This window comes from Lagopus leucura, unplaced genomic scaffold, assembly GCF_019238085.1.
Source record: "Lagopus leucura isolate 7727_CA_CO unplaced genomic scaffold, USGS_WTPT01 Super-Scaffold_100014, whole genome shotgun sequence".
Classification (NCBI taxonomy): domain Eukaryota; kingdom Metazoa; phylum Chordata; class Aves; order Galliformes; family Phasianidae; genus Lagopus; species Lagopus leucura.
The window spans coordinates 9,896,376-9,968,464 of record NW_024962268.1 but is presented as its reverse complement, the minus strand read 5'-3'; the positions used below and the strand labels follow the sequence as shown (position 1 = coordinate 9,968,464).

The following is a 72,089-nucleotide window of genomic DNA, read 5'->3' as shown; positions in this document are numbered from 1 at the left end:
GCTGAGGAGCGCTGTTATGAAATGAGTAAAGACAAGATTTTTAAGAGCATATTATCTTACTGGAGCTATGCTGTGTGAGCAGTAGGTGCTTTGTTTTTAGTTGAGTTAAATATTTGACACTGAAGTAGCTTGCTGTTAAGGGGGCTGGCTGATAATAGTTGTACTTCATTATTACCATGTAAGGTCAAGAAAAAGAAAAACTGCCCCTATATTTTCTGTGGCCCATTTTCAAGTTTTATCTAGGTGACATTATTTTAATGAATGTTCTCAACAGCCAAATTACTACATTTTAGAAGCAAGACTGACCTCCCAGTTGTATTTTATTTTTTTAGATATTATTTTTTTATTCAACTAATTCACCCAGATCATATATGATATCAGTTCTGAATACACTGAAATCAGTGTAGTTAAGAAATCCTTCACAAGGGTTTCTGACTCTTTTAAATCTGTGGTAAGAGAGGCAATATGTTAGCTGTATAGATAGACAACTGTTTTGCAGGCATGCAGCATAAGCTCAAGCATAGAACAAAGTCCAAGGAGGGACCCCGGGAATAGATCATGGTTCTGGCTTGCAACACAGGCTGAAGCTGTGTAGGACTGTGTGCTGCTGTGTTTCAGCCTTGAGAAAAGGAGACTGAGAGGGGACCTGATCCAGGTCTATAAATACCTAAGGTGTGGGGGGCAGAATGGCGAGGCCGGACTCTTTTCAGTGGTGAGTGGAGACAGGACAAGGGGAAACGGCTGGAAACTGCAGCATAGGAAGTTCCGCACAAATGTGCGCAAGAACTTCTTTCCAGTGAGGTGACGGAGCACTGGAACAGGCTGCACAGGGAGTGGTGGGGTCTCCTTCTCTGGAGATGTTCAAGACCTGCCTGGATGCCTACCTGTGCGACCTGCTGTAGGGAACCTGCTTTGGCAGGGGGGTTGGATTTGATGATCTCTGGAGGTCCCTTCCAACCCCTACAATTCTGTGATTCTGTGATTCTGTGATTCTGGAGGAGTGGGTGTGGAAGGTTGTGCAGTCCTCAGGGAGCTCATGATTTGGCAGGTGAATTCTCCCTTTACAGACATGCTCATAGCCTGTAGCTCCTGGCGTCTTGCCTGTTTTACTGGTTTGAAAACGGAGGGATGAATTTTTGTATATGAAAGTACCTCTGTCTAAGTTCACCTCAAATAGTTACTAAGCAGCTGCCACACTTTTTAGCTGGTCGCAAGCCTCAAACCATGTGACAGACAACCCCTTTAAAAACGAAAACAAAAACAAACAAAAAACAAAGAATAGCGCACCCTATATATGCTTTTGTTTTTGTTTTTAAAATATTTAATACAAACACTTGCACTACATAGGAGATATTGTTCAGATACAAGTTAGAGTTTCCTAAAGAGGAGGAGAAATATTTGGTGAAAACATTATTTGCCTTTCTCTTTTCATTTTCTGCATAAATCTTTCTAAGCTTATTCATGCTGATTATTGCATTTCCACTTTTTGTAATGCTTTCATCTAATACACATATGTGAACCTTGCTGCAAATGTATCTCTCATGTAAAAGTAAGGAGTTTCTTCTTCAGTCTCTGATAGCTGCGGAAAAACAGTACTCTTCAAAAGAAGAATAAAAAGAAGAGGAAAGAAAAAAAGGTTATGACCTGACCATATATTAATAAAGAATCACAGACTAGCTGCACCAATACAAAAAACTCCAGTGGTTACTACATATCCACCTCCTTGGGTACTCATACCTTCATCCTTCAATTCAGTTCCTGCAAGCGTTTCAGGTCAGCTGCTATATAGAGATAAATGGGCAGAGAAACCTCTTTCTTTGCACTATTACATCTAGTCATTAGAAGAGCAAAGTTCCTTAGGTCTGCATAAAGCTGAAAAGACTGCAGGCATCATCTCCTAAATGCCTCAAAGCATCTGAACATTTGCTTAAAGCTTGATGTAAAATATTTAATCAATCATTTGGACACATTAAATAGTTACTAGCTAAATCACAAGCTATAAAAGTTGCAACTTAAATGAGCAGTACTATAAATGAATTCTGAATACTGAAAATAAGTGATGCAACTTCAAGGGAACTAACGATGAAACTGTTGATTAAAATTTTGTCTCATCTTCCTAATATCATAGACAAATAGATTTCTTAGACCTGTAGAGATTAGAGTTAAATCCAAGGTCTGATTGACTTAATGTCATCTGGAAATAAACTGAAAAGCGTATAATTATTGTTAGGACAGTTCTATTTGAAAAAATAAAAGGTCACAGATGATATGTAGATGTATTTCAGACTCTTCTTGTGCCACTGGAAAGCCTATTGGACTCAGTTGGAATCACAGAAACCCCAACTGAAGAAGAATAGAAGGATCCTTATGATTATTACAGCGTAACCCAAAGATGTGATAATGAGATCTCTTCTATGAAGAACTGACTCTGATTTGTTTTGCACTGTCTCTGCAATAAACATATCTCCTACAGAAAAACAAAATCAAATCTATATCTTTTTACCTTAGGAGGACAGGAAATGTTTTAAAAGGTGTTTTAGAATTCTAAAGTTCTAAGGTAAATATTTAGAAAAATGCTTCAGACGTTTTATAATACTAAAAAAAAATAATAAAAAAAAAATTATGTTAAATGTATCTGGAGGCTGTTGTGACATTAAAAAGATAGGTTCTGAAAAGCTTGCTCCCTAATTGGTGGTATGGTTTTCTGTCAAAACACAGCATCCCAGGAGCTCTACAAATGCTCTTTCATAATTGACTGGAACTTCTGAAAGTCAGCTCCGATTGGCCCAGTGTGCCCCTGCAATGATTTCACAGTTCCCCTGTGCAAGAATTCAAACAACTGTAGTTTTCAATTGGCCTTACTTTGTCTGCGGTACACCAAATGCAGTCTTTTGTTTTAGTGATTATGTTTAAACACGTGGCTTCTAGAAAGAGTGATGGGAATTATGCAAGGGGTCAGAAATCTGCAGCAGGATTAAAGAGCGCTCTGTTAAAAAATCCCTTGAAAGACTGAGCGTGTAACTATTGCAAGAAGGTGGCTAGATAGAAGCTGTGTTGTATGAGGAAAGTTACTGGTTTCTTAGTTTATGTACACTGCTGACATATTTGGAGGAACATGGGCTGTAACCAGTAATGTAAAAATAGCTAATACTTAGGGAAAGCCTAAGGAATTATGCTTATATGATGGTTATATTTTATCCACTGCTAAAATGTAGCCCCATTTACAGTGACTGCTAAAAGGGGCTGATTGGCATTACAAGAATTATATGGATCTGTGTTAATAGAGACTTCACGCATAGTACTTCATTTGGAAATACGTGCAATGTATGCAAAATACTGATAAATTCCTACATTCAGAATAAAATGAGAATAAAAATCAAGTAGAAAGGGCTTCAGTCTTATTTGGAAGACCTTGTTAAATTGCAAAGATGATACAAAGGGTTTCAGTCTACATAAGAAGTAAAAGAGAGTGTTACAACTAGAGGTAAAAGAAAGAGAATGCAGATCTTTCGTTTGAATGGTTTCATCACAGTATCATTTAAAGCACCAATGATTTCATTTCTGAATGTTGTCTCTGAGATATCACAAAAGAAAATGCAGTCAGAATAAAGTTAATGATCTTTGTTATTTCTATACCATAGTTGTATGGAGAAATGAGTAATTTTTATAACATGCCATAAACAAATGTTCTTTCTAATTCATGGATACCAGAAATAGGTGGCTTGGCCTTCTTTCCTCTTTCTCCAGAGTAAGACAGTGCATACTGGACTGTCAGCCCAAAATTTCATATTTTTCTTTTATAGCTATGGAGCTGAAACGAGGAGGTAAAAGAGAAAAACATTTTCCACTAGTCTGTAATCTACATTTTCTCATGAGCCATTTTGATTACCATAGTGACCAAAAATAGGGGATGTTGGCAAGAAATAACACAATTTTCAATTACAAATTGCAAGTAGGCATTATATTTTAAGTTTCAGAAAGATTCTAACAAAATGCATGGCTAAGTCAAGAAACCAAACCAGATATCTTTGCTGTATGATTTTAACTAAATTGTTTCATTTCAATGTTACATTTTTTATTCTGTGTGTAATTTGCTTATTTCAATTCTAAATTTGGAGTTTGCAGGATCTATTTCTTCTAATGTATTATCACTGCAGCAAGCATGAGATTTAAATCTTCATTGCAATTCCAGGTGCTACTTTGGTATAAGTAAATTAATTACATACAACTTAATAAGTAGTCACATCTCACATATAACAGATGGGCTTTAGTTCAATTAGAGTCTAATGGAACATGAATGAATAGCAAAAGATTTGCCTGCAGCATGGGAGAGGATGGTTGCAGTCTGATGCAACTGACTTCTGCCACAAGCTGTATTTCCAGTTTTGCTGATGGCAAAGTGAAAGAATGTTTTGCATAATGGAATTCAGTCTTGTTTTGTTTTGTTTTGCTGTTTAAGCTATAGCACGACCCTACAGAGTTTCTTTTTTTTCGCAAATCCCAACAGAAGTTAGTGTCATATGCCCTGCTGCTCTGTGACATTCCACTCTCTCAGAAACTTATTTTAGGCAGTTGTCTTAAAATCTTACTATTAAGACTATTAAGATCTTAATTTAAATTGGATAAGTATTGCCAGAAAAAGTCAAAACTATCAACACAGTCTGTCACTATATGACACAGCTGTATGAGTCTTAACTGTTCACAAATATACAGACCACATTCCTGAGGTAGTAACTCAGCCAGCTTTGCTGCGCTGGCCAGTATGAACAGTTGTAAGTAGGGACTTTAAATTTCATTTGTAGAAAATACAGAAGTAAGAGAGATCTTTATGGAGGAAAGAGCTGAAACAAAGGAGAACATATCTCAGAATGCTTAACCACAAGCACTGATCAGTAAGGCTGAGTTTCCCTACAGAGTTACTAAAAATAAGAGCAAGGAAACCTGAAGAATTGGTGATGTGAAGAAAGTGGCCTGAAATCCACAAGAAAATGAAGACTCACTGTAATCGTGACTCTAGTAAAGAGAAATAATAAAATTATCTGGCTCTGCCTGGAATGCAGGTTCCCCTCAACATTTTTGAATGTTGAAGCTGTAATGTTACGTTGGCTGTTTCTTTGCATGCAGAAGCACAAGCTTGTATATATTCTTGGAAAAAAATTAGATAAAGTTAGAGACCATGCTATATACTCACTTCTAGTGAATATAATATTTTTATTTATTCGCTAGTTTCAATGACAATAGTTACTTACACAACTACTGTGAAGATCTCCTTGAATCTCTTGGTGTAGCTGAAAAACACACAGCCTCACCTTGGAAATATACTACCTTGCAGTTGTTCCCTAGTTTCTCTGTTCCTTTCCACAATGCTGCTGTCTCTCCACATGGGTACTCAGAGCTCAACACATCATCATCTTTGTTTCCATTTTGTTGCTATGCTGTTCTGTTGTGCTGAACTAGGCACCACTAATTCCATTTTGAATTTTGAAAAGGGTGGGAGTGGTAAGTGTAAGCCTCAGGAAGCAAATTCTAAAAGATGAGTTTAAAAAGCATTTATATTACAATGCACTGAAAAATTTATTGGAGTAAGTGTAATCAAAATGCTGTCTTCATAGAGAAAACAACATTTTCAGAGTACAAAACAGGCCTGAACTGGTACATTCTTTATCACCAGTCTTGGTCAACTGGAGAGGTCCCAGAAAGCTAGAGGCTTGCCAATGTACGCCTTCAACGGGAAGGGTCAGAAAGAGAATCCAAAGAACTACAGGTTGGTCAGCCTGACCTCAGTTTCAGGGAAGGTTGTGGAGCAGATCATCTTGAGTGTGATCACACAGCATATGCAGGACAACCAGGAGATCAGGCCTAGCAATCATAGGTTCATGAAAGGCAGGTCCTGCTAGACCAATAATCTATGGGCAGGTGACCCGCCTGGTGGATGAGGAAAAGGCTATATATGTAATCTGCTCAGGCTTCAGCAAAGCCTTTGACGCCGTCTCCAACAATATTCTCCTTGGGAAGCTGGCAGTCTTGGCTTGGATAGGTACACTCTTTGCTGGATAAAAAACTGCCCGGACTGCCAGATCCAGAGTGGTGGTGAATAGAGTTAAATCAAGCTGGTCACTGGTCACGTGTGGTGTTCTCCAGGGGTCAGTAATGGGACCTGTCCTATTTAATATCTTCGATGATCTGAATGAGGGAGTTGAGTCCACCCTCAGTAAGTTTGCAGATGATATCAAGCTGGGACTTGGTCTGCCTCAGAGGGATCTGAGGATTTACTGGGCAGAGACCAAATGTAGGTCCTTCACTTCTGTCATAACAACCCCATGCATCACTGCCTGGGGAAGACAGCATGAAAAGCTGCACAGAGGAAATGGATCTGGGGGGTGTTGGTCAACAGCTGTCTGAACATGAGCCAGCAGTTTACTCAGGTGGTCAAGAAGGCCAATGGCATTCTGACTTGTATCCTTACTCCAGAAATAGTGTAGCCAGTAGAACCAGCTAAACGATTGCCTGCAATCAGCATTGATAAGGATGCACCTCAAGTACTGCGTTCAATTCTGGGCTCCTCATTACAAAAAAAACATAGAGACCCTGGAGCATGTCCTGAGAAGGGCAACAAAGCTGGTAGAGGGACTGGAACAATAAGGAGTATCTGAGGGAACGGGGATTGTTTAGTCTGGAGATGAGAAGGCTCAGGGAAGAGGTTATTACTCTCTACGACTACCTGAAAAGGGATTGTAGCAAGGTGGAGGTTGGCCTTTTCTTCCAGGTGACAGTGATATGACAAGAGATAATGGCCTTGAAGTTGAGCCAGGGCAGGTTCATGTTGGATATTAGGAAAAACGTCTTCTCAGAAAAAGTTGTGTGGTACTGGGAGATGCTGGAGTAATTGTCCCTGGAGATGTCCAAGAAATGTGTAGATGTGCCTCTGAGAGACAGAATTTAGTGGGCATGGTGGTGATAGATTAATGGTTGGACAGGATGATTTTAGAGTTCTTTTTCAACCTTACTGATTCTATTATTCCATGACCTGAAGTAGCTGGTTTTGTTTTAGAATTTTAACACACAGCTCACACTTCTTTACCAGAAACCACCCCAAACCAAACCAACCAACTGAAAACTAACAGAAAAACATCAACGCAACCAAAAAAATACTGAACCCAACTAATAAACCAGCAAAAAAATCAAACAACAACAATCAAAACATCAAGTATTCTTATTCACTGTTTTCTTACTCACTATACAGACAAAACTACGCAATCTAGAGGACTTTCCCAGTGTGATTGGGTAATCAGTTTTAAAATGAGTGACTGATTGTTTTAAAAACAATGTCTGGACATATTTATGCCATTACTTTGAGATGGTACCCCATACCAGGATGTACTGGAAATAATTACAGCCAATTGATGTTATGACATTTGATCTTGTTTTGAGAGTCCATAAAGTATAATTATGAAGGGTTATTAAGCCTCTCGTTATTTTGTGTTGATGGCATTTAAGAGTTAATACTGATCATCTGACCACGTGTATAACATTTGAACAGCTGGAGGATCAGTGCTGACTACTGTCAAGGACTTCCCATAAACATAACCAAAAAAAAAGGAGTTATCTTGAGAAGTCAGGCTCTTGAAGAAGTCCAGACGACTGCCAAATCAAAAAGGTCACTGGGGTGCTTTCCTCTCTGAAAAGTCTTTCTGAGCTGAGCTATCATTTCTGTTATGAAAATGTATTTAAAAATAGCTTCAGAGTTGGTTTCTCAGACTAACTGTTGGGTAGAGATTGTTGGTAGATTTCTTGAAAGGAAGTAGTTCACACCTGTGGCAGCATTTATTTGAAGACCCTAAATAAGGAGAACATTTTGACACAGATTTCTGACACATCTCAGCTGCAGGCAGCTGATGGATTTTTTTTTCCTTGAAGAATATTTGAAGTGGAAAAGTCTACTTGATTGTCTTACATAATACACTTGTTTAGGCATAGCAACCAACAGAAACAACATTCTCTTGTATGGAATGCAAAATCTGTTATGCTTCCTCAGACTGTGAACTTGGAGAAAACACATGAATGTGAAAATTCACTTGTTGATCTTGCAATGTTGGGATCAAAATATAAGTAGAGCTTGTACACATTTAATAGCATATTCAAAGGAGACCATAAATAAGTGAAGACTGGTGCGGAGAGGAAGGTCTACAGGATTTACTCACATTTTAAATTAGTATAAGTTAAGTAATCATTTGAAACAATTCATGCTTGTTAATTTTAACTAGCCTAATTTTGGAACATAACCCAACGTCTGGGTTACTAAATTAGGATTATGGGTTTTAGAAATATTAAACAAGGTAGTTATGGCAATGTGGATTTTATTTCCATAGTAGCATGTTTCTGTGTGGCACAGTAATACACACTGATTTTCAATACTGACTGCTGGCTGAAAGAATGCTTGTAAGAACACCCTCAATACCATCAACACACAGTTGTTTGAGTTGATGAGTTTTGTTCAGGCTCACAGAAGAGAGTTTTAAGCCTTACTAAATAAGCTTTTTAATTTTTAAAGACAAGTCAAATAAGACAGCAAAGAAACTTGTTATTTAGATTTTACTGCAGAAATTTTCCAGTCGTTACAACAGGAGAACATGACTACACCCTCCTCCTCAGCACTTTCCTATGGTTAAGCTGTAAATACAGATTTGCATTACTGAGTGCTGGTCATGCACCATTGTGTCTGGGTGAAAATGATGTGCCGAGGTACTTACCAAGTGATGATGCCCAGAAAAGGTTTTGCTGACTTTGTGTGCCATATTTGGTGTCTCTCCATGGGTAATATCAGAGGGCAGTAGCACTTAGATTTGGATCAGCTAAAGAGTGTGAAACAAAACACACTCTGTGAGAACCATTGCAGTGTTAATACTTATTATTGCAGAAAAGTTGTGTGTATTAGGTGGTGAGTTCAGGCAGAGTTCACAAAACCTGTCGGGAGAGCAGCTGAAAGAAGCTTGGTAGATATTAACTTGTTTAATCTCTTTTCTATTGTTTGGGATAGCAGAGTGAAAGTGTGACTCCAAAATCTCTGTGCTATTTCATCCTCCAAGGAGATCAAGGATAGAAAAGCTGATCTTGGCTAGCAGCTAATTTATCCAGAGCAGCTATAGGCCTATCCTAGTCCAGACAGTTATCACAAAAAGTAACTGCTGTGAAGAAGATTATCATCTAATTTTCCTGAAAATTAAGGCTCTTTCTCAATCCTGTAGTACTGTTCTGGGGCTGTGGTTTCTGGCTAGGATCCCCAGCCCTGCACGAACAGTCCATAGCCATGAGTAATGCTGCTTTTCAAACTGTCAGTGACAGCATTGTGACTACTACACGTCCCTCAGCAGGAGCTTTGCAGCTGAGCCGCCTTGGCTGACTAGTCAGGGTGGCTTTTGGCCAAGTACAAGCATAGGCCAGTGGCCAGGATCTAGTTTCAGACTCAGATTCTCTGCACTGTGTACTAAGAGGAGCCATGTGTATTGTGTAATTTCCTCATATGTAACATTAGGATGTTGTTATTTACTGGCTTAGTGGGAAAATTGCAGTGATGGAGTGGCTACTTACTGCCAAATGCTAAATTTCACTAGACCATATAACAAGCCCTCCAGCTTGCTACAAGATCTCTGTGAATTCTGGAAAACAGGTACTATCCTCATATAAAAACTAAGAGGAGAATAAAGCCTCCATGAGAGCAGACTGTCTTTGTATTCATCACCTTACCAGTGAGCACCAGAAGAATGCAAAGCTGACGGGCGCTTGCTTTTTCCATTTAGATAAAGAACTTACACCTGTTTCTGCAGCAACTTTAGAGTCTGTTCTTGATGCTTGTCAGACATGTGCTGATCTGACATTTTAAAAAGTAATGTTGAAAACTGATGGCAATAGATCTGACAGTATCAGTGAATAAAATTTTCATATGAAAAAAATTTAGGAAGTATTTCTTGCGGTTGTAAACCAAGAGACCGAGGACCTCACAGTCACCCAGTTAAGAACTTGCTATCTGAATTCTTAAGGACTGCTCTGAGGAAAGTAGTAATGTAGCTTAAGTTCTGACACACTGATTTTTTTTATAATTTCTGAAACTAAATATTTTGAACTTTGCATCAGGAACAGTAGAGAAGAGGCTTCACCTGCACTTTTACAAAGCTCATAACTGCAGCATTTGGCAGAGTGTACAGTAGGCATGTATGTAACAGTAAAAACAATAAAACCTAATGTAAATTCATTGGGCATTAAAAAAAAAGAAAATCCCACCAACTTGTATAGAAGGAAGTAGATAAACATAAGGACCCCACTGCTCCTTACAGCCTATGCTGCTGACAGTTCTCTACATTTCTGAGTGGAAATTTTCACGCATACTAATTATCTTGAATTCATGAATGTGTGTCTCCTGAAGAAACCTAAGCAATGGCAAATCAGAAGCTTTCATAAGATATGCCTTGGAACCCACAGTGCAAATAAGATTTCAATGTTATTTACAGAGAAATCAATCTTTTAGAAATGTTTAGCAGAGATAAAAAGACTGCAGGGACAATGACAAACTTCAAGTGGCTTTAGTCTGTAGTTTCGAAGATGTTATGAAAAGACACCCATATCAACAGTGGAAAGGTAATCCTTGTGAGTGAGATTGTAACCTAGTGAACTGTGGAAAAAACAGACACTTTAACAGGAAAGGCCAAGCACAAAAATATTTTTAAAGTTTCAAGTACTAAATTCTCAAGATCATCCAAGGCTTTTCTGATAAATATCCTACACAGGATGTCTTGGATACATAGCAGGAGGGTGAATGAACATTTAAGAAGCTCCAGATTCCCAGACCAGAACAAAGTACAGCTATCCGGTGTTAGGAGTGGGACAGAATGGGAAACAGAATCTCCTTATGGATTAATTAATCATTTTAAGAATTTAGTGTAGTTGTTCTCAGTCACAAATCTCTGCCTTGTTTCCCAGAGCCTACTATGAATAGTCACAGAAATAGAACATGACTGGCAAATTTTAGAAATAGAAAATGTTATCCATACTACTCTATACTTAGTATACGTAGGTTTAGCATTTCTTATTAGACTCAGTAGCAGTAGCTTCAGAAGACAGACCTTGACAGCATTGGCTAGAAAGAAGGGAACGCTTTCTGGATGGACTTAGACTTTACTTCTTGGCTAATGGCTGCTGCTTCACATCAAGTAGTTCCCAGTGCTTTTGGTTAGAATTGGCTTTGATGTTGAATACCTTACAATTTTAACTGCTTTGCTGGTAATCTTGAGCTTTTCCACCAACAGAGATAACACAAGAAAATCTCTATTTACTCTGAAACCTAAACCAAGGAACATAGGAAAATCTTATGAATGTTATGAGAGAAAAAAAACCTTCCAAAATACAAGTCACAATAACATGCTATTGCAATATTTCTGACTTCTTCAAAATTGTTACTATAGAGCAGATGTAGTGTAAGAGGTTTAATGAGAGAGTATGATCAAATTATGGAGAAGATTATTATAGTTATCAAAAAACATTTGAAAGACTGCACAGTCACTTGTCACAGCCAACACAGGTTCACAAGGGAGAAGTCGTTAAATTCAGTTTCCTTTTATGACAGGGCTAATCATCTAGTTGACCAAGACAAGTTAGTTGACGTAATGTTTTCAGATTTCAGGAAAGCTTTTGATACTGTTCCTCACAGCATCCTTCTGGACAAAATGTTCAGCATACAGCTAGACAAATACAAAATGGGATGGGTGAGCAATTGGCTGATGAGGTTACATCAGCCTGGCAGTCAGTCATTAGTGGGGTTCTGTATTTCAGGGCCAGTTCTCTTTAACATTCTCATAACTGACTTAGGCTATTATATTAGACTAGAAAGTACAGTAAATAAATTTTAACATGATGCTAAATTGGGATGAGCTGTTGATTCCCTCAAAGGGCAGAGAGGCCTTGCAGAGGTCTTGAATAATTAGAGGGCTAGGAAATAATCAACCCCATGAGTTTCAACAAAAGCAAGTGTCAGATTCTGCACCTGGGGCAGGACAATCTGGATGTATATACAGACTGGAGAATAAGAGGCTGGAGAGCAGCCTGATAGAAATGGATCTGCAGGCACTGGTTGATGGCAAATTGAACATGAGGCAGCAGTGTGCCCTGGCAGCCCAAAGGGCCAACCGTACCCTGGGGTGCCCCAGGCCCAGCACTGCCAGCGGGTGAGGGGAGCGGCTGTCCCCTCTGCTCTGTACTGTGTGGCTTCTCCTACAGCACTGGGTGTGGTTCGGGTGCCACAATATAAGGAGTACCTAAAGCAATGATAGAGTATCCAAAGGAGAGCTACAAAGCTGGTGAAGGATCTAGAGGACAAGGCGTGTGAGGAGTGGCTGAGTCTCCTGGGTTTGTTCAGCCCAGAGCAGAGGAGCTGCGAGGCCTGATGACAGCTGCAGCTCCTGAGAGGGAGTGGAGGGCAGCGCTGAGCTCTGCTGTGTGTGACAGCGACAGGGCCCAGGGCACGGCATGGAGCTGTGCCAGGGGAGGGCAGCTGGGGGGTGGGGACAGGGTCTGCACCAGAGGGTGGTCGGACCCTGGAACAGGCTGCGCAGGGCAGTGGTCACAGCCCCGAGCTGCCGGCGTCCAAGGAGCGTTTGGACTGCGCTCTCAGAGGTGGGGTTTGGATTTTGGGTGGAGCTGTGTGGAGCCTGCAATTGGGCTCAGGGGTACCTGTGGGTCCCTTCCAACTGGGGATATGCTGTGATTCTATAATTCCATGATTAGATGAGCTCTACAGCCTTTTTTAGAATTGTCTGAAAAGTGGCTGTTCTTTTTTGCTTGAAAGTGGTAATTATGCTTTTGATGCTTTGCAGTAAAAGTATATAGATTGTGTAGATTTTCCTTTGGTGATAAATGAGTACAGATCTCCAGTTGTGGGAGGAGCAGAGGTTTTTAAAATACTTACTAGAACGGAGTTTTAGATGAAATAGCTTACACCTTAGGTTACTTATACTGAAAGATTGGCCTTTTCATCACATACCCTGTTCATTGGCAGAATAGATTTGAAAGATCCCCATAATATTGTACATTTTTTTGTTTTACCTTTATTTTGAAATAATGAAACAGTGTAAACCTCCTTCACAATTTTCTGGAAGGGTGCAACACTGCATTCAGTATTAATCTATATGTAAATTATCCACTGGGATAATGTCAGTGCTGTTTTCAAAATCATTTTCCAATTTTACTCATATTAACGATATGTGGTAGGTGCAACATGTTCCAGTAAGGAAGTGTATTATGTTTTGGTCAGAAAATGTATGCTGTATATGTATATTTATGATATATACGTATATGTAAGATGTATATTTATTTTCATAACTCTGTGCCAAGCCAAACTCCCCAGACGACTGAGTACTGCAACACTATGAATTAACATTCAACTAGTGCTACAAGAGAGTGTGTTAGAGATGCTTAATCTCTTGGGAAAACATCTCTGCTATTACCTACTGACCAGACATTTCTTGGTAATTGCTAATCAGCTTTGTTTTCTTTTTATCTACCCTGCAATTATTGTTCAGGAAAATAGCCAAGAGGTCAATATGGCTTAAGTAGGTATTGGCTCATTTGTTATCTTTTGTGCAGTGTACTGCAGTGAACACATTCCTCTGGAGGTGAAAGACTTAACACTGTTTGACGAATTTATTTACCATGGAACTTGGAACTTGGTTACCCAAGCACAAAGACAAACACAGCTGATGGTGGGAACATTTTGGAGAATAACTTTCAGTGCTTTCTTAAAGCATTATTTTTTGAAAGGATCTATATTTGGTAAACTGTGAACCACCATTTTACTAATGCTTTAGAGAAGAAATGCTTTAGAAAAGTGACCTGGATCTTGGTTCAAATTACTACATATTTAAGATTGTTCAGGGAAATACAGCAGTCTACAGGCAATTAGTTTTTCATTCCTTTCCTGAAAAAAAAAATTATTTTGTGTGTTAATGACCCAGGGGAAAACATTACTTCTTCCCAGAAAAGAAGTGGGATATGATAGAAAAAAAAAACAAACAGCTAGCAGGTATCTCTTACTATCTGTTCACGCAAGTTGATTGTATAGATAGGAGGCAGTGCTACTGTATTTCTTGATTCAAGTGATTGCATCTGAGGTTCTCATTTTTTAAGGAATTTCTTTTGAAAGATAGCATTAACCTTGATCAAAAATAGTTCCTTATTCACGTTTGTCCACACACGTTGCATTAACAATAATGTGTGTATTGCCTACAGTGACATTTAGGATTAATACAGAGGTTACTTGCTGTCATTCAGTGCTGAATGAACAATCTTTTCCTTCTTATCATTTCAGTCTTCACCAAAACCATCTTCTCTGTGCCACTGGTTTTTCAGCTTTGACAGTGCCCTAAGAGTTGCACTGAAATTTGAGCATTCTACAATGTTTTAGTGTGACTTATGGACCACTTGCCTCTCATGTGACGTGCCAGAGGGATGTATAAAGGGGTTGGAGCCAGAATGGAGAATTTGGGGGAAGCAGCCGATGGGCTTCCCAGGCAGAGAAATTTAGGGGCACTGGAGAGGAGTGCAGCTCAGGTAGAGGCCCTGTGGAAAGGGCACCAGTCTGCACGAGCAGCTCTGGATTTTCCAGTGAAGTTGGACTGAGGCTGGTCATGTGAAAACACGCCAGATTTTTCCTTTGACAGGGCATGCTTTTGCCATGCAGTATTTTTTCCATCTAGCCTCGGGTACTGGGTTGCCTGTCAGGCACAAACACACAAGCTTTTTACTCCTATGGATTTCAGCAAGAAGCTAGATGCATACGTCACTTTGCTACTTTAATTTGATGTTTAGAAATAAATAAAACACCACATTATTTTTAAGTAAAAGTTCTCTTTTCTCTTTTTGTTGCTTCATAACAGCTGTTATGCTTTTTGCTTTCTGGCCCACGATAACCACCAGCCATTCTGCTTACACTCATTACCTGAAGGCATTTGAAAACTGTAGCTAGAGAGACATGATTATCTCCTCGTTCATGCTAGGCTTGTCTTTTACAGTGACACAGCAAAAGAAACATTTGCACAGATAATAAAATGTTTATCTAGAGACAGACAGAAACACCACATTCTGGTTGGAGCTCTTGATACAGGACAGATTTACTAGCAACACTGATACAGAACAGGTGATAAAAGGGAACTGCCCTCCCCCTTGTGCAGCCCACACTATTCTTTCCCCAGTGGTATTTGGTTGGTCCTAACAACCTCCTTCGTAATCAGAAGTGGAGAAGCCTCCTGGGTAATAGCAGCAATATTTAGATAAGAATTCTGAGGCAAGAGAAGGCGGGTGTCTTTGCTGGCCTTTAGGACAAGACAAGCTTGTGAAATGTTTAATCAAAGACTCTTGCCATAGCTCTTGAACTAAACAGCTGCCTATTTAGATTTCCTTCAGTTTGGGGGATCAAAGCACTAAAGGGATGCCTAATAACGCAGTACCATATAATCTTTGTTTCAAGAAAACAACAGTGAGCAACTGCATTTTTGTAACCGAGGAACATTAAATATTAAAAGAAAGATGTGTCAATCTGTCAGTGCAAAGTACAGTTTTGAATAGAATGTGCTTTAGCCCTGTCTATCCCACTAGGATTTGTGTTTCATTGTACTTCTCTGGCTTGAAGAAGTCACAAACTTGAAATGTAGAAGAATGTGAATATAGAATAGTAGAATGTGAGAAATAAAGACTCAAAGTTTGTTAAAACTTCCTTTTATTTTGAGATTACTGTTTTAATCTTAAAATGCTAATTTTGATAGCACACAGCTTTGGAATCAGCATCTTTACAAAATGTAGAGAATCCCCATCAATTTGTGTTTCTTTAATTCTGAAATGTAAATCACACAGAAAATCTTATTCTTTCTTCCATTTTTCAATGGAGGGTTTAACAGTGAAGTGCTGCAACAAGATTGCATGTTATAAGGATTCCATTCACAAAATAGATTTATGGCACATTAAATACTTAGTATTCCCATAGAAATGAAAAGTATAATGAGAATGCCTATATAAATACACTGTGCAGCATTTATTATGTGCAAAGAAACGTCTTTGCCATTGTTCATTTATACGCCAGCTTACAAGAGCATCATTAGCACAAATTAATGAGTTTTTACTATATACTTATCTTGTAACAAGCTGAGATATATTTCAGCTGATGTGTTTGAGGCCAATGCAATGAGTTAACTTTCAGCGTCTGGGTTGGTGAGGAATTTTTCAAGCTGTTCTGCAGGGTTGGATCTCTTCTGGCTTGGGATTGCAGGTAGGACAAGGCTTGGTTTCAGAGGCTCTCCTGATAGATTAGGCAAGAAAGAATATAGCAAATGATTGTGAGAATGTCCCCTTTTCTGAGATCTGGAGGGTGGCACTGGTGGGAGAACAACTGCTCCAGTCCTTAGGGAATTTAAAGGCAGGGATATAAACTTCTTAGCACCCTGAGGTGGTAGATGAGCTATAGAAAAGAAAAGAAAAAAAAAAAAAAAAAAAGAAAAAAAAGAAAAAGAAAAGAAAAAAAGAGAACGAGAGCAGAGAAAGTGAGAAGTGGGACATTTTTACAAATAGTAGGTTTGCTTTTTCTTGTGTATATACTTAGACCTGCTTGTCTTGTGTATACTTAGACCCTGCTTTTGAAAGAAGTGATAAAAATGGATTAAAAATGCCTACGGCATTTCAGGTCTAATCGTCAGCTGTAAAAAAGAATTCTAATATCAGGAGATTTACTTATAAATAAGACCAAAAAAGTTCTACTGTTTACTTTTGATTAACATGGAATTCACTGTTTGAAGGATATTTGTTGTGTTCAGAGAGATGAGATATCTTTTCTTCAGAAAACAGGCTGCATGAAACAGAACTCTTTTATGGTAATATATTAGTTTTAACGAAGCTTTTGTGGGAGAATGCTTTATTTTTTTCAAGAGAAATTGCAGAAAAAAATTGTAGGGGGATGAAATGGACACTTGGGACGCTGTGTGGGTTTCTTAGGTACAGTCAGCCATGAATGTAGGACCAAATAAATATATGCTCTGCATGTCACAGGCCACAAAAGCAGCTAGTATCCTCAGCACACTTAAGACTCATACTGAAACATGAGAGCCACAGCTATTGTGTGTTTTGTGTATTACAGGAGTCATGGAAGAAGATGTGGATAAAGCATGTGTAACTTTCAACTTGCAATCAGCACTCTAACAGTGCTGTGCTTTGAACTTAACACAGTTTTATGCCTTCCCTAAATTCATGTCCTCAAGCTGCTTCATTCAGGCAACTTCTTATTTCACAAGTTCTTAAAAGGAGAATTCAAGACCTTAATAACAGACCTATTTTTCTCTACATTTGACTTTATTTTATTCTCAAGCATTTAATTTAAACATTCATTGCACCTTTGTTTTTCATTCTGACCATGTAATGAGTTTCCAACAGGAGTTAATACCATCCCTATTTTGGCTACAGTTTCTTCCTTGCTATTCTTCACATTAATATTTTCCTGATCACTGTCTCAATCCATCAGCATTTTCCTTCCATCTTCATCTGTCATACAGAGGTTATTAATGTTTGCATCTGAGATGTTCTATTTTTTGTTTCATCCTAATAGTCATAGCAGCTTCCAGGAAGTTACGGTGTTTATCTTTTTTGGTGACTTCATCCTTTGAAATAAGCCACAAATGTTTCCTAGCAGTCAGGTACTCACAGCCATTCTGTGATTGGTATCCACTTGTGTCCTGATTCTTAACATGCAGAAAGAATTTCATTATTAAGCAAAAAATGACTTTTTCAGCCTTCTTCAAAAAGATAATTTTCCTGGTGCAAGTAGAAGGAGATTCTACAGAAGTTTCGTAATAATCTTGTGTAATTCCAGAGAAACTTCTGAAGTTAATAGTGATTTAAAATGTTTTAAAAGAGGTTTAAATGAACAAATTTTTATTAGAAATTACAGTCCACATCATCAATTGGTGTGAAATGGGTAACTACTGCAGTCAGTGCACCTATGGTAAGATGGACCTTACAAGTTAATTTTGATCTTAAAATTCTTCCTAAGCAAATTAAACCTTTAATACACTTGATGAACTTACAGACAGAATAATGGATGGAGTGTCTTATGTGCTGTAAATTCAAAAGACAAGAAAACAGGACATAAGAGATTACAGATAAGCTGATGTAACTTTCCTACCTAAAAAATTTCCATGCTAGATGTTTCTCAGAAGTAAGTCTTTGAACATATGATGTCAAACTTCTCACTGCTCATCAAGAAACGTTATAAAGATTCACTGGGACACTGGCACAGAGGATGCAGGAGAAGCGAGAAATTATGTAATTTTAACAAGGAAGAAACACTGACTTTGCCACAAATTTTCAGAATAAGAAAAAGATGCATCCTTTCGACCTGTTGAAAAAGGCTCTTGAGGTGAGAACAGGTTTACAAAGTAAAATTGCCTGGATAAATTGGAAAAATGACAAGAAATTCAGGTAATGAAATTCAGCAAAGGAATATGCAAAATACTTTAGATAGGACATTTAAGACAAATAAATGGAAAAAAAAAAAAAAAAAGAATCCTAAACCACCAAATCAGCAGGAAAAATGGAAATAATTAGCTAGGTAAGTAGCAGTAGCACAGCTAACAGGATGCAGTCTGTGCTCAAGTAAAAAAAATACACTGCGATATTTCAAACAGAAACTCTGAACCTTCCACGCCTCAGTAAAGAGGAAGCACAAAAGTCTTGTCATGCAAGCACTTCTGTATCTGTAGATTTATCAAGTATATAGTTAAGAAATCAGAAATTTACCTCATTGAAGATATGTCTTCAGTGGGCACTGGAAAAATTTTGCATCTACCAATTTTTGTGCTGTACACCTAGGTCACCCTGAAAGTAATGCCTCCTATTTATTTCCATATAAACTACAATGGATATAAACAGCACGATAATGCCATTTGATAGAGCATGTTTTTAGCTTCAAAACACTCATTTTCAACATAGTAACTACCATTAGCTATGCATTTTCACTTGAGATGAAAAGGAGCCTGCATGGAATGCTTGTAAAATAGATACCAGTGGAGATGCCACTGTTTCACAACTGCTGCAATCTCATCGTTGCTAGGACAATGCTGCACATGCAGCTGTTTTTCATTGGCCTGAAAAGATGGAGCTCAGAAGGCACCAAATCTGGACTATAGAGTGGGTGTGGTAGGGCAGTTCAACCAAGACTGGAAATGTGATCCACAGTCTTTACACTCGTATGGGGCCTGGCATTATCATCTTGCAAAGAAAGGTTGTCTTCTTTGGCTTGATTCTGAAAGTTCAAGCCTTCAGCTCAGTCAACTTCATGATGTAGCAATCAGAGTTGGTGTTTGTCTGAGTTTTCCAGGAAATCCAGAAGGCCCAGCCCTTTCCTAGCCCAAAAGGCAAGGCACATCTCTTTACATGCTGAGGCCTGTGTCTTTCTTTTCAATGGGGTATTCATATCTTCTCACTCCTTCGACTGCTATCTTCAGTCTGGCTTGTAGTGGTGACACCACACCTCATCACTGGTAATGATGAGATCTAGGAACCTTCAACCTTGTATTTGTTCAATACGTACTGGCAAACTTGCATGCAGTGTTCTTTGTATTCCTGTGTAAGTATTGTCTGACCCACCACATGCAAATGTTGTGATATTCTACCACTGCCACCATCATTTCCAATGCACTGAAGCAGATATTCAGCTCCACATACAGTTCCCCAATTGTAATCTGCTGCTTTGTGTGGAGGAGCTGATCAAGATGGCTGTCAGGAATGTGGCCTTTCACACTGCTGTTGTCACTGCTGAAATGCACAGCCCACCACCTCACTGTGCTCACATCCACTGTTTGGACTCCATAAATGTTGAGCAAATGTCAATGAATGTCAGTGGCTGCCATTTTTTTCTGCATAGAGGAATTCAAGGGCACTTCCATGTCAGATGCCATTCCGCTGCCATCACTCACTTGGCAACAGAATGGAATGCTGGTGAGAAAGTTCCACTGCTACTGCCACAACACCAACATCTGCCTTTGGTGTTGAGGGCCAACATAGTAAGATAGGAATTACTTTTGGAGCATTCCTTGTACACTGTAAAAGACTAAAGTTCTTACCATCTTCCCTTGTACCGTGTGCCTTATGATCATGTCAATATTTCTTATTTATTTATCAAGACTCATCAGGTATTTAATTGTGGCAAAGCAGAATCTTCACCGAGAGGATTTAATAATTTGGAAGATATTTTTCCATTTCAGACTATTTTCAGTACAGTTCAAATTTTGATTCCTTGGCAGGCAACATTGTATGTGACTTGCCTGGATCTTGGCAGTTTAATTTAATTCACTGACCATATTCAAGGTTCATTCATGTTCAGAAGTTCAGAAAATGGCTTAGTTCCCCTTTATTAGAGAAAAAACAAAAAAGCTTTGCTTTAGTTTATATTGAATTTGCATGAGTCAGAGGTAAACACAAGATGCAAGACCATATGCTGTGTGACACACGGTAGAGTACTTTGTATTCATTGACGTTTTGGCATGAAAGCCAAATGCATAGTGAGAGGATCAGTTGTTTCCCTATGTTCAAGTATTCAATGTTTACATCTGTGTGAAAAATCTCTGGAAAGCTTTATGAACTTGATAAGCCCGTAATGGTAGGGTTAAGTAGGGTGAAAGCTTTATCTTAATTTTACCCCTATGCACTGGGTAGCCATCACAAACCCATCTTCCTTCAATGAAGGGAAAACCAGCATCTAAACATCCATACTGCCCACCTCGTTCTACATACTACACTCAGGACCTTTGGCTTAGGATGTGCTATAGGAATTTCAGGACTAGGTTCACTGATGATTTTGAAATAGTACATATTATGAGAAGTATTATTATTTGTACTGAAACACAGGCTACTGAACCCAGCACTGGAGTCCCTGAGATACAGAACCATTTAGTTGAGTCACCACACTTCCTGAAGTTATATAGAGCAAAAGCACTGGTAATTATTTGTGTTCAGAAGGCAGTCAGCTACCCAGGAATGAATGATACTAAAAGAGCGACTAATTCAGAAAGCCTTTTTCACATGGAAGACACTCTGGACCAGCTGTTGCAAATTGCAGAGACCAGAATAGCACTGTCAGGAAGGCACTGCTGAAGGATTATATGCTATCCAGAAGAAGGGATGCTCTTTGACTCTTTCCCTTTACAAACAGTGAAACATGGTGACCCTCTGTAGGGAGAAAAATGCTTCATGGAATGCTTTGCTGTTAACTTGGGAAAGAAGAAATTCCAAATAATGAAATATAAAAGTAAAAGCAGCTACTAATCCTCAGATAACATTGTTAAATGACCTGCACAAATAGATCTTCCTTTTTTTTTCTTTTGTTTTTTTTTGCTCAACAAGTAATAACCTCACAATGGTTTCAGACCTTTCTTGCCACATGAAGAAGTGAGAGAAACAGAGAGTTCTTTTGAAATATTTCTGTATTTGCTTGGAAAATGGTTCTGGCATGGTGTGAGCAATGTGTAACTGCTTTTAAATGTGTTGTTCAGGGTCCTAGGGAGGGGTGTGTGATGAGGTAGGAAGGATGTTTGGGTGCAAAGTAAGAGATGTCAGTTCATGACAAGGCTACTCAGAAAGATACTTGAAATAACTCTTCGGCCCTGAGAACATCTGCAGTATAGGAGCTTATGGCTTAAAGTCACTGAAATCCACTGCTAATATTGTCCTACTAACTTAAATTTTAAGATGTATTTACTTAAAGGTTAAAACATCTCTTTTTTTTCATTGTCCTTCCTTTTCTAGGAGATGTTTCTTCTTTTTATTTATTTTTGACAAGTTTCAGTTCTCTTTCTAATTTTTGCTTGCTTTATCTTTTCAGTTCCCTGGTTGTTTTTTTGTTTGTTTTTTTTTTTTCCTCTCCACTGGTTTTGTTGCATGCTTTTAGCACACATCTACTGCAATGAAACTAGTAGAAAAACACAAATGTTTGTACTCAAACTTCATTGCTGGAGCCATTTGCCTGAATAATGTCTGTGACTGGAAAAGTAATATTTTTAGGACTGGACGGAGGGTGACTAAAATTTTGGCTCTGACATAGAAATTTGGAAAGCTCCAGGATCAAATAGGTTGTTTATGTTAACAAAGAAGAAACTTAATCTATTTGAAAATAGAATCATAGAATCATGAAATCAGAGAATGGTTTGGGTTGGAAGGGACATTTAGGGTCACCTAGTTCCAACCCCCCTGCTATAGGCAGGGACACTTCCCTCTAAATCAGGTTGGTTAAAGCCCCATCCAGCTTGGCTTTGAATGCTTCCAGGGAGGGGGCATTGACAGCCTTGCTGGGCAACCTGTTCCATTGTCTTACCATCCTCTCAGTAGAATTTCTTCCTAATATCTAGTCTGAATCTACCCTCTTCCAATTTAAACCCTTTTCCCCTTGTCCTGTCTCTATATGCTCTTACAGAAAATCCCTCCCCAGCTTTCCTATAGGTCCCCCTAATCCTAATCCATAGTACTGGAAGGCAGCTGTAAGGTCTCCTTGGAGTCTTCTCTTCTCCAGGCTCAAGAATCCCAGCTCTCTCAGCTTGTTCTCACAGGGGAAGTGCTCCAGCACCCTGATAATCTTCATGGCCCTCCTCTGGACCTGCTCCAACAGCTCAGTGTCCTTTTTGTATTGCGGGGCTATGTAACTGGATGCAGCACTCCAGGTGAGGTCTCATGAGAGCAGAATAGATGGGCCGAATCACCTCCCTCAACCTTCTGGTCATGTTTCTCCTGATGCAACCCAGGATAAGGTTGCCTTCTGCGCTGCAAGCTCACACTGCTGCTCATGATGAATCTTTCATCAATCACCACTCCCAAATCCTTCTCCTCAGAGCTGCTCTCAAGCCATACTCTGCCCAGCCTGTGTCAGTACTTGAGATTGCCCTGATCTGGATGTGGGACCTTACAGCTTGCCTTGTTGAACTTCATGAGCTTGGCAGGGGGGCCCATCTCTCCAACCTGTCCAGGTTCCTTTGGATGGCATCCTTTCCCTCCCGTGTGTCAACTGCACCACTCAGCTTGATGTCATCTGCAAACTTGCTGAGAGTGCACCCAATCCCACTGTCCAAGTTGAAAGCAAAGGTGTTAAATAACACCAGTACCAACTTTGATCCCTCAGGAATACAACTCATCACCCATTCCACTTGGACACTGAGCCATTGACAACAACTCTCTGAATGTGACCATCCAGCCAATTCCTTATCCAGAAAGTGGTCCATCCATCAAATCCATTTTTCTCCAATTTGGCAACAAGAATGTCATATGGGACAATGTGAAATGCTTTGCACAAATCCAGGCACAACTTAAATAACTTTTCTTTTATTATCTTGAATTGTTGTTTGGGCAATAGTGACACTTGTATAAATGTACTTTGTTAGTTCACTATGTGATGATTATTAACTCTAATAAGCAAATCTTATTCGCAGACCATGTTTTCTGGCACGAGACTATAACTAAAATCCCAGTTGTTTGTGTGAGTTTCTACAAAAATACCAGTGATTCCAAAACATTTTTGTTTTTTAGAATTTTGCTTACAACAATATTTTGAGTAGAAGACAGAGAATGTCAGTAGAAAGCTTGAAAACAGAAAGAAAGCTTGGAGCTCAAGTTTCTGAAGCAGTTGAAAGATTTTCTTTCTACCAACGAGGCAGAAATACCACCTCAGTATTCCACAGCCTTTCTCATTTACTGTGCAGCAGCATGGGAGGATTCTGTATTTCCTGTACACAATCTGATGTTCTCTGTAAAGTTACCTCTGCTGTTTCATTTTTAGTAATGTTGTCATAATGCAGTATTGCTTCATAAGCTCAGATCACGAGAGGGAAAGGATTTTATATTTAGCTCTGAAGACTAAATGCTTTAGAATCTGGCTAATCTACAGAATGACAAATAGTAAACTACAAATCCTTATTCAAAATACACTGAGGGATTTGAACACAAGAAAGTGAGGACGTGGAGTAGTGTTTGCATGCAAAGGACATCCCAGTCCCTGGCTAGGTCCAGACTGAGACGCTCACTGAGTCTTGACACTCTGCGTGGGCTGTGAGAGCGGGGTGAGGCATTCCTTGGCCTTTGGGTAGGAGCTGGCTTCTAACTGTATTAGGAATGAGGAGCTGGCTGACACTGCAGAGGAAAAAAGGCTGCTGCTCTCTCTACTCATTTTTTTTTTCCAGTCTTTTTCTCTCCAGTGTTACAGAAGCTTTCCTGAAACCACAGTTTTTAGAATGAGAGAACTGAATGATTCCCACTCTCAAGTAAGAACTAGTCTAATGTTCAGGACAGAGTGGGATCTGTCTTGGAAATTAAGAAGGAACTTCTATTTTGGAAACTTGATTGTCTTGATCTAATCCTCTTCTCTCAAACTTTCAATAGCAAAAGGACACAAGTGCCCATTATGATATTTTTCACACTATCTGTAGAAGGGTCACTGCTTATTTTGGCTTCTGTCTCACATGGCTAACCTTCCTATGGTGTGCGTTTATTAGGGTGTTGTCATCCATCTCTAGTGACTCTTCGCATATTGCAAATCACCTCGTTACATCATGTCCTTCCCTGGTTAAATGCTACCATAGACCAACAGGCAAATGCAACCTTTTCTGATAGTGAAAAATCCCACATTTATGAGATTTCCAGTCTCCTCTGCTCTGGAAAGCAAATGTAGCACCAAACTCTCCTTTCTGTTGGTACAGATCACTTCTATTAGATGAGAACTACAAAATGAAGAGGAGAAAAGAATTGTGATCAACAGTATAAAGTCCATCTGGAAGTGAGCCAGTCAATAGTGAAATAGCCTTGGAGCTGATACAGGGGCCAGTACCGCATAAGATCTTCATTAATGGCTTGGACAATGACACAGAGTGCATCCTCAGCATGTTTGCGAGCAATAAAAAGCCCTGAGGAATGGCTGATACAGCAGGTGGAAGTGCTGCCATTCAGAGAGCCTAGATAAGCTGGAGATGTGGACTGAGAAGGGTCTTGTGATGTTCAGCAAAGTGAAATGCAAAATCCTGCCCTTGGAGATGAATGGCATCCTGCATGCAATACATGCTGGGTGGGATCAGCTGCATGGAAAGCAGCTTGTCAGAAAGGAACATGGTGTCCTGATAGACATCTAGCTGAACAAGAGCCAGCAATATGCCATTCTGGCAAAGACAGGCAACAACAACCCAGGATGTGTTAGGAATTGTAGCCTGCAGGTTGAGGGAGGTGGGGCATCCACAGCTGGAGTACACAGCTCAGTACTGGGGCCCTTGCCACCACAGAGACACAGACAAACTAGATCAAGTCCAGTGAAGGGTAATAGGGATTAAGGGACTGGAGCATCTGATATCAGAGAACAATCTGAAAGAGTGACTTTTTAGCTTTGAGAAGAGAAGGCAGCTCAGAGGAATCTTATGTAAAAGCCTGGCAGGGGGAGGTAAGGAAACGGAGCCAAACTCAGTGACATCCATGACAGGAAAAGACTCAGGGAGCACAGATTTAAATACAGGAAACTCTATTTAAACAGAAGAAGAAACTTTTATTCTGAGGGTGGTGAAACACTTGAAAAAGTTACCCAGAGAGATTGTGCAGTCCCATCACTGGAGATAATCAAAACCTAACTCTGTGGTCCAGAGCAATCTACTGTAGGTAACACTGCTGTGAGCAGGGGCATTGGAGTAGGGATCATCCAGTAATGCCCTTGAGACCACCCATTCTGTGTTGCTGTGAAGAAGGGGAACATGTGAGCTCCCTCAAACCCTCAGGTGCCACTTACGGAGTCACGCAGGGTGATACTGTAGTGAAGGTTTGCATGTACTTACATCTGTGAGCACAGTGGTTGGGTATAGGAGCCAGACTGCTCCTCACAGGAGTAAGTTCTTTTATTTTGGGTTGGTCTATGGATATCTTCTGAAAATTTTTACCTGTGGAAGAAAAATATAATCTATTATTATGTGAAAATAATTGTAAGCAATAAGATGCACAGCAGATCTCTGGTTTCTGGAAAAAAAAAACCCCAAACTTCTAGTAATTCTCAAAAATATGTAATAATAAGAAATCACCAACAGAAAATAACTCTTTACACATTTAAATTATGACTGATTTTTTTATAAGCTTTTCCCTTGCTCTTCTATAGTACAGTAATCGCTGTTCAAACATCCAAATTCCAGTAGCCAGATCTACATTAAGGATATTGGGAAAATAGATAAAGTGATTTTTTACACAAGCAGATAGAGATTGAATAAGGGGGAGTGTTTTTAAACAAAAGGAGAGGAGATTTAGATTAGGTGTTAGGAGGAATTTTTTTATTCATACCATGATGAGGCCCTGGCACAGGCTGCCAAGAGATGCTGTGGGTGCCCCATCCCTGGAGGTGCTCAAAGACAGGCTGGATGTGTCCCTGAGCAGCCTGAGGTGGTGGTGGGGCAGCCCTGCCTGCAGCAGGGGGCTGAAACTAGAAAATCTTTGAAGTCCTTTCCAACCCAACCAGTTCTATACAAATGGAGTTCAACTCCTAGTTGGAAAGTCAGGCTAGTGGTAGTCTACCAGCAGTAAAGATGAGCCTTGAGAGGGTTTTGCTGCAGGCGAAATATAGCAGAACTGACATAAATGGATACAGATTCTTATTAAACAATGCTTTATAGCAATTTGTTTTTATCAAGAAAAATAGATGCTGGGAAATGAAAATGTCTAGTTGTGTTTTTTTTTCACTGGCTATGATTACAACGAACTCTGGTGTTGTACAAAAAGAAAATACAATGTATTAAGTGATATTGTGCATTTCACTTTATAAATGCCACATCAAATATAATAAAAAAAAATAAGTAGGAAATCAACCTACAAGTCAACATTTTTCCCACATCCTTTCCCTGTCTTGATCATATTCTGTGATGTCTGAGTCTCTCAAAATTTTACTTTTTGTTATTCCTAAATCTGAAGTGAGTCTTGTGAGGAGTCTCAAGCTGTCTTGGTATGCTCCTTGCCCAGCATAGCATTGCATCACAGCTCGCTGCAGAACAAGCATATGCTCTGTTGGCATGCAGAGATAAGGGAAGACAGAGAGTGGACAAGATTCTGGTCCAAAGTGGCAGCTGATAAACGTTGGATCACTCCATTGGCTCCTATGTTTAAAGTTAATGTATGCTGGGCTAATGCATGAAGAAAGTAAGTGTTAGAGATTACCAGTGTCTAACACGCTTTGTTCTCCTTTTCTCATGCTTTATTCTTTAGTTACACTTTAATACCTCTCCAAGATAATTGCCGTGTATGTAAAATTAGTAAATGTCTTTTATACAATTGAGTCCTCTGTGCACAAATAAATAAATACATAGATAGCAGAAACTCAAGTCAGCTGCTCCCACTGGCAATTCAAGTTATATTGGTTTTATTGTGATGCTTACTCTGAGAACTAATAGCTTTTTATATATGTACTGTAACTGCCTTGATAAAGGGGAAGTTGTTTTTTCCTGTAAAGGAATATGTTTATTTCATAAACAGGGATATCTGGCAGGAAAACAAAAGTACAAAGCATAATTATGTTTTCAAAACTAATAAAGAAACCCTGTATACAAGTTCTGGCACCAAGAGGAACTATTCTTCTGCTCTTCCTTCCTATATGTTCTACATGATATCTGAGAACAAAAGCTTTTCCTTTTTCAGACATCGTCTTTGTCACTGTAAGTGCATATTTATGATGGCATTTGAAATGGAAAAGAGGTTATTTCTTGATTACAAAATGCAAAATTCTTCACAGGTTGTTCTTTAATTTTAATTTTTGTTTGGATAAATTAACTACATTATCCTCTTTTGTTTGTTTGTTTGTTTGTTTGTTTGTGGTTTTTGTTTTTAAGATGTCTTCTTTTGCCCCTGTCGCTTGGAATATCTTCATTTATAAATTTTTCCAATAAAAAGTAGGTGCTAGTTTGGCAAAAAGGGATAATTGCAATCCTTGGAAGTACAAAATACTTCAGGTAGTGGATGCCAGCTCAGCCATCTGACTCATAATGTCCTCTTCCAATATTGGCAGTAGTTTTTGGTAGAATTCGTCGTTGTTCTCCTCAGCAGATAATAAGACAAACCACGATAGGTAAGTCTCACTCCTAGTCACAACAGCTGCTCCTTTGAATAAGTGTCAGGACTCAGCTACTCAGCTAGTAAATTGACTCATCTTTCATTTCCAGCAGCACAGAAAACAGAAAAAAAAGGCCTCTAGAAATTCCCATCTGTGTGTCAAGTGCCTTAGTAGCAATATGCACAAGAAAGAGCTCTGCCTTTATGGCATGGTCATGCAAGACAGTTAACACTGTGTGTCAGCTGAAAAAATAATTTTTAAATTGAGTTCCCTTAGATTATTGATGCCCATGATCCTCTTCTGGATACTCCATGATTAGAAGACCACGTGGAGCCACCTCAGTCTTGAGAAACAGAGTATCAAGAGTTCAGGGTCCATCAAAGACCAGATGTTGTTTTTCCCTTCAGCTAGGCCTCCTGCAGTAAAAAAGCAATGAGGAAATGTCTTTCTGGGAGAGCTGCCTGCGCAGCGCTGCAGGCTGGGTGGGAGCCAGGCTTACTCTATTCCTGGTCTCTGCAATCCATATAGGCACAGCACTTACGGGTACACTGGAGACCTGGAGGCCCTGAAGCTCATAAAAGCCCTTGTAGCTCTAATTCACAGTGAGGGAGGTAGTTTTAATTACAGGGGCAAATAGATTTAAACCACACACGAGCATGAAAAAGGGTAAGCTGTTCTTTTTATTATGAAAAAAATTTAGCCAGTATCTCAGCTGTGCAGTGCACACCTGCCAAACGTTCTCTTGTTGCACTTGCTTCAGCGGAAGTCCTTCATGCTGTCTGTAGGAATCTTTTCATTGTTAGAAAGTTTTGTTAAAGAGAGCAGGTTGCACACAGTACTGAGGTTGCAGCAGTCTCAGGCTTTTTTTCTTCAGAGGCAGATAATAAACTGCCACAGGCCTGTTCTTTCTTTGGGCATAGAAAAACAACTCCCATTGTAATAATTAGAAGGTAATTGATAGGTTTTTGCTCTCATTCATGCATACAGACTGCTCTTCCTCTATTGAATTGTAGTGCAAAGCATGAAGCCCTGAGTGTTTTCTCAGTCATTTGCCTAGCTGTGTTTTTTTTTGTCATAGTATGTTCGTAGAAAATCATCTTTCCTTCTGTCCACAACAAGCAAGGATTTAATCATATGATATTCTACAGTCATAAGAAAAATCTATAATTGTGTATTAAATACCATGGTAGGTATTTCCCCATAAAATGTATTCATAGTCTAACTGATTTCATCAAGAAATATTCCCCATAATCATCCTCAGATTTAGTTTATCCACCTTAAGCTTATTCCTCCTCCTGCTGAACACATAAATGTTTCATTATATTTAGGTTGTAAGGTAGCCCTGCAGGTTTTCTTGTCTTCTACATGTGAGCTGAAGCTTGCGGACCTCAGCGTAGGATGAATTATGCTGGAACATTCCTTGACAGACATGTGGAGGTTGGGGTTTGTATGGCTGAGTGAACAGCTGAAGAATGTACAGTAAAAAAAGTAGTTATGCCTATTAACCAGGTCTGTTTAGTTTTCAGGAACTTGGCCTGATGTTCAGGAAGTGGAACTTTTTGAATAGCTCCTTTTTATGCTGGAAAACTATTTCCAGCCTCGATTTGCACAATGTAAAATCACCTGAAGTTCTGAAATTGCCTTATCTTCTCTTACTATTAGAAAATTGAATCCAGATTTGCAATTCTACCAATCTCTTCACTTACAAGTTAGTTTGCCGTGCCATGCAGAGCTTGATGGTTACTTGACTTAACCGTGGGCTCCTCTCAGAATGGGTTTCAGTTCTGTTCTCAGCATGTTTGCTAAGAGGAGGTTAGATTGATTTGTTGTGTAATGTTTACTCCTTGTAATGATGTACTGGTAAGTTTGGCAGCTGCTCTTATTTGCTTCATTTTCAGCTGGATATTACAGTGGTTGGAAGGCATGCTAGATGTGTTTAATTTTGGCGTGTGACTAGTCTCAAAGGAAATGAAGTTCAAGAAACTGATATGTTGAAGTGGACTCCAGTGCATATAGGCCATACAGCAAGATTCATTCAAACATAGATATGAGTCAAAGTACTAAATCCCAAACCGCAGTTACAAGCTTCCTTCAGAATTCTGATACTCTGCTTCAATATTGCTACATTATCATTTCCAAACCACAGTATAAAAAGCATTTACTCTCCCTGTAAATTTAGCAACCTGAATTCATCCATAAGGAAACCTAAGCATAGCAGATTGAACCAATGGGCTCTCAGGGCTGGGGAATGGAAAGGGGTGACACTGTGCCCAGGAGTTAGCACATGCCTGTAGGAGGAAATGGGTACACTGCAAAGTCGCCCAGCGTGGCACACATGGGCTTACCTGTTTGCATTGAGAAGCAGCTCCTGGCACAATTAGAGATTCGAATACAGCACAGCTCCCTTGCATATCCAGTTCCAGGGTTAAATACAGACACAAAACAACGTGTGGGCCAGCGCGTATTAACTTGCAATTCATGAAACATGTATGTGATCTGCAGGCACTTAGCTTGCTCAGGTACCTTACATGTTTCTTAACGACTTGTATTTTTGCTGTTAGGCATAATCAGATCTCTGATTCTCATAACTAGAACTCTGATATCTATTCAGATCTCTTATTTCCTATACCTAAGCTTGTTGCTTTTAGCTGTCAGCTGATATTCTATACATACGTTATCTGCAGTTATGACTGCTTAAAATCATGGACTATCCCAAGTTGGAAGGAACCCAGAAGGACCACTGAATCCATTTCCTGCATGTACGAGGAGAAGAAACTGAAAAACACATTAAGTAAGTAGAATTGTCACAGGAGTGACTTATCTATTTTTTTTCTATCTCATCTTTCCATGACAGTAGGAATTATACGATAACAGAGAGATAGAAGAAGGAAATTACCTGATGGAGAACTAGGAAGTGAGGGAAGGTGGGGAGGGCACAAATGCACATGGTGGGATGTATCAGAGTTTAAGCCATTTATCTCTTTGTCTGACGGAGTTCTAGTACAGGCTTTATAGGAGAGTATTTGGTTAGATTTTGTATTCCAAGGCTTATCCAGCAAAGACTGGCAGCTGCTTCTGTGATCCAGCAAGTCATGTTCACTCCTACTCTTTTGAGACTTGTGTGCAAAATGGTGAGTGCTGGTCCTGGAGGACATGCTTGATGTTGTGCTCTGGGCGGCAGTTAGGAAGGAATTGCTGGCAGTGATTGGGGGGAGGCTCTGGGTTCTGATGGGCAGAAGTCCATGACATTCTGCTGGCTTCTTTTCTGGTATAAGGTACTTTGTGTCTGTGGTCCTTCTTTTAAAGTCAGTAGTGGTCACACACTCATCTGGAATGTCTTTGCAGCTTGTATCCACAATGCAATCAAAAGTGGTGATGATGTCGTCTACTTCGGAGGTCTCCTCTGTAGCATATTGGTCTCTGCTTTTGTCTTTCTGAATGGTTTTCTGGTTTTCTTTTTTCTTTTTGCAGAAGATGTGGTTCAGCATACTGAATCTTCCTTCTTTCTTTAGGATTTTATTGTTCTGAGAGGGAAACTGATGAACTAACTCCGATCTACTGAAAGTACAAATCAAAATGTGATGCCATTACTCATCAAATAATTAATCAAATACTGTCTTTGTTAGCCTATGAGATGGGGTACATCCTGTTCAGATACATTTCCAGGGGTGGTTCAAGGAGGCAGAAAATGAAGATTACAAATTCATAGTTAACAAAGACTGATTATGATAGTACATTACTTCACTCTGATAGGGTTTGTTGCCTTACCCTTATGTTAAAGCAAGCTCAGCATAGCTGTCAGGAATAAGAACAAACTTTTCTGGCTTCAGCATCTACCAGCTGCAAACTTATTGTTCTTAATAGTGAAGCAAGATCCAATAATTAGAAGAACACCCTGGAATCTTTAAGACCAAGTGGTCAGTGTATTATGTCATATTCAGAAAATATGATTTCCAGCAGCACAGTCACTGCTAACACTGTGAAAAAGACACTACTTCACATTCTTTTCTTTTCCTTTATTTTCAGTTCTTGCCTTGCCTTGCTTTTATTATCATTATTATTTTTTGAAGTTGCTAACCCATGTACTGAACAGGCCCAGCACAATTCCAGACCTGTCAAGATAATCACCTACAGTGGTGTTGCTGTAGTGATTTTTAGATGAGATTTTGACAAATAAACTTTGCAGGCCTACTCAGAGAAGCAGAGCGCAGCACAGCAGGAGGAGGAGGCAGAGGTGTAGCATTACCCGTGTCTCACCATTCCGTAACACGGGAAATAATACTGACAGCTGACTCGAAAGGAGGGGCAAGCACAAAGAAATGTGATAAGAAGTGTCTTTGTAAGTTTGTGCTCATTTGCCAACATTGAAAAACTGAAATGAATTAAATGACAGCAGTTGAAATCGGAGAAATATGAAGAGAGAGAGGAAAATATAAACAATGGCAGAAGAATTATACTTTTTAATAGCAAAAAAAAAAAAAAAAGGAAACTGGGTAAGAAGAGATAATTGAAGTAGCCAACTAAGGAAGGCAGGAAATTATTTGGAAGCTCTTATTCTGAGGATGAAAACATGAAATTTATTTGACTGTCTGCCTGGCAAAGCTGCTTTTTGTTCAATCCCTTTATCTGATTATATGAATACACAGCTAATGTATATAGATCTCAAAAATGTGGAAAGCGTGCATCTAAACTTTGAAACTATATAGATTTCATGCACAAAGGTGACCGAGAAACATCTATGCCCACATTTTCTTGGTTCAGAACCCTCTGCTGACTGGCATACTAGCACTGTAACCGCAGAGATGAATCTTCAGAAGGTGACTAATTTTAGTGTTGCTATTTTGGTGGAAAATTTGGGTTGTGTATTGCTTGTGAATTGAACCATCACATAGGGCTCAAACCCTTCGGTAGCATACAGAAATAATACTTATAATCACTAATACTTATAATACTTGTATAATACTTATAATACTAATAAACACTATTAATTTATTTTCTAGTCAGTAATAACATGTGAGGAAGATGTGAGCTTCTGCTTTACCTGTTCTCCTGAGACAGCAGCTTAATGCATGCAGTGTGACCACAGTACATTGCATATGTCAGAGGAGTGTTTTCATTGATGTCTCGAGGGCTGCTGTCTATCCCCAGCTCTAGAAGTGTCTTCACACAGTCAGCTTTCCCCGCTGCTGCAGCCCAGTGCAAAGGTGTCCTAGGGAAAAGTGAATATCATTAAAACAGATTAATAAATACACTATTGAAGCTATTAATGACACGATGAGGCGTGTTTTTATACTACTCATCTGGATGCACAACAACCATTTTAAGCAGTTCACAGTAATTTATCCTCCACTGATGTAGCTCCCAGTAAAAGGAGTAAAACCAGAGACCAGCATCTGTCTACATGCATTTATTTAGCTGTAGTAAAGATAGATGTGAGGCTGGCAGTAAATATGAGGCTGGCAGATGCCTATATGTGGTATGAAGTAGCATCAGTTTCATTTCTGGGGTTGTAGAATAGAAGGAGCACCTGAAGTTCTCAGAGCAGAATTTGAAAGAACTCTTTGTGCTGTGCACTGCATAGGGACAAGCCCTTCTCACTCTTAACACTGAACACAGTTAAGAGTGGCTGGCTTATGACTCTCCAGGAAGGTAATAGCAGAAAAAACCTCCCTAGAACAATGAGAAAAGCTGGACATCTACCAGCCTGTAATTTCCCTTTTGATAATTTCTGTGCTCTTTGTTGGGCACAGACTGAACCAAATATAGTTGTCTTGAATTTGGTGGAAGAGTCAAGCTGATTTTCTTGTTGGCAGAGGCTTGCACACCATTGGAAACTTCTGTCCAGTTTCAGAATTGTAGTATTAGACACTTGTAAAATTTCTAAAAGCACAGAAAGCTCCACAAGGAAACTACTAGGTGAAAGAATAAAGATGACTTTTCTATGCCTGTTGCAGTCCCAGTCATTCCAGTTGAATGCAGTAGGAAACATAATAGAATGGAAATATACTATGTATTTATTGTTAACAGCTTATCTTTCCCCCTCTCAAAGTGTGATACCTTCTATGGAAGTAGCTAAGAATGCATGATAGGAGGTTTGTTTTTTTTTTTAACTAAAACTCTTAGGTGTATATAAGCTCCTCCCTTCCTCTTTTCATAGAAACAGAACCTTCTCTCTTACATTTTTCTGATGTTCAGAAATGTCTACAGAACTGTTGATTTTATTTTTGTTCCATTTCATTGGACTTTTCCATAAAGAATGCCATTATTTTAAGTACCTGAAGACCTAAGCCAAGAAAACTGTGGCTTATGCTCCACAGAGCAGGATAGTCAACTCAGAGTGGTCAATTGAGTCTGTTTGCTTTAATGAAATTGGAAGCGAAATTCTGGGGAAGGCCAGCATGGTTTGATACAGGGATTAATGATACAAGGATTTAATCATGGTAAGGATTGAGTGAGAATGGAAGGGATTCCTAATGGTATCTTTTAAGAATACTCTGTTAGCATCTGAACTGTAACAAGGAAATGTTGACATTTCTCGAATGCAAATAGCAGCAGATCACAGCTCCAAGCAGCAGGATCCTGTTCCATTGTTTTGAGAAGAATGTCCATTTTGACTGAAAAGAAGTCTAGTGGTGACAAGGTCCTTTCATACATAATCTTATCATTTCCTACCAGAACCACAAAGTTAAAAAAACATTCATAGTAGCCAGTTGTTATATTCAATGTGATAGATGTGATTCGGACTGCTTTGCGGGGCTTCTGAGCAAACACACCATCTCTGTAAGTGCAGTTCATTAACTAGGCCATGGCCTGTGAAACAGGAAACATGATTATAGAATAAACAGACCTAGTCTCAGGTTAATAGAAAGGAAGCAGCAATTTCAGTTTCAGGGTTTCCATGGTTACCTGTCATCTACATCAAGGGCCTGCAGGTTGCACTCCGGGACTTTAGCCAGCTGGCTGATAATATCACTGTAGCCTGCAGCAGCAGCAATGTGCATACAAGTTTTGCCGTTCTCATCATCATAGTTTATTATTGATGGTCCTTGGTAGTGGTCCAAGATGATGGAACACAGAATCCTGTTGCCAGTCTGGGAGGAAATTCAGAGGAGAAAAGCATTTTACAGTGGAGCTTATATCAAACTGCATTTTCTCTGCTAGAGGAAAGTTAATAAAATGATAGTATTTTGTTTTATGTATACTAGCCTATTTGAATATGAAAACCAAAAGCTTCTAATCTCCTGCTGAGAACAGGATTTTGCTTTATTAATTTCCTAGCTGCAAAAATAATAAATAGTGTATCACTGCAAATATGTCCAAAAGTTACAGGGTGTAAATTGCTCATCGAGTTTCTTTGAAATAGCTTGGGGTTTTATCTGTTTTGCTAAGACAAAGTGTGGAACAATATGAGCTGACATATTTCATAGAAATTCAGGATTGGAAGGGACTTCAAAAAGCTCACTCCTGTAAGCCTGTCCAAGTGTACCCAGACAAGCCATACCAAATATTTGCTTAAGTGGTTCTTGAAAAATTTCTTTGCAAATTTGCTCCAGTGCTTTAATATCATAATAGAAAGTTTACACTGTTCCCTGACACCCAAATAAAACTGAACATTTCACGTCCTATCTCTGTGGAAATAGATTTAAAAGATCCTGATTTTTTAAAATAACAATACGGAAAAATTAATATGGAAAATTCTTCTTAGATCATAAAATTGGTAGCAACACCCCTTCCTAAGCATACTGTGTACATTAAAAGCAATTAGTTTTTTGTTCCCATTCTTCTCAATGCAAGGCAGTTTAAATATTTCTTTGCTTTAATGATTAGTATCTCTGATTTCTCTTCACACTCCTGGTTGATTTATGTCTCTTTGTCTTTGTGCCAGTATTATTATTTAGATTAAATACTTATTTCCTCTAATTATTATTTATTCCTCAGATGTATTTACAATCAACCATTATATCCCTTCTCAGCTATTGTCTTGCTACTCTAATAAACCAAAGCCTTTCTAATTTTGCTTGTAAAATGTTCTATTTCTCTCTACTAACTCTGTCCTTTTATGTTTTAATTGTGTTTCTTTGGGGAGTGATAATTAAAATTGTACCTAGTCATACACAGAATTGTTCTCACGTCTTTGTACCAGCTCGAGCTCTTCCCTTTATCTGTTAGAAGTATCGCTTTTGATATGACACAGAACAACATTTGCTTTATTCACAGCTGTGCCCCATTAGAAGTTCCTAATTGTTTCATATGTCTACTTTCTTATTTTCCACAGACAATTCCAAATGTAGATTTTCCACTTTCTATTAGGAAGTTTTGTTATTATTACCAAAGTACAAGACTTGAATGGTCTACGTATTCAATTTTATCCTATGTGCATTATTTAAGATTTCAAAATGATGTGGCTTTCCTTGTATGATATCTCCATTCTCTCCTGTAAATGTCTTCCTTTCTTTTCTTATTGTCAGATTTCACTGGAAAGGCTCTGTATTTTATGCCAAGTTATCAAAACAGTATTAAGCAAGACAGATTTCAAGGATTATCCATGCCAATATTTTTTTCCAGCCTTGCTTCAACATTAATTATTAATTACTCTTTACTTCCTGATCTTGAAGATATATCTTTGCTTCTCAGTACCTTTTCCCCTTATTTTCAAAAATGTCTGCTTGCTCCAAATACATTGTTGAAATATAGTCAGTCATCCACTTATATCTGAAGCCTCTAATGCATGAAACCTCTATTTTCTTTTCTCCTCTGATATGATGGAGATTCCTGATAAAGTTCTCAGCATTTGAAGAAAAATTTCAGGGTCGTGGAATCTGTAAGCCCCAGAGCTTCTCTGTCCAGCTGAGAATTTTCTTAGTTTATCAAAATGTGTCCCTTTGAAATCAGGAGTTTTGCTTTGTATATGCTTTGCTTACTCACCTATTCAATGTAGAGTACTTATGGTCATGCCATCCAAGTTTATTTTCTATCATCAGGCACTTTATAATATTATTAACCATCTTAAAATTATTCTTAGTATTAATTCTAAGTTGTCTGAATAGTTAATAAAAAAGGAGTATTGGTCTTTATGTCCAGTAACACCTGCATCTCCTTCATAATAACTGTCTTTATTCTCCAGTTGCTATGCTAACTATCAGTTTTTTTCCATACTAAAATAATTCTTGGATACATTTATTTGGCACGTGCATCAGAGAATTCTCTAGTCATGTTCAGGGCTAGCTGAATTTATTAGTCTACTGTATACTTACATAAATTCAAATTTTACATTCGGCACATCAGGTTCAGTCTCTTAATAGTCTTGTACAATTCAACATTTGAATACAAAATTTTTCCACTCTTTTTACCATTGTTTTATCTATTCACACACTATTTTTTCTCCAAGCGATCTTCCATTTTCTAGACTAAGCAAACCATTTCAACCTCTCTTCATGGGTCAGGTTTTTCATACCACTTACATACTTGGTGCTTGCTTTTGGCCTCTTTCCAATTTATCTACAGCCTTCTTCAACGACAGCACTCCAAATTACATAATTATTCCACCATGACTTTCATTCTGCCATGAAAAAAGGAAATTGCCACTTCCTGTACCCCACATGTATTACACTTCCGTTAGTATGTCCAAGAATTATGATTCTTTTTTTCTATCAACACTGTAATTTAAACCCTACTCAATTTGTTATCCACTTTGTTACTCTTCATTTTTTGTATCTTTTGCTTTTCAGAAATCTGTGTGGGGTACTATTTTACTAGTTTCTGTTCATTCCTAAAATTTATCAGAAACATTTTTAATTTTGCATTCTACCAAGCAAATCCACTGTGCTTGGTGCCTATTTGTTTTTACCTTTGGGTTATATACAGGTTTTATATTTCATTACCTTACTAAATAAAAACAGTCTTATCAGAAGTCATTGTGGAAAAGGACCCAGAAGTACTGATAACATGAGGTTGAGTATGAGCAAGCAATGTGCTTTTCCTACTAAAAAGGCTAATGGTGTTCTTAGCTGCACTTGGCACAGTATCAACATGACAAGAGAGGTGATCCACTCTACTCAGCACTGGTGAAACCATTCTTAGTGTACTGTGTCCAGTTCTGGGTCCCCCAGTACAAGACAGACAAGGACATATGGAAAGAATCCAGCAGAGGACCACCAATGTTGTGGAGTACTGTTCCTGTGAGAAAAGGCTGACAGAACAGGGACTCTTCAGCCTGGAGAATAGGAGGATCAGAGAGTAATCTTATCAATGTCTATAAATACCTGAAGGAAGGGTGCCAAGAAGATGAAACTGGGGCTCTTTTCAGTTGTGCTTAGTTCCAGGACAAGAGGCAATGACCACAGACTGGAACACAAGAAATTCATGTTTGAACGTCAGGAAGAAGATCTGTACTGTATGGGCAACTGAACACTGGCATAGGTTTCCCAGATAAGTTGTAAAGATCTACAAAATCCACTTTTACGTCATCTTGGGGAGCCTGCTCTGGGTGGCCCTGCTTGTGCAGGAGTTGGACCAGATGATCTCTGCAGGTCCATCCAACAGTAACCATTCTGGGGTTCTGTGAAGATTTTGTTGGATTATCAATGAGCTGTCCCCCACCAAAGAGTATTTGATCTGTCCTGGATGAGACTGATATGAACTATATAACGTGTAACATAAGTTTCCAAGAGGACTTTGATTATGTTATCCCTTCACATTTTCTCAACTGGGATACCCTATCAAGGTGTTACTTTGATTCACTGACATTCAAACATACTCTATCTAACAGCTGTTTATCTGAGAAAAGCTATTTATCTGAGAAAAACAATAATAGCTTTGAAGATGGCTAATAGCCCTTTGTGCTGTTTTACGTAAGTAGCTCTAGAAGTAATGCCTCCTGTATATTTCCATAGAAACTACAACAGATACAAAGAGCACAATAACACTTCTTGATAGAACAGTTCTAAGCTTCATAACACACTTTTTCAACATAGTCACCACCACTAGCTACGCATTTATGCTTAAGATGAACAAGAGCTTGAATTCTGCAGTTGTAAAGATCTGCGCCAGGAGAGGTGACCCACTGTTTCACAGGTGCTATGGTGGCATCACTGCTGTACAGTGCTGCACACACAGTAAGCTGAAGAGATGAAAGTCAGAAGGTGCCAAATATAGACTATATGATATGTGTGGTAGCACAGTCCAGCCAAGACTGAAAATATGATCCACAGTCTTCATGCTGGCACGTTGCTTGGCATTATTATCTTGCAAGACAAAGGTCTTCTTCTCTGGCCTGACTCTGGAAGTTCAAGCTTTCAGCTTAGTCAACATCATGATGTAGCAGTCAGAGGCAATGGTTTGTCCAGATTCCAGGGAATCCAAAAGGATTAGTCTTTTCCTATCCCAAAAGACAGAGCACATTAATTCACCCTCTGAAGTTTGCATCTTGAAATTTTTCTTCAAAAGAGAATTCACATGTTGCCATTCCTTGCACTGCTGTTTTGACTCTGGCTCCTAGTGGTAACCCCACATCTCATCGCCAGTAGTGATATAATCTAGAAAATTGCCACTTTGAGCCCTGCATTTGTTCAACAGGTCCTGACAAACTTGCATAAGGTGTCCTTTCTATTTCTGTGTGAACATCCATAGGTACCAACTAGCCCAAGCTTTGTGGTATTCCAGCATTGCCACCATAATTTCCAATGCACTGTAGCTGATATTCAGCTCTTTACACAGTTCCAAGGTCATAATTGCCTGATTCACGTGGATGAGCTGATCAAGATGCTCTGCATTTTGTGGTGAGACATTTGTGCATAGCCACCCAGAATGCAGTCTGTCTTTCATATTGCTATCATCACTATATGGGGGAATTCAATTACACACCTTTGCTTCATGTGCACTTCCATGTTAGATGCCATTCTGTCAGACTGCTCCTCTGCTTCCATCTGTCATGTAAAAACGAAGTGTAAGAGAATATGGATGGGAAGATTCAGCCTCTATTGCCATAACACCAACATCCACTTCTGATGTTGTAGACCACCGTAATAAATTAGGCACTATTTTCAGAACAGGCATCATAAAATTCAATTTTTTTTTCTTTTTTTTTCTTTTCTTTTTTTTTTTTTAAATCATTCAAGGGTGCTTTCTAATATTTTCTGCAAAAACTTGTCTGTGGCTTTTCAGCTCTCTTTTTTTAGGAATGCCTTCTTATCATTACATTTATCATGGTTTTTTAAAGTTGCACACAAATTGTATTGAAATGCTTACACTGCCCTTATTCTTAGACTGATAGCTTCAAGCTGAGATCACAAAAAATGTAGTCTTCCTGTTTAAATTTAGCACAAACCCACAGTATTATTGTTAGACTAGGGTGTTCAGTGGTAAATTTACCATAGGAAAATTATATGGTTTTGCAATCTTTCTATATATCCCTGAATTTCTTTCTCCGCTTTTTTCCATTCAAATTCTTTTCAGCAGTGTTTTCTCACATTATTAATTATTTTTGGTTTTATGTCTTTATATCATTCTCCATGGCTCTCCCCAGTTTAGTTCTTACTCACATCTTTATCAGTTGCCAGCTATTGTTCATTCCCCTCAACGACCTATTTCTTAGGTCATTCATCTTGATAAACTTCATTTGAAAGGAGAAATGCACTAACGCCTTTGCAAGGTGAATTCTCATTGTACTTTATGCGAGCTTTTATCTCAGACAGTGACAAAAAAATCACTAACATAAGGTTCATTAGCGATCACTTTCACTTGATTACAATTCGTTTCTCTTTAGGTTGGATAATATAAAGTCCAGATTCTGGTAGTGCTTTCAATGTAAGATAATGGTTCTTCAAGAAATATCCACTGTATGAAGTACCACGAGGAGAATGGTGAATATTCAGGATGCTTTTCTTGCTTTGACATTTTTTCCACTTGTGTCGGCTCAATTTATCATCACTGTTGCTGCAGCCTTTCTTCTTCTAACTCAATGCTTGCATCCACCCAACTGATATGTAAAGCTATAATTTTAGTAGGGTATTCTATTGGCACTTAGCTAGTATCCTGTCAGAGCATTACATTTTCTTCTCCAGATCTTCAGTCGTACATAGTACGGTGTTTTTAATGTTAAATGCACTGTATAGATGGTTATTTTTTTCCCCTTGTCAGAACTCTGGTGAAGTAGGTGATACAGTATCAAAGAGAGAACTGTAATGTGAGGGAGCCTGCAAAACTGGCTTGTGGCTACTTGTAACATACTGATGGGAGGCAGAGAGAAACAAGTTATGGGCTGCTTAATTATTTTCAGGAAATCCTGACAAAGTGTTTTTCTTCCAAGTGAATGTCTCTTGAAATTATGTGGTTAGGTTGTATTAGTTTGCCTTTGCATTTAGTGTGAATTTTAAAATATTCCTATATTTTTATACATTTTTACTGGATAAAAATTCCTTACCAGCAGTCCTCAATCTTGCTTCTTAACATTAGCATTTCACTTTAGGGCTTCCACCTTCTTCCACCTTCCCTCTGCATCTGTGAATACAAAGCTTTCTTTTTGATGTCTTTCTTCGCTGACCTTTAACAACTTGACTTTGACAACAACTATAATTTCACCCTGTCTGTAGCAGTAAGCAAATACTATTTTAATTCCTACTCTGGGAGGTAACTTATTTTCATAAAGAAACACTATAAATGACTATAGGTTAAATAAAATTTTCATCAGTATTTCCATTTTCCTCCTGGAAGCCATCCCTGTTCATCACTGGTGCTCTCTGAATTGTGCGTAGTAGAATGCTGGCTCATCTCCCAGTGCTTTCATCCTTCCTCTTATCTCTCACAGACGCATATTTTAATATGAAGCTGACTGTAGCACCAAGAGGGCCCCTGAAGAAAAGAGCAAATAATGTCTTCTCCTTCACTGAAATAGAGTCATGTGAGCCACTCCAAGGATTTGTTGAGCAGCCCATAGCAAAATGTGAACAGGTAGTTGGTCTGTGGATAGTTTTCAACTTCAGCTGAAATGATTACATTGCTAAAATGCCTTCTCTCTCAAAGTCACATTTTTTGATTTTGAAATTCTGTGTTTACTGAAAGCAAAAACCACTCCACAGACTTTTCCCACATCATTCTGCTAGCTGAGGCTTGAAAAGTCTTGATTTTTGACTCAAGGCTTTGCTGTCACAATTGTTTGTTCAGTTACAGCCATACAAGTAAAATAGAACTGTTCTTCTAGTATAATCTTTTCCCTTATAGGGCTGATGCCACTGAAATGCAGTTTTTCTGGTGTTTATGTTGTGAGTACTATGGCTGTGTGTATATATATGTACGTAAATATATCATTACCATAACACAAGTCCAGAATTTCAACTTAGAATAAGTGCAAGATAAACTCAGTGCTGCTTTAACAGTGAGGAAAAGTCTGGTTGGAATCAGATATTAAGAGCTACGCATCCATATCTCATTGTAAAGAACCATGTCACTATGAAGGAATTTTATATTTCAGCTGAAAAGATGCAATGTCTGTGATGGCAGCAGAGAACGAGTGCAGAGATAGGAACACCCTATTGTTTCACTGCTCTCAGGGGATAGAGTCAACCAGGCCTCATGCTGGAAAGGAACAACCCATAACACCATCTTCAGCTTTCTTCCTGCCAGTGATGCTTTGCCAGGAGTTGCCTGGAAGCAGCCCAGGCACTTCACAGGGTGTGTTTCTGATGGCAAACCAACATAAATTAGCAACAACTCTACTGACGCCGCTGTAGTTACACTGGTGAGACGCGGCCAGCTAACAGAGCAGCTCATTTGTCTTCCCCTAACCCTGGTACTTCAGACTCAGACACCCACTGAGACAGTGTTCCTTCCCGACACAGGGCAACCGAGCTTGGCTTGACTTTGTGGTAATTTTGGGAAGAGAAAGTGTTCTTGTACAAAATACTTTGTCTTGTTGTCCTTAGAGCACTGCTTGCCTCTGGTACAAGAAGGGTACATGGTGTTTCTAAAATATTTATGCTCTCAACACCCTTGTTGGTTGTTAGAAAAAGCTACCAGGTGACAGCCACAGAGGCATGCTTGCATGGCTACCGTATGTTGCTGTCCCTCTTGCTCTCTCCTTGCTCAAACAAAAACCTGCATGACATACTGGCCAAGTCTCTCCGAGAATTTTATTTTCACTTGGATTCTTGTATAATAAGTGCGTATGATTTATTGTGTTCCATGCCTATGACTAAAGTTACTTGGCAGTTTTCCTCTGCTAGTGCGTTGTTGTGAGGACTGATTTCTCTGGATGAGCTATTTGTTTACGTGCTTTGAAAAATAGGTCATAATTTTTTTTCTGCAGTAGCAGAAGGATTTATCCCATTCTGCTATCAGGGAAATTGAAAGCTTTACCTTCCAGTGCCTTTTGGTAAGCATAGAAAATTAGGACATTTACAGATAAACAAAAGGTGCGGTGCATGCGCATGACTCATGTTCCAGCTTCCACTTACAAAGTTAAACATACACTGTGTGCTAAGAAGACATCTGGGAATGACTCTATGCTTCCCTGTGGCTTTTGTCCCCACCCCCAAATTCCTGCTAAGCTAAGTGGGAGTTCTGCAATTGATTTTCATAGAAATTTGATTGGCATGAATAGTTATCTTGTCAACAGCATGTTCGTGCTTGAAGAATCTACTGCTTAACAGTCAGTTATTTCATGTAAGGGCAGTTTTTTTTTCTGACGGTCTTACTGTGCTGGCAAGTTTGTATGTCAGTATTGTGCACTTCAGTGCCACTTACAAATCACAAAGGGTGCTTCAGCTTACAGGCTGGCATAAATGGAAGTGGGGAAGTACATGATAGCTAGGAAGGTAGGATGGAATAGCACTGAGGAATGATTCTGGGGATCAGAAGTCAGTTGACCATAGTGTAAAATTATTATAATCCTGCAAATTCAAAGCTTCTGATAGTACTGGAATATATTTGTTTCTTACTCAAAAGTATCCTTTTTGCAATTCCTCTTTCTCGTTTTGCAACTTGACAGCTCTCTCTACAGAGCCTTATTGCCATGCATGAGCAGCAGCTTTACCTTCGATGGAATGACAATATTTACCCAAGAAAGGAATTTTTTAAGGATATGACTAAACAAAAATATAAAATGAATGTGTTTTTCATTTGCTTCTTAGCAGTCAAAATTGACTTCTAATGTCAGTGACATGAAAAAAGAAATTGTTGCTGTCCCTTAATAGCTGTCTCCAGGAAACAGCATGTAACATGGAGGAAATATACCCGTTTTTGCACATGCTATGCAATGAACTCAGTTCGTACATTTTAAATAGCCTTTTGAGATGCCCTGAAGCAACATGGGTTAGTTCCTAGACATCCTGGAATGTCCGTGAGTTCACACCTTCCAAGAGATACAAAGATGTTGCTGTGCCTTCCAGCTGAAGGCAAATGAGTAACTCTGCTTTTCTTTTATAGTACATGTGAGATATTCTGGTAGTTCTGCTGGCAAGAAACTGGGAAATGAAATAATTGCATTGTTTCTATAGAGCAAATATTCCAGGTTTGTAATTTTTAAAATGTTAATGCTGCAAATCAAAATATTTAAAAAAATCAGCAGTGTAGCTACGCATGGCAGAAAATTATATTTGATGGTTTCTTTTAGTTGCCGCTTTCTTTTTATCTAGAGTTTCACATTTCTTAGCTTTACAAGAAAAGATTGCTAGAAATCTTGGTTTCATTGTTTGTTCTTAAAATGAAAGCTGATATTTTTACATAATCATATGACTTTGGGAGCCAGAGTTTTAAGAAAGAGACAAAGAAACTTCTGGTAAAATTCATGCCAACTAGCAAAACAATGTAGGAAGCCTCCAAATCTTCCCATACTGTTTCTGAGATACTGATGATACTATTATGATATAGTGGCATGTAGTATGCTACTGTGTAGTAGTATTGTATATATTGTATTTTACTGGGATTTCAATGGCATCATTATTTAGGACTTAAATAGACTTTACATTTCATTTCAATACCAATTAGCAGGTTCTGGTTTTAAATATGATTGCAGGATCCCATCATTTGCTGATTGGAATGAAAGGAGAGGAACACCTGAGACACTCTTACTATAGCCCGATCTGTACCAACTCATATTTTATGAGTTATGAAAAATTTGACAGAAGACTTTCTCACTTCAGATGAAAATGATGTGTGTTTCCAGTAGCATTATAACACATTTGCATTGAAGGCATGAACTCAGGCAGGGGAAAGTTGGTAGAGCAGACCTGAGGCAGGTGAGGCCTCTGCAGAGCTGAAGCTCTGCAGCCTCTGTTTGCCTGGTGGGACACCAAGCACAAACATCTGTTCTTGGAAACAGGGAGTGTAGAGCAATTGTTCTGTGCAGAATACTCAGGGGAACTGGGCTTCCAATAGTGGATGATGGTTTTTATGTGGTTCTGCTCTGTGTTTCAGCCCAGTGTGCACTGACTGCCTTTGCCCTGCAGCTTCTGAACCAAGTTTCTGTGCTGTGCCTGGTCTTTCCCTTACTGCATTTTTTAAAAATGAAATTAAACACAAGGCCCTATTCAGCCGAAAACAGGCCCCGCAGCTGTTACTGCCCGAGCTCTGTGAGGCTCTTGTGCTCTGGAGATATAAATGCAATTCTTAAAGGAAAAATACCATCTTTCCAGGGGCTATGAGTGAAGTTATTAAACGTTTTCTGACACGGTCTCTTCAAAGAGCATGATCCTGCCTTCATCCTGGAGAGAACACTCATTGAACATACTATAATGGATATGCGAGAATGATGGTCCCATGCAGCAGAGATGTAATAGCAGAGAAAGCCATGGCTGTCCAGAGTGCCTCTTTCCCCTGGGACTAATAAGGCAACAGAGAGTACTGGCTGAAAGTGTTTCCTCTTGGAAAAGCCTGTGTAAGAGAAATGCTCACAGTTCTATTCCATGCTCTGGTATTTGAACCAGCCCTTCTTGACCTGTTGTATGGAGAAAAATGTGGATGGAATAAATGATTTATAAGGTTTCATAGCAGGAATCTGACAAGAAGATGAGAACTGGAGTTCTCCTGCTCTTCTTTCTTCTAACTTACGAGAGCAGCTTGGGGAGAAAGAAGAGGAATTTGTAATTTGCCTCCAACTGAACCAACACAGACTTTGTGCATTTGCAATTTTACCCCCTTTTAAGAGTTGTTTTGCCAATCTGTGGGACATAGTTGGAGGCAGGAGCTAACAGTGGAGTTAAATCATAACATTCATAAAACAGAATCAGCAAAAGATTAAGATGAGTGTCACTCAGAGGATCCTGAAGGGAAGGGGATTTGCCTTTGTCTTTCTGTTTGGTAGGCAGCTCAGCCCCAGAGCTCTGATCCAGATCACTGCCCCATCTGTGGCTGCCTGCAATAAGTTTCAGATGGTTCCCACTGGAAGCAGCTTGCAGGAGCAAGCCTAGACAAAATGCACATTGGATTTTAGAATAGATACCTTTAGCATCCATGGCACAGTAATGAAGGAAGTAACACAGGTTAAGGCTGTTCAGGAATAAAGAATGAAACTTTTGTTGAAATAATGTCAGTTACAAAGGTTAAACCCATAAAGCATACGTGAACCATGGGAGTAAATCTGCGGTTGAAGCAAATAGGTTATTTGTTCTAGATATCTTTACTCATTTATAATATATGGCAGCTTGGAGCTTTTCAATTTCTTTGGTAACACTGATTTTTAAGGATTTGGATCAGGTGAGAATGCAAATATTTAGTCATTGTAGGAAAATGTTACTGAATTTTTGTTTAAGTTCTGTTTTTGCTTATTTGTTGTGCAAGTGTTTTGAGCACTGATATCAGAACTTGCTATGGCAAATGAGCAAGTAAAAACGCATTTATGTGACTGCTCTCCCCTTTTCATCCAGGTTGTTTCCTGCAGTGAGGCTTATGTGTAACTTCTTAAAACAATGTTTTATTTTATATCAGTTACTATGACACATATTACCGATTGCATAACAGTGTTTAATCTCATGTGCATTTATTTACCTGTGTTTTCTTGTTTATTTTTCTTTCCCCTACAGTGACCTCCCAGGAGATTTTTATCAACTTGACTTTTTTTTTGCATAGAAAATAGGGACACACAAGTCAATGTGAATTATGTTTGGCTCTTTTACTTCCTTAATTGCCACAAAACAGGGGCCTAAACGTTCAGCCAATTATTCCACAATTATAGCTGTTTAAATATGTTTTAATTTGCATTTACTGTGCTTTCTTACCACAGGTTGTTTGTGAGACTTTAAGTTGCTGATTTCTGCAACCTTGACTCTATGAAAAAATGTCAGCATGAGTTCAGCATGAAGCATACGGGTAGTCCCTGTGGGATATGAAGTTATTCCGGAGCAAGAGTGCTGAGCCTATGTGAAGTATGCCTTGCCCTCCAGAGCAGGCATTAGATCCTCGTCTTATGCTCACCAGCAAAATGCTGAGGGTGTTCATGAGTGCTCTTAGCATCCATTTCTCTCTGCTTAGTTCAACTTGGTGACTGATTCAGTTGAAGCAACAGTCCAGTGAAACTGTGGTTGTAGCTTACCTGTACAGCCCAGTGCAGAGCGGTTTTGAAGTCTTTATCCACTAAAGTCAGGTCTGCTCCCTTGTGCAGCAGGGTCTGTGCATGCTGTGGCCTGTTGTGGAAAGCTGCCCAGTGGAGTGAAGTCATTCCCTGAAAGCCACAAGCGCAGAGAGTAAATAAAGGTCATGCACAATAATGGCCTTTGCACCTCCTGTAGCTGCAGAAAAGCTAGACTGTTCTGAAACCACTGGGGATGGATTGACTCTTTTCTCTTTGCCTTGAAGTGAAATAATTATTTGCAACTTGCTAACTAGCCATAATAGGGAACCTTGCAATGATCTTTTTAGAGTCAATGCAGACAATCAATACAAATACAAAGGCTTCTTTCATACCTGACAGTAACTGTCTAAATGACATGTGATCAAGACCACGATGGCCGGGGAGGTGGTTCCTCACTACTAAGCTTGGGTCCAGTGAGAGAGGCCTGTTTCAGGCATGTGCTTTGTCATAACACAATATGGTGTTTAACTCAGACCTTATCTTTAATTCAAAATAAGAATTATAAGCTGACTCTAATCAGCAAGCTAAAGAACTGCCCCAGTGACTCACAAAAGGACTCACAGTATAAACATCTAACAATTACAGTTTGTATTCAGAGAATCATAGAACCGAAGAATCATTAAGGTTGAAAAGACCTCTAATATGATTGCAACCATCAACCCACCATCACCATGCCCACTAATCATGTTTCTCTCAGTGCCACATCTACATGTTTCTTGAACATCTCCAGGGATATTATTTCCTCCTCTTCTGTGGGCAGTCTGTTCCAACGCGTTACCACTCTATCAGAGAATAAATTATTCCTAAAATCCAACCTGAACCTCCCCTGGTGCAACTTGAGGCCATTACCTCTCATTTAGGAAGAAAACACTGATGGATCTGCATTTTCATTCCATCTCAGGAGTGTTCAGTCTCTATTAATAGAATTCATGATGTGTTAATTTCACCTTCATCAACACTGTTTTATACACCTATAGTTTATTCTATGTCCATAATACTAAAGATGTTTCTAACTCACCTTTTCTTAAAATTCATTCAGGTCATTCAGATGTGGTAACTTTTTAATTTGAGCAGATTTGCTTACTATCTTTTACTGTTGAAAATGTATGTCAAGGGTCTTTCTTCAGATCCAAAATGGCAAAAAAAAAAAAAAAAAAACAAACAAAAACAAAAATGTAAAGTGGAAAAGAAATTGAAACTTGAGTGGAACCTCATAAATCTAGTTAACAACAATTTGGGTTAAACACAAGCTATAAGACATTAATGCAGACAAGCTTATTAGTGCATAAATACTAGAAGTGGTTAGCAGTGATAGAAGTGAAAGCTTGAACCTCTTAACTTTTATTTCTCTGAGCTATCAGATATAGTATAACTGTTTTCAAGTCCCCAGGTGGGTTAAATATGGGTGATGACAAAATAAAACAATTGAACAAGAGCAGTTTTGTTTTTAGTTAGGTTTTCCAAATCTTAATCATGGGGGTTTTTGTTTTGTAAAACCAGAAACAAGAATTTAATCCTGTCTCACTGAAATTAATGAGAGTTCTACCATTGATGTCAGTGGACATGTGTTTTGGTACTAGGGACCTAGTATCCTTGGTGGGCTCCGAAGACTTGTGGGTGCTGTTAAGTGAGAATTCAGTGAAGTAATCTCCATCTGGGACATGGATCCTTGCACCTATCTCTGGACAGTCAGAACAATCACTGAAAGAGGGGAAGCTCCAGTTTATCAGGCCAGATTTTTGTCATCTATGCTCAGTATGTCGATATGGGCAAAAGGCAAGATTCTTGAAAAATCAGATTTCTGTTCTTACTATTGCTATCAGCTGAGCCAGATATAACATGAGAGTGTAAGAACTGTGCATAGAGATCAAAGTTTTCCCTAGTCCAGGCTCAGTAGAAAATAGAGGGAGACATTAAGAAATAAGGCTTAGTGATACACAATAATGTAACATCTGGTAATTGCACTAAGGACTTCCTATGCCTTCCAGACCTCCACATGATAACCATGGATTTTGTGAAAAAGCATTTTCTTTTCATTTTTTCCTGTAGAACTGTTGTCAGATGATTTCTTTGGGTGTCCCCATCATTTTAGATGTAAAAAGCAGTGAATAATCATGCTCTTCGCATCTTCTCCATAGCATTTATGGTGCTGTGGACTTACATTATATTGCCCCTCTGACAGAGCTGAACGTCCTTTCATAGTTTGTGTGTTCTAGTTATTGACCTGCCCGTGAAAGGAAACCATTCTATAATAATCTTTGCAGATCTTTTCTGTTCCTTTTGCTGCACACCCTTTTTCAGATGGCACTTGCAGCGAGCATTAAAGGTGTGGGCATACCAAGGATTGAGACAGAGCACAATGCTGTTTCCTGTTTTGCTCTCTTTTTCTTTTCTAATAATTGGTGTGTTCCACGTGTCCTTTCAGAGCGCCCACAAGAGCGCAGAGGACTGAGCTGGTGGTAGCGGCACACCCACATGTGGGCCTGCTGCGGCGGCAAGGGCCAGCCTGCTCATACCCATCTGACGTGTACACCTTCAGTGTCATCTGTGCTTTTCAGAGGGAGCATGGGGGTGATAACAGAAATGTCGAAGCTGCAGGGCTGTGAAGATCTAGAAATATGTAATATTAAAATAATAAAGTTCCTAAATAGTGCATTTATGAAAAAATGTAGGGCCATAAGATACATAAAAGGAGAAAAAAAGAAAAATAAATGGATGTGGATGATTGGTTAGCAGTTTGACAACCTCAGACGGAATCTAGCAAATGGGGACCAGAAGCAGTCAGCAGCTGTGTTTGCCTCTGCGAAGTATAGTGTGACACCGGTTATGCTCAGATTCCCTGCTTTTTCAGGGAATGTTTCTTTCTATCGTGATCTTAGAATATTTTATAAATACATCTACAGAAAATGATGGTTGTGGAAACCAAATGAAACTTTCAGATGTATTTTTTACTGTGTGTGTTTCTGTAAAGCAGATGATGGGAAATCTGAAGTGCTTTGCTTTTGCCAAGAGACCAGCTCTGTTAGTTGAAATCATCTGTGAGGATCCACACTTTTCAGAAAACATTGAATATTCAGGGCTTAATACCGAGAGTTGAACAAATGTCTTCCCTGTGACTGTGAGCTGGATAAAGTTACAAATTGCATTCAGTGATACATTGCAATCACTATGGATTGAAATCATCATCCATGATTCCATGCAATTCATTAGCAATGTAACTCTATGCCAAGACAAACCAGATGTCTGGTTTAGGTTGTTGTAAACAGGGTCTGCAAACCATCCTGTGGACATGGGAGGCTCATGTGAAGAGGGAAAATTGGCAGCCCAGTGGTGGATCTGGCACCGTGGAGATAAGAAGCATCTTTGAGTGTTTGCTAGTGTGAAGAGAAACACATGGAAGGACATACAGAGTCTCTCTTGTGCCTTGGCTTCTCTATCTGGACAGTACATCTGGGGAGCTGACATTCTCCTGTGCATGCATGCAGGGTGCATGATTTGAGGATCAGACAATTTTTTGTCTTTCTGTAATTCTCCGGTGCTATACCAGGTTTCTGATATTTTTCTTGAGAACTTAATTCTTGGTGATGGAACGTTAGGAAAAAATGAAAATTAAGCCCATTGTCTAACTTAGGAAGAATCAAAAGCGGTTTATGTCTTGGCAAGTGAAAGAAGAGACTGGTCAAAATAATTGACAGAACATGGAGAAATTTTATTAGTCTTAAGATGCATCATGCATGGTGGGAAAAATGAGATAGGGCTCTGCAGGGTTCAGCAAATGCATTATGGAAAAATTTGGCTTATGCATACTCTCATCATAAAGTTCAATGGACTGCTGAACAGCATGAACTGTATGATCCCAGGGCCTGGGACAGTGGTTTATGGCACAAGCTCACTCACCTCATTGTCCTGATGATTAATTTCGCTAAGATTTGACTGCTGCAGGAGCACGTTCAGAAGCCTGTGGAAGCAATGACAAGCAAATAATCAGTGTACAGAACTGCTGAATAAACCCGAAATTTTGACATCATTTGGGAAAGAAGACGTGCAATTTCAAGACAAAGCAGTCTTAGTGATGGGCACAGGTCAGAGTCTTAGGTCTGGGCTAGAAAAGCAGTTAAGACTTTATAGCATACTGTAACAACTGAAGTTTTGTTCTGGGAATCAAAAGCAGATCCACTAGGAAGTATTCTTATGTCAATTCTCAGGGTGAATCAGAGTATATTATACTAAATGTGTGCAATTTTTTTTAGACATTCATCCTCATTCTGTTTCATAAAGTTTTAAACAAACAGAAATGTTAATGTTTACAAAAATGTTTGTAGTGCTCCTTAACTGTCAGAGTAATGCAATATTGTGTATGTGCTGGCGTGTTTGTCTGTATACATGCATACAAACTGTAACAGTTACACATGTACTAACCAATTGCATTTGCCAAGGTTTTACAGTATTTTTGCTGGGATAGAGCCACTGTCGTGGTATAAAATAAGCAGTGCACTAGTTTGCTTTTGTTATGGGATATCAGACTACAAACACTCCCCTCTGGTGGAGGGATCAGCTACGATAAAATAGTCACTGAAATATTAAATGCAGTGGTATTTTTAATACTGCAAAGGCTTTGCTTTTCCTTATAGCCTCCTATGAAGATATTCTGAAATCACTATAGCTTTAGAGAATGGTTATGGTTGTAAAACATGGTTATGTTTCATACTGGAAGAAAAATTGTTTCGAGTAGATGAGTAGATGAGTAGACCACGGAAATGACATAGTCTGTAACAAAGCCAAATCACATGGATGCTGTGGTAGATGTACTGTTCTTCTGATCTTAACAAAAGGAAAGTGAATCCTTAAATAAGATCATAATGCAAAAATGTGGCTCATCTGAAGGTGCAGATTTGTAATAAACCTGCAAAACAGACTTTAAAAAACTTTTTATTATTATGTATATATAATAATATATACTTTATAATATAATATAAATTTATATATAATATATATTTATAATAATAATATATATATATATTTTGCAAGGATGTTAATAGAAAATTAAGTGCCACCTTGAAGTGGGAATTCTGATAAATGAACAGATAATGCACAGATGAATGTATGCAATCATGCATTGATTCTCAGACCTAGGATACTAAATAAAAATCTTTTGTTTTTTTTTTGTTAAAATCATCAGGGCAAACTTCCAGTACATTTTTGATATTGAACTGTGTTCGTCAAATCTTGGAGTGTTGCATGAGAAATTATTTTTTTCTTTTCTCAGAAATAAACAAGTAGATATTATTCAAAAGAATTTACTGTTGCTTAGGGATGATTTGTCTGTTCTGCTGAGGAGAAATCTTAACTGTTTGTCAACTGTTTGTCCTTCAGCGGACAGGAAATCCAACTTTATTTTTTTTCTAACTGGCATATCTCTAAACGGTGAAGACTGTGTAGATCCCAGCACTTTATCAGGGCATCAAGTTCATTTACATATGAATACATTCACTTGTAGTAAATGGGTGCTACACCTCCTTTTCTTAATCACACGATGAATGAATGGTATTGTGGTGTCAAAGAATGGAAACTGAAGAGAAAGAATTTTTATAATTGTTGAGATTAATTTGAAAAAAGCAAAGTGGTAGAACAGATTTTATAGTCAATTGGGTCAATAAACTCCAACCAGAATCTAAGAAATCCACTATTTGAAAACAAGTCGTAGTAAATGAGGGCTACTGAGCAAAGATAACATGAGATTACTGTAGTGTACTTGTAAAACCCCTTTATCACAGTTTTGTGATCAATAAGTTACACATTTCTGTAGTTTAACCTCAGAAATCTTCAGGGAAACCATTGTAGAGAAGGACACATCACTCTTTGACTGTAAAGCATCTGTCAACAACTCTTGGCTCCCTTATATTCTCTATGTATAGATATTTGGCCACCCTGATTGAGATTTCTCTGTTATCTGTTCTAAAAGCTAGAGAGCAGTAAGTTCATGGAATCCCTTTCCACCTTTTCTCGAATGTAGGATGTGTATTGATGCAAATGAATCCATTATCACATTAAGATGTAGAATCATAGAATCACAAGGCTGGAAGGGACTTACAAGGTCACCTAGTCCAAACTAGCTGATCACAGTCTCTGGCATTCTATGTGGTTCGTGCACTGGAAACACAGTTTAGCAGAGCATTCCCAGATTTTAAAGTTTAGCTGAAAAAGCATTTCCTAACACACCACTACATGTGCCTTTTTGGTAATGACACAGCATTCAGGAGAATGGCAATGGCCAGGATGGAAAAGCTTGGCATGGGTAACCCCAGATGGCAAATGGTGTAAAATAATTGAACTGATGACAAATTCCTATTTAGAGTAAAAGTCTTTCCGTGTCCATGAAGAGTATAGAAAATGTTCAGGGAGTGCTGTGTGTACTGCTAAACTATAGTTGCACCCTTTTGAGTAGCAGCATGGCAGAAATGTACAAATGCAGTTTTCAGTTGGAATATGATAATGCACTCATACTATCGCAGAGGCTTCGAATTATTTCCTCAAAGTAACGCAGGAAAAACAGTGATGAATGTAGAAAATGAAAAAAGCTGTCAAAAAGACTGTGAAGTAAGATCAGCAGAAGTGCAGAGAGCTCTGATGTAATATGGTTACAACAAAATCATAGTCTCCATGATTAAGTCGCAATGATATTTTATATCTGCTAAATGTTTTACCTGTCTCCAATGTCCCCAGACATGACTTACGTAGGAAACATGTTTAAACGAATTTATTCAAATGTACAAATCAAGACTCAAAAAGCCTTTCCTATCATCACGGATGAAAATGAGACAAAGAATTTTTCTTACAACTTTTGATCTACGCATGCTTTAGTTATTACATCACCATCAGTAAGAGTAGTTAAAAATCACAGAATCATATAATCATAGAATGTTTTGGGTTTAAGGGACCTTTAAGATCACCTAGATCTTAAGGACACCTGCCACTAGACCAGGTTGCTCAAAGCCCCATCCAGACTGGCCATGAATGCTTCCAAGAGGGGGCACGCACAACCCTAACAGTAAAGAATTTTTTCCTAATATTTAGTCTAAATCTGCCCTCTTCCAGTTTAAAATCAAGATAGGCCACCAAATACCTGCTTCCCCTTTACAGGGGCTCAGAGAAATTGTCGTGTGGAAAATTTTTCACACATATGCCATACTGCTTGGAGGAGACATCCAGAAATGAAGCTTCTTGTAAAATTTCTCTTGGAAGGTAGACAAGGGCTGAGGGAAACCTAGAGTTTCAACTTCTTTTATATATATATCTTTTTCTTGCTTTTGTGGCTTTGTATTGGTCTTCTCATTTTTCTTGGCTGTATCTGTTATAGAAGTGTTGTGCAATGCTTTTTCTTCTTTCTATCCTCTGCTCTTTATGATAACCATTAAATGGAAGGGCAAATAACAAGTGTAACTGTCAAGGCTAACCTTGTGACTTAGTCTCTCCTTTGAACTGTGAAACTGAATTGAGGACTACCTGCTGAGATTCAATCAGGAAAAGCTGCGGGATCCTCAGACATACCTCACGTCGGGCTCTGCAGTAGCAGCGTGTAGTGGCAGCCTCCCGTTTTTATCAGGTATGTTTTGCTTAGCACCATTTCTGAGCAGGCTGACACAGCCTTCCAACCAGCCCTAAAAAAGAAATTGTATTATGTCAAAGGGGAAAGTAAAATACATCAGGCCAGGTCTTTGCTCGGTGGTTCTTGCTTTAGCATGTCACTGGCTGTTTCAGCCAGCTGAGGAAATGGTCCTTGGTTTCTCCAAGATTGGTCTCAGCACTGAGAATATTTTCCTCTGGAGTCTGTCTTAGATTAATTCATCCATTAAAACAAAGTTTTATTTACACCACCTTCTTTTTTTCTGCATCTATGGCAAGTACTGAATGTGTAAACAGTCATTAAAAACCTTCTGATTCCTGTAAACCTAACAAATGCTACACATATTCCTGCGTGTGAATTTAAGTATACCAAGTTAAACCAAGAAGTGAACACTTAATCTAATTTCTTTTATGGTATATTAGCAGGGATATCAAATCAATACTAATACGCCTTAGAGTGTAGTCTTCTAAGCATTGTTGCAGAAGTTTGAATCACTGACAATGTTTGACTGAAAACAGCACCAAAACAGATGGGATGAATCAGTTCTTGGATTAAAACCTTGTATTGATCACCTCAACAAAACAACAAATAAACAAGCTGATTGTGATTGCATAAATCTTTCGGTTCCAGGAAATGTTCCAGGAAAAATGAGTGTGTGTTTAAGTATTTTCTTCGAACCTCTGCAAGCAATCAATAAAGACCATTTCATCCAGTATGATCTATGTTGGATCAGCATTACCAGCATTTATAGAGAAAAAGAACAATGGAATCAGAACATATCTGTTGTGGTTCTTGGTGGAAGTATGACACTACCAAATTCTGCATGGGATTGTGAGCACAGAGCTCTGTTCAATTCGGTTCTCTGGACAGACATCACAGCCAAATGCTCTCAAGACCTCTGATTATATCCATCACAGAAAAAGAAATGGAAACTTTGAAGCCTGGGTGGCTTAAATCCTTTCCAGTCATTTCTTTTTCTTCCCAAAGAATATTTTTCCCCTGTGGGAAAAGAGGGAGGAAAAAAGGAGCATGATACTAATTATGGGATTTTTTTTTAAGTATCTGGCAGAGGAAATGTTTGTGCTGAAGTAAGTGGGACATGCTCCTTGCACTGAATGAAATGGTCTGTTTTGCTACTTTCTACACATATTTTCTGGCTAAACATCTAACAGCTGAGGAGAAGCACCATTTTCATACTGAATTTGCAGGAAGAAATTAGATGCAAGGGATATGATTTAATTAAGCTGCCACTATTTCTGCTCAAAAGTACTGGCATTTATCCAGTCTGTGGTCAACCCCTCTGACCAGCTAACACGGTCCCCTCTCCATGCATGCTGAATTCCTTCCAGTGTGGAACAGAAGACCAGGGAGAAGAGGACAATAACTGTGTGCTTCAGATGGAAAGCACCAGAGCACACATCTACCTTCCCCAACTTCTTCGTGGGATGTCTTCCTCTACTGTTGCTTGTAAGTGGGTTAATTGGGAGATTGGATCACTCAAGATTTGCACTGACACCTGAAGCACCTTGCACCTGGCCATTCCAGGTCCAGCTCTATAGTGGAGAGAAAAGCAGTGCTCAGGTGTGCAGGTAAACCTGCCAGCTGACAACCAGAGTTGAGACAGAAATGCGCTCCCTGCTGAACAGTGAAAATCTGATACTGAGAGGGAGAAGGGAGAAGTTAATCTGCCTATAAAGAAAGGAGGGAACTTCAAGCTCTTTTCCAGCGCACAGGAAACCACTGGCTTTTCTGAAACCATGAAGAGGACCATGGACATTGTGAGATTCCCACGCCACATGTTGATTTTGCAACCGAAAGATGAAGGACACTCTGAAAGCAGTTCTGATTCTTTTCTCAGAATCTTACAGAGCTTGCAGCTTTGCACTATAGTAAACTTTACATTTTCACTGCTATCTAGAAACAAATCATAGAATCGTGGAATCACCAACGTTGGAAAAGATCTCTAAGATCATCCAGCCCAACCATCCACACATCACCAATATTTCCCACTAAAATATTTAGTCCTTTTTTTGATTTCTATATACAAATGGAAATCTTATTTGCTCAACCCGTTTCTTCCTCCACCCCCCAGTCCTGATACCAGATAAGTTGCCAGAGATAAACTGGTACGTCCACATGCATCTTGTGTGTTAATATTGGCTCCCATCTTCAGTAAAAGCTTCACTGTATCGACCTGGCGCCCTGACACAGCATGCATCAGAGGTGTGCAACCTGGGGAAGAAAGTCAAATCACACAGAATGACAGAATTGCAGGGGTTGGCTATTCTTTTACAATTTTTATTTAGTCAAAGCCATAAGATAGAGACATTTTCTTATTTGCTGAGGTTAGCGCTGGCAAACTAACAAGCCTTTTCTCTCACGACTGTCCAACAGCTGTACTCAGCTTTTTGCGGGCAGGCGGTAACTCGGCAGATTACCACTGATTACAAGAAATAGCACAGCGAAAACACTGCCTCATTAACTCTGCATCTGGAGAGAATATTCGTTTTCTACTCTCAGGATTCCTGCATGAACTATTGGTTTCAGACACTGAAAGCTGATATCCTTCAAAATGAATAGTCACCAGGTCACGCTTGGCTAATTTTCTCAAACCCAGTTTCATCCTGTGTTCCTGTGTTCAAAAAATATATGAAATCAAACCCTGTTTCATGCAAAGATGTGTGTGTGTCCGATGATTTTTAACAACTTAATTTAATGAGTGGATTTGCCTTGGGATAGTTTTCTCTTGGTGAGAACTTATTTTATATTCAGCAAACCACTTCTGTGCTGGAAAAAGACTGAAATCCACCTTCAGACTTATTATGCAGATTTTCTTAATGTTCAGTGTTATGATATTACTTAACTGCTTTCCCTTCCTTCCATTCTTTTAACTGCTGAATAACAACAAAGATTTTCCTGCAGAATCTGACAGAGCAATTTAAAATTACTAAGCTGGGAATAAACCTGAATGTTAGAAACCATAATATGCAACCAGGCACAAGTGAAGAATAATGATCCTTTCTGAATTCACTGAGATTGCTGAGCAAGTATACACTACTCAAAGTTATGTCATATCTGCAGGATATGGACACATGTTTTGTCTTGCAAGATTGATCTTAGTTACATTTGCTCATACAAACCAGAAATCAAGATTATTCTGAATCTGCAATGCTCCTCTTTGCTGATCAGTCTGCCTCCATTCATTGCCCTTCATATTGGCAAGGATTGGAATATACAGGGTTAATCTCAACCCTTTGAAAGAAGTTGCAATAAAATTTTTTTGAATAAACAAAGACTTCCTTGTGAGAAGCTTCCATAGATCTGTAGCTTTAAATCACATGGGAAATAGATGCATGTAAAAATCAACTCAGGAGAGTGCTTTGTAGGAACATTACATAGTAAACCGAGCAAAAAGGAAAAGGAGTGCAGTCTCACGGGTTATTTAGATCATCGCACATTGCATGGTTTGCCTATGGACAAAGAACCACAAAGCAAAATATTGTATTTTTTGGTGCGTGTCTGTACACATGCTATTGAAGTGCAAATTACTGGAACCCTCTGCTCTAAGGATGTGTGGAATGTATGGCATTTGGCTTTGATAAAAACTCTGTAATGACAGAAATTTTTCAGCATCTTCTTAAAGGAGATAAAATAGCTTCTTGTTAATGTTCTGATTATATCAAAACAGCTTATTTCTATCCGATCGTGCAAACTCAGTATGAAAGAGTATCTGGATTATGCATTTCTAGGGGATGTTCCAAAGAATAACACAAGTTTCTCATATCCTGCTTCTAAATATAATTTTCCAAGCACGAGAATCAGGACTTAAAATGGAAAATTTAATGGCGATCCAAAGCAGGGATTCTCCTGAGAAAAAGCTCAGCCTTGTTTACCCTCACTGTCGCAGCACTCCAGGATGGAGGGATCTTCTCGAATGACTGCAGTCAGTGTGTTCACATCACCGTTAGCTGCCGCCTGGTAAACCACAGTCAAGTCAGTCTCTTCTGCTGCATCACCTACAGGGAGGAGTGTGCCCATGAGTAAGCTGGGAGCAAGTACAAATGATTAACAGTGAAAATAACAACACATTTCACTGGATTTGTATGACTTGAGATGGAACAAAGTGTATCCAAAGAGCACTGTGGCTTTTATTAGTCATTTCAAACTTCATCATTTGCTTCCTCCAAAAACTGTTGGATGTAAATTTTGAAATGGCATAACAAAACCTCTTTGAAGTTTCCACTTCTCATGAGAAATCAAAAGAATATTAATGGAACATAACTTGAGAAACAGTGAAGTAAGGACTGAACTGGCTCATCTTGTGCTTGACTGCTCTTCCATGAGAGAGTTTGGTATTGAAATACAGGTATTCTCAGCTCCTGCGCTTTCCTTGCACCCCTATAAAGATGGAGGATTTATCCCTCTCTCTGAGGTGTTTGGGGAATGCTCTCTGCATGGGAGTGCACCTCCAGCAGCTCTGTTTTGTGTTAACAGTGCCTGTGCAATGGAAAGTTAACTATTCTTGGAACCCGTGACTAAGGTATATTTCTTGTACAGTAAAGAGTACATTTCTGTTTGCTCTGCAACTTTACTTGCATGGATAGAGGGAAACTAAATAACATAAAACTCTGTAAGAGTTCATCCCCATTAACCTTGCATTAATTATTTACACTAACTATAATAGCTAATTCTAGCTACTATAATAACTGGCTATGAACTTCAAACACAAAAATGTTCCATTTCAGTTTTGGTTTCAAATGTTTTCCTGTGTTTCCAAATAATGATGTTGGACTCTGATTTCACAGGCTGGCACTGTCAGGCTGGGGGACATTTCTCAGCCTGTCCCTGGACCTCAGTCAACCCCGAGCTCATCTCTCTGAGTGCTGTGTCCAACAAGGACAGCCACAGTCCTGCCACAGAACCAGTCAAGGGCTGGCTAAAGAATGCATTCAAATGCATTTTTCATAGAAAGTATCAATACTCAACAATGTGACTGTCATTAACGGGTTGGAAGGGCATAGTTCTGCACATTTTCTACTAGTGATGGCTGGTGGACAGCTGCAGCTAATAAAAAAAGCCCCAAGCTCCATATTCTGAATAATATCTCTTAGACAAAGTGCTATAAAACTGTCTTACTCCTCAGCTTCTAAGTTTTCAGAGCAAACATAGAACAAAAAGCAGAGCTGCTTGAAATTACAAAGGCCGTGCCAAAAGGAGACATGTCCTGTTTAAAATGAGGAGTGATGCAAAGCCACATGCAGTCTTCCAATGCCCTCAGTGAATCTGTGCCTGTGTGACATTTTCTCAGTCCCCTGCACTTGCATAGGAGTACAGCTACCTGCATGAGAGAAGAATGAAATGGCAGAAAGGCACAGTTCCATGACAGAATATATAAATGTATGTGCATGAAAATGTCATTGGTATTTCATTGTGAACTGATATTAAATAAAAGGGTTTCTATTTTCAGACATAGGCATTGACCATGTGTTAATATGTATTTAAGCATCTATCCAAATATAATATTCACAAACATGAAGATAGCTGTTATGAGGTAAATTTTCAGAGAAGGCAAGAGAAGGAAAATCTCTAACCTGGTTGTGAGGCAGACCGTGGGAAAGAGCTGAGGAAAGCTGAATTCAAGCAAAATCAGTTTCAGAGGCAACTAAAAGCATCCCTCACTTAGATGGTTAATTTACGGAGAAATGATGTTTCGGCCTGTTGTAGAGTCTTTCCTAGGCACTCAGGAATCAATGGCAATCAATGACAATCCATGACAATCAATGACACAAGTTCTAATTTTTCTTGTTAGAGTAGGTTACTAACTTATGTTTTAATGTTTATTTCTTGCTTTTTTTTTTTTGTTTGTTTTTTTTTTTTACATTTTAGAATTTGGAAACATTTATTGCAAGTCAAAATGATTAGCTGCCAACTTTTAGTCATACTCTCTTGGTTGGGATTGGGATTCTGTGCTTTTAAACTCTGAGAGCTGTGCAAGTATGAGCAATGTGGAGCAGCATGTTGCCTTCATTATCTTGTAGAGATCCCCGAGTTCAAACTGCACTATTCTTATGACCTTCCACCCAGTGAATTTAATAAAAAAATAATTATTTTATATGGCTTTCTCAATGGAAGGGCAAACTTCACAAGCCTATCTTAGTCCTGGATTCCAACCAACCTTTCCTCTCTACAGGTAATGTTAACACAACAGATTTTTGTTTCCAGAGGAGTGAGTGAGATGACTTGTGGTAGCAAACTCTTTTGATCGTAACTTCCTTCTGGGCTACACATCCCATGCTCCACATGCCTTTTGGCTTCAGGTGGGCTTTCAGACTCCTAAATCCAGCAGTCAAACGAGTTCATTTTTTTTTGTTTAAATCTGCTGTTATGATAAAATGCTCTAGTGTGCACTGTTGGTCAGCTACAATCTCATCTTTAATTTTGAAAAGAGAAGTTTCTTATCCCTGCTGACTCAAAGAGAAGTACATCTGCAGTGAGCTGTACCATTCACCATGGCCACGGGCCAGTGCTAAAAAGCAGAACTGTTGCCCTGCTGCTGTGCTGCTGTGTTAGCAGAAGTAAAGCTGGTTTCTAAATAACGCCATAGAGTCAAACAAAGGAAAGACAGGTTAAAGACTTTTCCTCATGCTTGTGTTTTCTGGAAATAAGAATTTGTGAACTGTTCAGAAAAAAAAAGAAAAAGATAAAAAGTAGATGTTTTAAAGAGAATTTAAAAAGAGTCAATAAAAAAGTCTCTTTCATAATCAGCGTTAATATTAGCACATTAACATAAATTATATTAGTTTTTTTTTTGTATCTTTTTGAGTGGTAAAAGATCCTTAAAGTTGATTTTAAAATATTTGCCATTCTATTCATACATGGAAAGGGAACCTGGTTTAACTCCACACTGGGCTTTTTGTTGTCACCCACAGGTGGCCTTCTCTGCCTGCAACAAAATCATTACCCTCTGCTGTAAAACTTGGCTGCCATGGAAAAAATGCAATCAGCTTCTACCCTGGGAAAGGCTGGTTTGTCAGATTTGGAGCCCTGGATTGGGGCTTGGGAAAACTGGAGATCTGATAATAAATCTGCCTTCAGTGGTGCTCAGATTCCTATTTCCTCTCCACTCCACTTACGCAGATTTCCTTTTTCCTCTCCTGACTCGTCTTTCAACTTACACCTTTGATACAATTCTTGATTTCTACTCTGCTGGAGATTCTGCCATTTGTAGAACTAGACATTTCTCTCAGGAACTCTGACCCGTGAGCTGCTGAGACAGATCCAAAACAAAAAGCGTGTTGCGCAGTGCGCTAGATGGAAAGCAAGGAACAAGGCAGAGGATCATCACAGGTGTTGTTCCTGTTGGCCACCTTTCAGGGTTATGCAGGAGGTGCCATGAGCACTGGCACACTGCCTCTGACAGCTGCATCTGGTGGCTGATGTATGGGAGAGGTATGGAGAAGCTGGTGTGGGGGAAGAAATCAGGTACAGACTGTGTAACAGAGTGGCTGTCACCTCTGATTCACGTACATTTAAAATTTTTGCTGTTTAGAATCATTGAATCATTAAAGCTGGAAAAGATCTCTGGGATTATCAAGTCAATGCATCCCCACCATGCCCACTAGCCATGTCCCTCAGCGCCACTTTAATGTGTTTCTTGAGCACATTGTATGTTCTGTTTTCCTGCTGTGAGTCAGGAGCAGAGTAATCCAGTAAGAAGAGGAAATTCTTCATCTCCTGAGCAGAACAGTTGCTTACCTGAAGGGCAAACTGGTAGAAAGATGAAGGCATGGAAACAAATCAGAATCTGGGACAGATTCCCTCTGCCCTTTTAGATTCAAGTGCCTTATCCCCTGTGCCTTTGCTTTCCTCTGAGCAATTGTCCTCCCATGCAGAGAGATGGTGCAAAGCTGAATGAATGACGGATGACTGAATGAACAGTCTGCACCTGCTCTAGCAGAGCATGAACTCCAGTTCTGCTCGGGAACAGTGGCATGAAGCCAAGATTAGGTTTTGCCCTTCCTCACCAGAAGACCTAGCTGTCAGAGCAGTGAGGTGCATGGGACATGCTGTTCCCTTGGTGACAGGGGACACTGGGCCAGCAGAAACTAAAGAGAACTGTGTGGTGCATCTGGAATAAGAATGGGCAGACACTAATTCCAGTTCTGGAGCATGACCGAGGATGGGGATGGAGTTTCCCTAACACAACCTATGTGGCTTTGGTGGGGAGAGGAGCGGAAATGGTTATGTGGTATTCTGATGCTTCATATGGCAGGGACTAGGGAATTCCAAGAGCTCCTGGGTGTCATTCACCAGGCTGCACCAGGCTGCAAGTGATGTAGTCTCCTGTTCCATCCTCCTTTAGCTTAACCCTCCCAGGAGTGAGGGCACCTGTCCTCCATTTGCAAACGTGTTAGCTATACTTCTGTGGTTTTGCTGTCCTATAAATGCAAAGGAGCGCTTAAACTGTCTTATATATGTGATATTTTGAAAAATATTGTGCCATTCCTGAAAGTGATCTTCAGGAAGTCCATCTCACAGCCTGTGTGTGGAGCAAGGGTAGGGAAAAACAGCTGTGAAGCTTTCTTTCATAGCTAAAATTCTCAGTAAGAATCACAGCTAAAAGCCAACCTACTTGAAATGAGCTGCAATATTTTAAAAATGTGTCATTTGTCCCAAGTACAATAAAAGCCTTTTGGTCTGAAAGGAAGTGCATAAAGAAACATACAGAAAGATCACAGGATTCACAGCAATGAAAGTATACTCAATTAACACTCCTCTGACTTTCATGTGACAAGATTGTGCTTTACGCAATTCGTGATGTCGGCTGAACTGTTATTTTACAAAGTGGCTATTAGGTGTTCGTAAGTGCCTGCTTTCTACTGCACTGGATTTGTGAGATCCAAATAATGTCACTGCATGTTAGCTGACTGTACACAGACTTGGCAATGATGGATTCAGACCCTGATAAAATTAATGGGCTTTTAGAGCTGAAAGCTGGATGACAGGATAATTTATGTTCACCAGCAAGAAGAAATATTTATACATACAATTTTCTGCCCTCTTTCAGTAAGCAAACATACTGTATTCCCACCCTGCACCCAGTAGCCAAGTGCCATATATCATTTCCCACTGCTTATCAGCAGATGCTGACAATTGTGTGATTTCACCAAGAAGACGCTGCTTACTTTCACCAAAGCACAATGAATCCCGGACAGCAACTGAAATGAGACAATGCAGTCTCACTTTGCTGCAATTTACCATTACAAACAAAGGTCTGCATCCACTGAGCATCCTCTTATCCCCATTCTCTGATGTTTTAAATAATACAGCCACTCTGGCTGTACTGGGGTAACCGATGTCAGCATTGGTGGGCCCCTCCTGGGCTTGGCACGTGGGTGGATGAGTGCAGATGTTGGAAAACATAACTCAGTCTATAATATTAAAGATTCATTGATTGTTCAACAAAGTAATATAATCCCTGTGTGTATCTGGCTGTGAATGTGGCCATCCAGACCTTTTCCTGATTCCTTTGTTTAATTGTTAAATATCTCAAGCCAGGTACAGCACCTGAATGGCACCAAGCAGTACTGAGAGAAGAGGAAAGGCTTAGCTTCTGGAAGTCTCGCTCTGCTACCACTATTGCTGTTCATAAATAATATAAGCTACAGATGAGGGATATCAAAAGAATTGTTGCAGAGAGAGTGTGATTTTTTTTTCTTCACCTATTATGGGAGGAATTTTCTGATGACTGGGATTGAGATGGGATTGTAGGGGAAGATATCAGACTGATGTATGTTGATCGGTGCGTTTAATACATGGTCTGCATTCTGTCATTCTCAGAAATCACTCCAAAGAGTAACAGTGCTTCTTCTACTTGCAAAAAGCTCTTCATTAAATTGGTAATATGTCAAGGCCCTCGATGTTATTTAGCGAAATTCACCATATGCTTTGAATAGAGCTGTCTTTGCGACTGGGTTCAGTGTCCCTTAAGTGCTGCTTCTGCTCGCCCGCGCCCCGCGGCAGCCTGCGGGAGGGCGGACAGCGAGGCAGTTCCGTGAGCCGGCAGTCCCGCGGCCGTGTGCTGAGGGGCAGCGCCGGAGGGCGCCGTTTGCTGGGAAGATGCTGCACGAGCAGAGGAAGGTGGGGCTGGGAGATGGTGCTGTAAGGGAATAGTGATAGGATCAGCGTGGAAAATGTCCCAGCGAGAGGACAGCGGCAGAGCAGGAGTCGGGAGGATACTGGTAGGTGTTGCCTCCCCGTTCTCTAATTGTATCCGGATAAGGCGGTTTGGATCAGCGGTCTCCTTCACTGCTCTCTGCTCCCAGCCCTGTCTGCTCCTTCTCCGACCCTGCTTACACTCCATCCTCCTTGCTGGCACCAAGCTCCCAGTCCAGCAGCCAGCCCCGCAGTTCCAGAAGCGCAGGGTGTCCCCGTGCCCTCGCTGCGCTCAGAGCAGCACACAGCGCTGCGGCAGCTGCAGGGCAGCTCCAGAATGGCTGTTGGAGCTGCTGAACATCGGACAGACCACCACCTCTGTACTTCTGGAGGAAATGTTCCGCGCGTCATCTGAACATGACCCACGAGGTCCTGTCCCTGTTTGTGTGGCACACAGCCCCTCAGTACCCTTGGTGTGGGGCCGGCATGGCCACATCAGCTGGGGCACTTTGCGAGAGTGTGATGGAAACAGCGGCGGCCGCTGTAAACAGATAATTTTGCAAGCTGACTTCGAGAGAAATTTATTGCAACACAGATGAGCAAACAGTGACTGCTTTCTGCTTTGAGAACATAAGAGGAATACTACTATATTTTTGATAGTGCATTAAACAACAAGAAAGAAAAGCTTGTCTAGGCAAATAAATACACAACGTTCATTCATTTAACTTAAAAACAGACAGAAAACAGGCATTAGTATTTCCATAGCAACCTTATCATGTAGAAAATCTTCACTTCGTGGCATTTAAGGATATCTTAAATTCATAATTATGGCAATACTTACCTGTACGGCTAACATTTACTGAAGCAAAGTCAATCACTCATCACTGCCTAGTCCTCTTAGTGTATACAAACCAGCAGATATAAGAAAATAAGCTATTCTTATTTTTTCTCCATTTTAAATTACTTTGTTTGCTAATGTTTCTGTTGCCATATAAATATGCATGTTCACAAAAGCACAAATATGCAATATAAGCAAAAAATCTGTATGTTCATTTATTGATGTTGATGTAAGAGCAACCAAATGCTTTAGTTTATCTGCTAAAGTATTTTATTTCTGTATGTAAATATAGCAATAGGTTGAAATATCTGTTTCTGACATTGACAGAATGTACCTTCTCTGTAAGCAAAACCAATTTCCATGAGACCTGATCTTTTCCAAAAAATCTTACCATTCATTCTGTCAGGGAATCTTAGTGCATCTGCATGGGAAGCATGGGAGCACCGGAGGTTTTGAAATCAGAAGAAGACACTTACCTTTGTGCTGGTCAAATACAGATGAGGAACTGAAATCCATTGTGGTCTACCTCAATATCTGCAACCGGACTGGGCAAACACCACCTCCGGGGTTGTCGAGGAGGAATCCCATATATTACTATAAACAATGGTAGCTGTTCCCAACCTTCTTGTCAGAGAATTAAACTTGCTTTATGTCTTCAAGTTGTTGTCAGGGCAAGGACATTATCACCAGCCTGATGGGAATAGTATAATCTGTTTGCTGTGCTCTTAAAATGACATCCCTGGAAGCTTAGCTTTTACAGAACACCTCCAGTGAGTGAATTTGTCTGTGAGCATCTCCGAGAGATGCTGCAGCTCGCCCAGCCTCAGCAGCAGAGTGCTGCCTGTAGACAAACAAGCCTCAGAGCGTGAATGGGATTGTGCTGGCGCACAGAGCATGTGCAGAGCTGTGGTGCCGTGCGGGTGCAGCCGTCCTCGTTTTGCCGGCATGTGCTGCGCCCACCTGGCCCTGTTAGTGTGGTGCTGCGGTCACCGTTCCTGGGGTGCTTATCTGCATCATCATTTCAGAGATTACCTATTTGCTGACTTAACTGTGGTGTGCAGAATGTAAATAAGGAAGCTATTGCTATACCTAATTAATATGTAAGTTACAATGAAAGAGTGGTTCTCGAGAACTGTGAGCGCATTACTATGGCTGAAGCGGGTAGTGATGCTCCAACAGAGCAGTGCAACAAATGCAGCAGTTCACAGAGGGTATTCCAAGCCCTCTGCATCCACCAAACTGACAGCAGATTCATGTCTAAAAGCTGCCTTTTTGGCTTGGCCTGTACCTCCCTAAGTTGGGAATTCAGATCGTGTGCTATATAAAGGAGGTTCCCCTGGTGAACTTCATACTAGGATGTTGCCATGGCAGAAATAGTAGTAAGTAGCAATAAATGGGCTGATACTCTGTTTATCTGAAGCAGATATTTGCCCAGAGTAGCAAGTGGGGCTGGCAGCTTGGCGGCGTGTAAATAATTTTGTACTTGTGCAGTGGAATAGACACGCTGCTACTGCTGAGTAAAGCAAGGCAATGCATGAAAATTAAGGAAGGCAAGGCACTTTTTGTCCATGTTTGGTCAGCCTAACAACCCCCTGGATGTTACGTATTCATTATATTCTGCCGAATTGACCAACTCTATTGTCTACAGCAGTTACCAGAAACATAACTTACATGTAGGCACTGTAGGAGTTATATCTGCAGCTGATTCACATCCCAGGTATGTGAGTCTGAACCTAAATCAGAACTGTTTGGAAAAAGATTATATTAAAAGATATATAGCAATACAGCCTTGACAGGTTGAACCAAGCTGAAATTCTCCAAAATGTGACAGTGAGACAGGCTCTGCCTTTTTTGTATTGAAGAGGGATCCATCACCTGGCGAGTGCTGGCCATGCACAGATCTGGGAATGTGGCACAATGCGAATGGTTGGCATCTAGCACAACTTCACCAGAAAGGTGACCTGGTTAGTGGCCCTTCTGCCCCCTGGCTCATGAGTGACACCTGTGGGCTAGTGCCTTGGGCTGCTCAGATAGATGGAGGGAAATGTGGCTGGCGACCTCCAGCTGCAGGTTATCATTGTGCTCTGTAGTTTTCAGAAGGCACCACAGCTGGCTCCTGCTGTTCATGTGTGGCAGAGGCCCTCTGTCATCATGGAATCATAGAATGGCTTCGGTTGGAAGGAACCTCGAAGATCATCAAGATCCAGCCTCTCTGCCACAGCGGAGTTCCCAGCTCCTAGATCAGATTGCTCAGGGCACCATCCAACCTGATCTTAAGCAGGTTCATGGACAGAGCATCCACAGTCTCTCTGGGAAACCTGTTCCAGCACCTTCCCACTCTGAGTGAAAAACTTCCCCCTGACATCTAATCTATACTTCCCCTCCTTAGTTTAAGACCATTCCCTGTTGTCTGATCATTACCTACTCGTGTAAAAAGTTGATTTATCTCATATTTATAAACTCCCTTTCAATACTGGAAGGCACAATGAGGTCTCCCTGCAGCCTTCTGTTTTCCAGGCTGAAAAAGCTGAGTTTCTTCAGATTATCTTCATAGGAGAGGTGCTCCAGACCATAGGTCTTCTTTGTAGCCCTCCTCTGGACCCTCTACAACAACTTCACATCTTTCCTGTGCTGGGGGCCTCAGGCTCCTGTACTCCAGCTGGGCCTCACAAGGGCAGAATAGAGCAGAGGAGGACAATCACCTCCCGCTCCCTGCTGGCCACCTCTCTTCTGATGGAACCAGGGTATCATCGATCTTCTGGGTTGAAAGTGCACACTGATGCCATCGAGTGCAAGGCATTTCCAACTTTGGGCAGAAATCTTCTCTCCCTATACTGACCCTGGTTGTATTTTGAATCCCTGGTTGTATTTTGGAGCTACATCCTCAGTGTTATGGAGCGCACCAAGTACAGATGCATCTGGAGAAGACAGAGAGACAGAAGGACTGGCTTGTGCCCTCTGGAGGGACTGACCCAGGGCTCAGCAAACAGTGACAATCTCTCCCAGTGTGTCAGTAGATAAACAACAACTAGAGCTTGGAGAATGGAACCACAGCTGCATCCTAGATCTTCCCACATGGAATGCAAGACAGAGTATCTGTCCTACTCTCCTTTTTTCATAAACTCAAATAACATCCTTTGCTAAGTCAATGTGAATTTTTGGCTTTGACTATAATGGGATCAGGGTATCTCTTATGGCACAACTGTCTGAGACACCACCAGCATCCTATGAGGGAAATTTAGCAACAAGCCAAACACACCTGAGAGTCTTTTCTGTAGTTATAGAAGAGCTGCAAACTAGTAACTGCTTCTATATGTATTGATTTCTCAAATGATAACATGTGTATTGAACTAAAAAATTTGTAAATTTTGCTCGCAATGGTTGTTGTGCATAATTTAGAAGAAGTCTCCCTGTGAGTTTTTCACCCTCACCATAGCTGTAGCTATCACTCTTTAACCTCCAAAGTCTTCCCTGTGATACTTTCAGGTTTAAAACCACGTTGAATGCCTCTGGCATGGAGTAAGGATGATGGTATGTGTGACTAAGGGGTGTTGTGTTGATGGTCTTATGTGTAGAGGGAAATTTATGCTCAAACATTTGCACTACAACTACTACTGTTTGGTATTCCAATACTGCTTGCTGTACAAGACAACATAAGGGAAAATCATAGAATCATAGAATGGCCTGGGAAAAGGACCACAATGATCTTCCAGTTTCAACCCTCCTGCTATGCAGGGTACCTAAACAATAGATGAGGCTGCCCAGAGCCACATCCAGCCTGGCCTTGAATGCCTCCAGGGATGGGGCATCCACAATCTCCTTGAGCAACCTGTTCCAGTGCTTCACCACCCTCTGTGTAAAAAGCTTCCTCCTAATATCTAACCTAAACCTCCCCCCTCTCAGTTTAAAACCATTCCCCCTTGTCCCATCACTATCCACCCTTGTAAACAGCCGTTCCCTTTCCTGTCTGTCCTAGGTCAGATCAAAAGTTTACTAGTCCAGTAACTGCAGTGGCTAAATAGCACTTGGCTAGCTGTCTGGTGAAATTGCAGGCCAAGCAGTGCATCCAGTGTTCTTCAGTGTGCACTCCAAAGCAGCACTGTAGTTTCACAGAGTCCCAGTAGATGGTGGGATCTGATCAACACTTCATTCTTTGAACCAGAGAAACAGCTCTACACTGAGATACTCACGTTGGGTTTTTTTTTTTTTTTTTTTTTTTTTTTTTTTTTTTTGTAGAATGCTTTTAAACAGAGAAAGAAAAATTCATTTGCAAGAGAACCATAATCTCTGACATTATGCAGCACATTAAGAATGCTTGGAAATGAAACAAGTCTCATTCCAAATATCAAATAACAGTACAAAGCATGACTAATAATCAGTGAATGGTAAACTCTGAGAGCCTCTTTACAAACCTTTGTGATTGTACGTTTTCACTGCTAAGACATGAAAGGCTTAACATGTATTTAACATCTTCAATTCCATAAACCTCTATTTTAAACAGGGAAATTAGTCATTTAGGGGTAAACAGCAAATTATAAGTGGTCTGAGAGCAACATGAACAAATCTGACATGTGTAACTGTGTCTGTAGGGTTGAAGTGCAAAGGAAGAAAACCATGCCTTACAGTGCTGTCCCAGCAGAAGCTGTGGGGCTGCCTCTTTCCCAGTAGATGGGGATGAGCACACTGGGAATCCCATTCTGACTGCAATAAAAGACAGTGAGGTCAGTTCATCTTTCTGATTGTGTTTGGAGCAGCAGTACCCCACAGATGCTTGATCCTTTTCTCAATGCTGTTCACACCATTGTGCCGTTGTGTATGTTCTTTAAGAGTCTCGCTGTCAGTTGCAGAGAGCAGGGATTGTGAGCAGCTTGTCAGTTGTCTGCAAGTTGCAGCAGCAGCCGTGTCTGCTCAGTGCATTCGGGCTCCAGGGATCACTCTGTAGCAGTGCAACAGATACAAGCAGGCCATCTACACAGAGAAGAGGAAACTGCAGTGATCATTTGGTTCTGAGGGAAATGGGTTAGTAAGGAAAGCAGTTCACTCTCTGTTTCTATACACTTTAATATTATGTGAAAGGCAAATATAGAATACCGAGTCCAATTAGCTTTTCCTGTAGAAACAACAGGAATCTCTTTTCTTTCTTTTTCCTTTTTTGGTCATAAGATTATTTTTCCATGTCAATGCCCTGTTCCTCATTAGTATTTACAAAATACCAAATATTAGACAACTAGGCTTCCTCTCCTTTATGTAGTTAGCTATGAAAGTACACGCCTTCTTCTAATCATGTTTGTTTGAATCTTTGCCTTTTAATCCAGAAATCAAAGGACAATAACAAGTTTATATTCCACACAGTGCTCTATCTGTTGATTTCAGTTTCTTGTAACTGCATGCACTTAGGATGGTGAATCCTCCAGTGACACAGCTTTCAGGACTCAGCCAGACATCCCACAACCTGGACGCTGTGTCATGCTTCAGGAAAGCTGGCAGGCATTGCAGGGCAGTAGTCAAGGCATGGCGACAGTCATGACAAATCAGCTTTACACACAGGAAGAGTACAGAGACTGCTGGAAAAAAGCAGTAACGTGACCAAGAAAATTTGCATTTTAAATGGGCCACATTGCGATAACAGTTACCATGAAAAAGCAGCACATTGTAAGCAGAAAAACAATTCCTTCCTCTGCTTATATCTTGTTATTGTTCCCATGCATTTTTTTTTTTTTTTTTTTTCTATTTCTGACCACAGCTGTGATCCTGTACATCTTTTTTGTTGCTGGTCGTTTTCCTACTA

At 39.7% G+C, this 72,089-nt stretch overlaps 1 protein-coding gene across 1 annotated transcript; it reads right to left on the bottom strand.

The window, feature by feature from the left end:
- Positions 1-16,121: 16,121 nt before the first annotated feature.
- Positions 16,122-67,118, bottom strand: ANKRD55 (ankyrin repeat domain 55). Its single transcript, XM_042875304.1, has 11 exons — positions 66,778-67,118; positions 59,202-59,324; positions 57,410-57,540; positions 55,233-55,342; positions 51,582-51,642; positions 47,646-47,774; positions 35,030-35,214; positions 33,165-33,332; positions 31,020-31,681; positions 25,875-25,976; positions 16,122-16,495 (listed from the first exon to the last, which is right to left on the bottom strand). Exons 1-11 carry the CDS (start codon positions 66,815-66,817, stop codon positions 16,227-16,229), a joined length of 1,980 nt encoding a protein of 659 aa, XP_042731238.1. The 5' UTR covers positions 66,818-67,118; the 3' UTR covers positions 16,122-16,226.
- Between the last annotated feature and the right edge of the window lie 4,971 nt (positions 67,119-72,089).

What these genes read in the sequence shown, in the direction of transcription:
- ANKRD55 (XM_042875304.1), bottom strand. Translation starts at nt 66,817, where the DNA reads ATGGATTTCAGTTCCTCATCTGTATTTGACCAGCACAAAG. An exon ending in GGAGTGCTGCGACAGTGAGG is followed by an intron (nt 57,541 to 59,201) that starts GTAAACAAGGCT and finishes TTTCTTCCCCAG; the next exon opens with GTTGCACACCTCTGATGCAT. An exon ending in CTGCTGTCTCAGGAGAACAG is followed by an intron (nt 31,682 to 33,164) that starts GTAAAGCAGAAG and finishes TTGTACTTTCAG; the next exon opens with TAGATCGGAGTTAGTTCATC.